The 72,089-nt window shown below is 44.3% G+C and overlaps 1 protein-coding gene across 1 annotated transcript; it reads left to right on the top strand.

Annotated features, from left to right (window-relative positions):
• The first annotated feature begins 32,676 nt into the window (after positions 1-32,676).
• On the top strand, positions 32,677-37,364 carry HSBP1 (heat shock factor binding protein 1). Its single transcript, XM_048816749.2, has 4 exons — positions 32,677-32,834; positions 34,085-34,151; positions 34,336-34,454; positions 35,854-37,364. The coding sequence occupies exons 1-3, from the start codon at positions 32,790-32,792 to the stop codon at positions 34,452-34,454; spliced, it is 231 nt and encodes a 76-aa protein (XP_048672706.1). The 5' UTR covers positions 32,677-32,789; the 3' UTR covers positions 35,854-37,364.
• The last annotated feature ends 34,725 nt before the right edge of the window (positions 37,365-72,089 follow it).

Below are 72,089 nucleotides of genomic sequence, written 5' to 3'. Positions count from 1 at the left end.
CATTTTTCCTTATTCTTTTTAAATTTAATTGTTGATTAAGTAACTTACATTTGCTTTAACTTATATGTAATGATCAGTGGGTCAGAGAAGTGCCCAGTGCAGAGAGAGTACCCTGGAGTAGGGACACCCTAGCCCCTGTCCTAGGTGACCACAGCAGGGTTGGGGGTCGAGCCCCCCAGGAATCCTGGGCCCAGCCTTGTTGGGGTTACAAGGACTCTTCCAGACAGGAGAGTGGAAGGGGAGTCCTCAAGGGCAGGGAGGCCACTGGGTAAAGGAAGTGGGAGCGAGGACTCGATCCTTTCACTAGCCCACTTCACCGGGGTAGTGCAGAAGCCAGGAAAGTTTCCCACAAGAGCGGGACTATTCCCCCGCTATACATAGGCAGCTGAGCGTAGGTTAGAGCATCCCTTAGTGTAAGTGTGACGGGTTGGATCACAGAAACCTCCTGGGGGTTGCCAACTGATGTGCCAAGACTACTTCTGCTCCTGCTTTCCTGCCCTTAGGACTTCAGTGCCCTGCCTGGTTTGAGCCAGACCCGCTAGCCTGCTGCAGACCCAGACCCAGGTCTGAACCACATCCCCTAACAGCTGTAGGCTTAACTGAAAGCAGCTCACAGAAGTGTTTCTGTCCTTGACACTCAGATGCCCAACTCCCTATGGGGTCCAAACCCTAAATAAATCCATTTTACCCTGTATAAAGCTTATAGAGGGTAAACTCATAAATTGTTCGCCCTCTATAACACTGATAGAGAGATATGCACAGCTGTTTGCCTCCCCCCCCAAATTTAACACATACTCTGGGTTAATTAATAAGTAAAATGTGATTTTATTAAATACAGAAAGTAGGATTTAAGTGGTTTCAAGTAGTAACAGACAGAACAAAATGAATTACCAAGCAAAATAAAATAAAACACGCAAGTCTAAGTCTAGTACAGTAATAAAAATTGAATGCAGATAAAATCTCACCCTAAGCCCTGGTCTACACTAGGACTTTAGGTCGAATTTAGCAGCGTTAAATCGATTTAAACCTGCACCCGTCCACACAATGAAGCCCTTTATTTCGACTTAAAGGGCTCTTAAAATCGATTTCCTTACTCCACCCCTGACAAGTGGATTAGCGCTTAAATCGACGTTGCCGGCTCGAATTTGGGGTACTGTGGACACAATTCGATGGTATTGGCCTCCGGGAGCTATCCCAGAGTGCTCCATTATGACCGCTCTGGACAGCACTCTCAACTCAGATGCACTGGCCAGGTAGACAGGAAAAGAACTGCGAACTTTTGAATCTCATTTCCTGTTTGGCCAGCGTGGCAAGCTGCAGGTGACCATGCAGAGCTCATCAGCACAGGTGACCATGATGGAGTCCCAGAATCGCAAAAGAGCTCCAGCATGGACCGAACGGGAGGTACGGGATCTGATCGCTGTTTGGGGAGAGGAATCCGTGCTATCAGAACTCCGTTCCAGTTTTCGAAATGCCAAAACCTTTGTCAAAATCTCCCAGGGCATGAAGGACAGAGGCCATAACAGGGACCCGAAGCAGTGCCGCGTGAAACTGAAGGAGCTGAGGCAAGCCTACCAGAAAACCAGAGAGGCGAACAGCCGCTCTGGGTCAGAGCCCCAAACATGCCGCTTCTATGATGAGCTGCATGCCATTTTAGGGGGTTCAGCCACCACTACCCCAGCCGTGTTGTTTGACTCCTTCAATGGAGATGGAGGCAATACGGAAGCAGGTTTTGGGGACGAAGAAGATGATGATGAGGAGGAGGAGGTTGTAGATAGCTCACAGCAAGCAAGCGGAGAAACCGGTTTTCCCGACAGCCAGGAACTGTTTCTCACCCTAGACCTGGAGCCAGTACCCCCCGAACCCACCCAAGGCTGCCTCCTGGACCCAGCAGGTGGAGAAGGGACCTCTGGTGAGTGTACCTTTTAAAATACTATACATGGTTTAAAAGCAAGCATGTGAAAGGATTACTTTGCCCTGGCATTTGCGGTTCTCCTAGATGTAGTCCTAAAGCCTTTGCAAAAGGTTTCTGGGGAGGGCAGCCTTATTGCGTCCTTCATGGTAGGACACTTTACCACTCCAGGCCAGTAACACGTACTCGGGAATCATTGTAGAACAAAGCATTGCAGTGTATGTTTGCTGGCATTCAAACAACATCCGTTCTTTATCTCTCTGTGTTATCCTCAGGAGAGTGAGATATAATTCATGGTCACCTGGTTGAAATAGAGTGGTTTTCTTCAGGGGACACTCAGAGGAGCCCATTCCTGCTGGGCTGTTTGCCTGTGGCTAAACAGAAATGTTCCCCGCTGTTAGCCACAGGGAGGGGGGAAGGTTGAGGGGGTAGTCACGCGGTGGGAGGAGGCAAAATGCGACCTTATAACGAAAGCACATGTGCTATGTATGTAATGTTAACAGCAAGGTTTACCCTGAAAGAGTGTAGCCACTGTTTTATAAAATGTGTCTTTTTAAATACCGCTGTCCCCTTTTTTTTTTCTCCACCAGCTGCATGTGTTTCAATGATCACAGGATCTTCTCCTTCCCAGAGGCTAGTGAAGCTTAGAAAGAAAAAAAAACGCACTCGCGATGAAATGTTCTCCGAGCTCATGCTGTCCTCCCACACTGACAGAGCACAGACGAATGCGTGGAGGCAAATAATGTCAGAGTGCAGGAAAGCACAAAATGACCGGGAGGAGAGGTGGCGGGCTGAAGAGAGTAAGTGGCGGGCTGAAGACAGGGCTGAAGCTCAAAGGTGGCGGCAGCGTGATGAGAGGAGGCAGGATTCAATGCTGAGGCTGCTGCAGGACCAAACCAGTATGCTCCAGTGTATGGTTGAGCTACAGCAAAGGCAGCTGGAGCACAGACTGCCACTACTGCCCCTCTGTAACCAACCGCCCTCCTCCCCAAGTTCCATAGCCTCCACACCCAGACGCCCAAGAACGCGGTGGGGGGGCCTCCAGCCAACCAGCCACTCCACCACAGAGGATTGCCCCAAAAAAAGAAGGCTGTCATTCAGTAAATTTTAAAGTTGTAAACTTTTAAAGTGCTGTGCTTAAAGTGCTGTGTGGCATTTTCCTTCCCTCCTCCACCAACCCTCCTGGGCTACCTCGGTAGTCATCCCCCTATTTGTGTGATGAATGAATAAAGAATGCATGAATGTGAAGCAACAATGACTTTATTGCCTCTGCAAGCGGTGATTGAAGGGAGGAGGGGCGGGTGGTTAGCTTACAGGGAAGTAGAGTGAACCAAGGGGTGGGGGGTTTCATCAAGGAGAAACAAACAGAACTTTCACACCGTAGCCTGGCCAGTCATGAAACTGGTTTTCAAAGCTTCTCTGATGCGTACCGCGCCCTCCTGTGCTCTTCTAACTGCCCTGGTGTCTGGCTGCGCGTAACCAGCAGCCAGGCGATTTGCCTCAACCTCCCACCCCGCCATAAACGTCTCCCCTTTACTCTCACAGATATTGTGGAGCACACAGCAAGCAGTAATAACAGTGGGAATATTGGTTTCGCTGAGGTCTAAGCGAGTCAGTAAACTGCGCCAGCGTGCCTTTAAACGTCCAAATGCACATTCTTCCACCATTCTGCACTTGCTCAGCCTGTAGTTGAACAGCTCCTGACTACTGTCCAGGCTGCCTGTGTACGGCTTCATGAGCCATGGCATTAAGGGGTAGGCTGGGTCCCCAAGGATACATATAGGCATTTCAACATCCCCAACAGTTATTTTCTGGTCTGGGAATAAAGTCCCTTCCTGCAGCTTTTGAAACAGACCAGAGTTCCTGAAGATGCGAGCATCATGCACCTTTCCCGGCCATCCCACGTTGATGTTGGTGAAATGTCCCTTGTGATCCACCAGAGCTTGCAGCACTATCGAAAAGTACCCCTTGCGGTTTATGTACTCGGCGGCTTGGTGCTCCGGTGCCAAGATAGGGATATGGGTTCCGTCTATAGCCCCACCACAGTTAGGGAATCCCATTGCAGCAAAGCCATCCACTATGACCTGCACATTTCCCAGGGTCACTACCCTTGATATCAGCAGATCTTTGATTGCGTGGGCTACTTGCATCACAGCAGCCCCCACAGTAGATTTGCCCACTCCAAATTGATTCCCAACTGACCGGTAGCTGTCTGGCGTTGCAAGCTTCCACAGGGCTATCGCCACTCGCTTCTCAACTGTGAGGGCTGCTCTCATCTTGGTATTCATGCGCCTCAGGGCAGGGGAAAGCAAGTCACAAAGTTCCATGAAAGTGCCCTTACGCATGCGAAAGTTTCGCAGCCACTGGGAATCGTCCCAGACCTGCAACACTTTGCGGTCCCACCAGTCTGTGCTTGTTTCCCGAGCCCAGAATTGGCATTCCACAGCATGAACCTGCCCCATTAGCACCATGATGCATGCATTGTCAGGGCCCATGCTTTCAGAGAAATCTGTGTCCATGTCCTGATCACTCACGGGACCGCGCTGACGTCGCCTCCTCGCCCGGTATCGCTTTGCCAGGTTCTGGTGCTGCATATACTGCTGGATAATGCGTGTGGTGTTTAATGTGCTCCTAATTGCCAAGGTGAGCTGAGCGGCCTCCATGCTTGCCATGCTGGTATGGCGTCCGCACAGAAAAAAGGCGCGGAATGATTGTCTGCCGTTGCTCTGACGGAGGGAGGGGCGACTGACGACACGGCTTACAGGGTTGGCTTCAGGGAGCTAAAATCAACAAAGGGGGTGCCTGTACATCAAGGAGTATTTCAGGCAGGACTTCATGGAGGGTTCCAATAAGAAATGGTGCACCTAAGTTATCGTTCTTATTGGAACAAGGAGGTTAGCCTGGCCTCTGATTGATACATGGCTAGATTTACCTCGCTGCACCTTCTCTGTGAGTGACTGCAGTGTGACCTAGAGGAATGAGTCCCCTAGACAGGGGAGGAGGCAAATGAGTACAAAACAAATCTGGTCTATTTCTTGTTTTGACCCACTCCATCTATCTTTTACATCTTTGGCTGGCAGTAGACAGTGCAGAAGGACTGCATGCCATCCACATCTCATGGCTGCTCGGCAGAAGATGGTACAGTACGACTGCTAGCCATCCTCATCTCTTGCCTGCCTGGCAGAAGATGGTACAATACGACTGCTAGCAATCCTCATCTCTTGCCTGCCTGGCAGAAGATGGTACAGTACGACTGCTAGCAGTCCGTATCGCCTGCCCGCTCACCATAAGACGGTTCAATAGGACTGACTGCAGGACTAAAGAGAATGACCTGGTCAAGTCACTCCAAATTTAGTCCCTGCGCCCATGTCTGCCCAGGCGCTCCCAGCCGACGTGGCCAGGAGCACCTCGGACACGACGAGGACGACTACCAGTCATATTACACCGTCTGCTGCCAGAAGGCAATGGGTTGCTGCTACTGTGCAGCAAAGCTGTACCGTGTCTGCCAGCACCCAGGAGACATAGGGTGACGGTTACCTGAGCGGGCTCCATGCTTGCCGTGGTATGGTGTCTGCACAGGTAACTCAGGAAAAAAGGCGCGAAATAATTGTCTGCCCTTGCTTTCACGGAGGGAGGGAGGGAACGGGGGCCTGACGATACGTACCCAGAACCACCCGCAACAATGTTTGAGCCCCATCAGAGTGCTCCATTGTGGCTGCTCTGGACAGCACTCTCAGATGCCCGATTGTTTGCTGTTGCTCTGACGCCGGGAGGGGCGACTGAGGACACGGCTTACAGGGTTGGCTTCAGGGAGCTAAAATCAACAAAGGGGGTGGCTTTACATCAAGGAGTATTTCAGGCAGGACTTCACGGAGGGTTCCAATAAGAAATGGTGCACCTAAGTTATTGTCCTTATTGGAACAAGAAGGTTAGCCTGGCCTCTGATTGATACATGGCTAGATTTACCTCGCTGCACCTTCTCTGTGAGTGACTGCAGTGTGATCTAGAAGAATGAGTCCCCTAGACAGGGGAGGGGGGGAAGCAAATGAGTACAAAACAAATCTGGTCTATTTCTTGTTTTGATCCACTCCATCTATCTTTTACATCTTTGGCTGGCAGCAGACGGTGCAGAAGGACTGCATGCCATCCACATCTCATGGCTGCTCGGCAGAAGATGGTACAGTACGACTGCTAGCAGTCCGTATCGCCTGCCCGCTCACCATAAGATGGTTCAATAGGACTGACTGCAGGACTAAAGAGAATGACCTGGTCAAGTCACTCCAAATTTAGTCCCTGCGCCCATGTCTGCCCAGGCGCTCCCAGCCGACGTGGCCAGGAGCACCTCGGACATGACGATGACGGCTACCAGTCGTACTGTACCGTCTGCTGCCACAAGGCAAGGGGTTGCTGCTACTGTGTAGCAATGCTGTACCACGTCTGCCAGCACCCAGGAGACATAGGGTGACGGTTACCTGAGCAGGCTCCATGCTTGCAGTGGTATGGCGTCTGCACAGGTAACTCAGGAAAAAAGGCGCGAAATGATTGTCTGCCCTTGCTTTCACGGAGGGAGGGAGGGAACGGGGGCCTGACGATATGTACCCAGAACCACCCGCGACAATGTTTTAGCCCCATCAGGCATTGGGATCTCAACCCAGAATTCCAATGGGCAGCGGAGACTGCGGGAACTGTGGGATAGCTACCCACAGTGCAACGCTCCGGAAGTCGACTCTAGCCTCGGTACTGTGGAAGCGCTCCGCCGAGTTAATGCACTTAATGCACTTAGAGCATTTTCTGTGGGGACACACACACTCGAATATATAAAACCGATTTCTAAAAAAACGACTTCTATAAATTCGACCTTATTCCGTAGTGTAGACATACCCTTAGAGATGTTTCAGTAAGTTTCTTTCTAAGACCAAACACCTTTCTAGCACAGGAAGGCCTGCCTGCAAACAGAGCCATCCACAGTCAATTGTCCTGTTTGATGGGAGCCATCAAGATTCCAAACCACCATTAATGGCCCACACTTTGCATAATTACAATAGGCCCTCAGAGTTATATTTCATATTTATAGTTTCAGATACAAGAGTGATACATTTGTACAACTAGGATGACCACACTCAGTAGATTATAAGCTTAATAATGATACCCTACAAGAGACCTTTTGTATGAAACATATTGCAGTTACATTATATTCACACTCATTAGCATATTATTATAAAATCATATAGAATGCATCACAGTAAGGAAGCATGAAAGTGACAAAGTCATCTTAGTTCCCACCTATCCAGTTTTTCACTCAGTGGAGCCTGGGCATAACTGACAATCAGGCCCCCAGGTGGTAAAATAGCTTGTACCATGAAGGCTTCCGTTCACTTTTACTTATCTGAAGAAAATAGTAATTGAATTTCAAACGCTTGGTGATATCTGCTTATTCCTATTTTTCTGAATTCACACCCACGGCTGTCACATGAGCAGTCTCTATCAGCCATGCAAGTTAAAGCCGGGCAAATTTAGAATAAATATAGTAAAATCAAGATAGATAAAATAAGAACCCAATTTTTCTGCCCACAATTTGAACAGGATCTTTAAAGGAATGATCTTACTATGGATGGTACTCCAGAGGGGCCTAAACCCTGCTTCCCTCAAACGTGTAGAGAGTAATGTAAAGTTACTATCCCATATAGCCCCTGGAAAGCAGAGAATAGCACAGTGCATTTCAGCCATGTCTGCCTCATCCTCTCCTTCCCAGGGGTGAAGAGAGAGAGAGAGCTATATTAATGTTATGAAATGTGTGTGTGTGTGTGTGTACTTGGTTGTTACTGTGTGGCTGGCTCTGTGGAGTCCTAAGTGTTAATTCCAGCTGGAGCTCTCACCAGGCATCCAGGAACTCAACACTGACTCATTCAATTGCCCAGTGCTCCAATGGACAATACAAGGAATCCAGTGCTATCACTCTGCCCCTGACCCACCTGGAGAAATGCAGAAACCAGTCTAGCTAGGTTCAGGAGCCATGCTCAAAATCTTGTGGTGTCTTTGGGTGGGAGCTCTTGAACAAAGGAATTGGATAAATAAGAGACTCACATGAGGGGGACGCACTGACTGGGGATCAGACTACCAGAAAGGCTGAAGGTGCAGGATGAAACCTTGTCTCAACGCATCCCCCAAAACTGAGGGATGCCTGGGTCAAGTGGGACCTACTAAAACTGGCAAGGAGAGGCTAAGTCTAGGTAAGACAATATGTGTTTAGGGTCTTATTATTTTAACCCTTCTCTCTCTGATGGTGATGTTTTCTGATGGACATGCAAATTATACCTGTTTTGAAGAAGGTGTCTTGAGTCACTGTAATTTCATACTGGCCACAAGATCCCAAAGAAAAGTCTGTAGCTGTAGAAAACTCAGGTGGCCGCACTGAGGTGGTATAATAGGTACACCATGGAGGTCTGCCCCTTTAAGAGCCAGGAGCACTGGAGGGCAGCCAGCCTCTGCTGGAGAAGAATCAAGCGCGCAGATGTTGGGAATCATCCGATATAGCTGGGTGGCACCAAGTGAATGGGTCTGACAGTTCCCCGTTGGGGAATAAAAATGAGGGCTCAGCTCTAAAAGAGGAACTAGGGGACCAGTAGAGGGTGGAATGTACATGTTACTGGGACAGCAGGGCAAGCAGGCCCTGTGGATTGCGTGACCCTTAGCCTGACGAAGGTCCTGACCATTAAGATGCTGAAAGCCAGAAGACCCACAACCTGGGTTGGGAATAGGTTTATGTTATTGTTCTGTGTTTCTTTGTTTTGTGTGCTGGAGAATTAAAAAGGGGCCTGCAATAAGGGCTGCAGCCTGAACTGGGCAACGCCGATTGCTTTCCCAGGCTGACGATGGAGTCCACCAACCTACAGTAGGTAAGTAGGGAGTGCTTAGCCTGGGGATTCAGTTGAAAAGTGAGATGGGATTTCACTCTGAGGAAATTGCAGGCTTAATCCTGTCACCTGGAAAGGGTGTCATGGAGAAAATGAAAGCAAGGGCAAAGGTACAGCTTAGTCTTAACCCTAATACTGCTCCCGACATTCCCAGGGCATCATGGTCCTTACAGCAATTCTATGCTGATCAAAGACACCCCCTGTTCCTTCCCATTTAAGGCTCCTTTACTTTGCCAGAGAGGCAGAACTCTAGCACAGCTGCGGACTGGGCCCTAGCTATTTCACACAAGTAGCTCAGTGTCATCTCTGAAAAATTAAAATGTTCTTATGGCAAATCTGGTTCCCCGCAGATCAAGCAACTGCCAGACCAGAGAGATTTGGAAAAGTTCAGACAACATCCACACATACAAATGCTACTTATCTGAACCCAAGAACAAAAGCTTTGGAGATTCACCCCAAACTATTCCTGATTCACTCCCAGACACCCCACATAGCTGCAGCCCCACGAGCCCACTTTTCTATCTCTTCATTCAAATAAATGCACTGGAGTTTTGAGCAGAGATTGTCTTTCTAGAGAGGCTGGGCCTGATTCAGTAGCCCTGACAGATAAATACTTTAACCACTTGAATTATTGCACGTTCATTCAGCTGGAACAGGACTCTGCTTGGCAGTAATCATGGTCTGGACCCACAGCAGCACTTAATGTCACTAGCCATCTAAGTTTACTATAATAAATGGAATGTTTCAATGGATTCCTAATGATTTCTATTATTAGAGTGTAAAAGGCAGAGACCTGAAAAACCTAAATTGCACATCTTATCCCCATTTAGATGAAAATAGCTCTGCTGCCTGTTCTCCTGGCAAGGCAGGGTGAGTCTTTCTGAGTGGAACATGGCAAACCCCATCTGTATTCCTTCTGCTTAACCTATTTAAATCAAGGCAGACTTACTCAGGGAGACACTCATTTTGCAGCTGGTACTTTAGCACAAACCACTGTATAACAAGGAGCCCAAAGCTCGATGTATCTGAAGCAGAGCTGGGCAGGAAATTGTTTCCCCTTCCCACGCAAATTTAAGATGTCAAAAGGTTTTACCATTCCACAGCAGGATGAAACCTAAACCTATTGAAATGGTTTGTGAATGGAACGAGAGACCAACCCCACCCACAGAGTAGCCAATAGCTCACTGGTGAGTATGCTCACTTGGGATGTAAAAGGCCCAGGTTCGAGTCCTTGCTCTGCTGGATTCACAGGGACTGAGGCCCGGTCTACACTACACAATTAGATTGACGTAAGATGTCTTGCATTGAGCTAGCTATGAAAGTGTCTTCACTTAATTTTGGCTCCTGCCGACGTTAGGTGCCTCTCTACATCGGTTTAGTAACACCACCTCCCTGAGTGGCGGAGTCATGGTCGATGTAATTAGGTCACTGTACACTCTGCGTTGCTTGCAACAACTGTTACTGACTTTCAGGAGCCATCCCACAATGCCCCACACTGACAGTACAATTGAAACAAGCGCTTCTGGTGAGGATGTGCCCCGCTGACACAAGGGGCCAAACGTGCACACACACAAGTGATTCAATGACTGCGGTAGCTGTATGCCGATGTAAGGTAGGTCAATATAATTTTGTAGTGTAGTCATGTCCTTACTGGCTATCCCAAGGGTACGTCTCTCTCTCTCCAACGGCTGCATTTGGCTCAATCAATTCAGTCCAAACAACCTAGGCTGTCCGCACAATTTAAGACTCCCACCCTTACCCTTCTTCATAGGTACTCAGGTCGTAATGGACCCAACCTTATCTCTCCATGAGCTCAGGGCTCTAGCCCTCTGTGGGCTCAGCGCACATGCCCTAAGTCCACTGGGAATGGGTTTTACGGGTTTGCAGGACCTTTTCCCAGTGAAAGAGCCTTCACACAGTGAATATCTTTAAACATGTATGTATCAACAAATCAACAGAATACACACACCAAGCATCTAATGCTCACCACTCCCAATAAAACAGATGTATTCCTCCCAATGACCAGTCAGAGTCATGTGGTCTGGGGCTCTGGCTTCTACAGTCTGGTTGTGCAGGGGTTAAAAATCCTACCAGAGTTGGTCTTTAGCTGGATCCCAGAGTTAAGTCCACAGAGCCCGTCTCCAAATTTCCACTTACCAGGAACAGTGGCTCTGCCCCAACTTTTATAGGGCCTGTCTCTCTTCTCTTTCTCCCCCCCTTTAGCTCTTGCCTTTCTTAAAAATCTTAACTGGGAAGACGATGGCTTTAAACAAGATTGCTTCAGGCAGAGCCACAGATCCTTATGGCCATGAAATAAACAGCAATGGGCATGATCCTTCTTTTGTTAATTTACTGCTTTCCTCAAAACTGCTTCCAAGCAAAATCAGTAGCAACATTCCTTATTGCTTGGCAACCAAACCATATCTTCAAGGACAGTAAAATACTTTTAGCTGTGACATTAACCCTTAACTTGGCAAAACAAAAACACACCACAGAAGAAAAATGAGAGAGACAGGTCGGGGCGGGGGGGAGGAGGAAGGGAAAACAGAAGGAGGGGGAAGATGGGTGTGTGTGTGAAAAATGACTTAGGAAGAAAGGATACCCTAAGCCAAGAAAAGTACAGAGAGCAACAACAAATCTAGAAGTGGGGCTCCGTGGGCCACAGCATCTGGGAACTCGTACCCCTAACACCTATCCTGACTCCAAAGGTGAGTGGGAGTTGCCACCACATCCACCAGAATGAGAATGAGGGTGTCAGTTATCCTTGCCAGCCATCCCAAGGCTGTGCTCTGTTTTAACGGGCCAACCAATTTCCCTCTGGCTCTTTCCTCTACCCATTCTTCCCCTCCTTGGCAGTGGTTGAACATACAAAACGGCTGACTGCAGTCCTGTCAAGTTCTGGGGTATACGCAGGAATGTCAAATTCCAGGGCAACAAGATAATATTTAGAGACTGCAGAAATGGCCCATATTCTAACTAATAGAACTCCCATGACAAATCTCCTGAGATGTCTTATTTTACACGCTTTGCTACTAAATGCTTCCTTCCTGAAAGTTGATAAATATCATCATGATTAGAATTTAGCAAATAATTCACAGCAAATTTGGGAAAATCAGCCTCCTTTTCACCTTGGAATATTATCAACTTTAGGAATTTAGCAGATGATTTTTCTCCCAGCTTTATTCACTCTACAGATTGCTACTGATCCATACACTGCATTTGAAATCCAAATAGTATTTCCGAGCTGTGATTGGACAGGTAAGTCACATGGATCTGTTTTATATCCCCTAGCTGAATTAGTATACAACCATTTTGATTCTTCTAAGCAAGTGGTGGCCAAATCTCTACATTCCCTCTACAGCTGGAGACAGTGCACATTGTTCATTATAGATATCCAGGAAAAATAATGGTAGCCCTAATGTGTTTAGCTCCTCAGTTTCAAATTTAGGTGATGATCTAAAGATACTTGGGTTTGGACAGAGTTTTAAGATCAAGTAACCTCATTTGCCTATGTGATAAAGAAATGAAAGACAAAGGAACCTAACTAGATAGAAATGCCAGAAGATAAAAGTTGACTAGAAGAGAGAGGATTTCAGCAAAAAATCTGGCATCATATTAAAAAGCTAGTGAAACTGTCCAAGATAGAATGAAAGCCCACCACCATGCAATGTAATGTTGTGCAAAAGCCACTGTCAATTCAATGAGCTCATGCATGATCAAGGTAGGGATTTAAATAATATTATTTTGACTTAGATTATTTTAAAGCACATCATTGGGGTGTGTCTATTGAATGTACACATTATGTGCATAATTAACTACATACTTTTTCTGAAACTGTAGTGCTTGCTCTAAGAGACCAACCTGAAAATTCAAGGGCATGACCTAATAGGCCTCTTCCATAACTTATTTATACCGCACAATCTATGATTATTCTTACAAGTTTTCTGACTTTTTTTTAAAAAGGATACATATAAGGTACATTTCTCTAGGTCAGAAATGTGCTACTATAAGGCTACGATTAAGCAGATCATTTAAGCACATGTTTAGCTCTAAGCATGTGAGTAGTCCCATTGACTTTAATAGGACAACTCATGTGATTGCTGAATTGAGGTCTAAATCGGGAATCATGGTGGGAAACTCCTAGAGGACTAGAGCCTTGATCTTCAAATATGGGCACAAAGTCCATGACACCACTCAGGAAGGGTGAGGTTAAAATTGCCTTGGTGCTTTCTGGTCCTTTTTCTTCCTGCCTGTTGGTATGTTAATTAACAAATGTTAATTGCCCCATGCTAGCCTCTTAGCTTGGTCACCATCACTTCTATTGAAGCTTGCATCTCACTTACATCTGTCAATATCTGCACCCAGCACTAATGAAACATCTTCCTTTTCAGCTACATACACAAGCTACTGTAGCATGCAGCATTGATCATTCCATTATCACTGTGTTACACTTAACTTCCTCTTTATCTTCCTAGTCAAACTCTGTTACACTACATCAATACTGGTGGCAACACACGGATGGATCATCTTCCCCTCCCCCTGTACGTATGTTGTAACATTGTTCATGTGCTACCCCAACAATTTCAGACTTTCTTAACCTGCTTCAAGAATGAAATGAATTGCACTGTGATCTTTAGCCCTCCGATATGCATCCTCAGTGCTGACCCTGTTCCTTATCTGCAATATTCCTGTGCTGCATGTATAAGCAATAAAAGAGGTGGAGGTAACTAACTAATAGACTAACTTCCTACCCACTTTTTCTGCCAGGCTCAATATAGTAATTTGCAACAGAAATTGCATATGTTCTATACCTATCACCATTTGTGCTCCTTACATATTAATAGCACAGATCTGAACAGTGGTGATAACTAAAACAATCAGTTTGCATCAATAAGCCTGAGGAGGTTTAACTCCTACAGTATTTGATGCAAAGGAGTGCAGGCAGCAGTGTCAAATAATCTTTCCTTTTAGATGGAGTCTATACGATGGCTCGTCAAATAATGGGAACCCAGTATTTATGAATAATGTATTCAACAGTTGACTGAAAAATACTTGTTAAATATATTATTCACAAATAATATTTTATAAGCTCTAGTTTATTTTAAAATGAAAAACAAAACAAAAAATCCACAAGATGACAATGGAGAATTAATTTTGCCAAAGTTATGCGCTCAAAACTCAGGAAATCAGAAAGTTAAATTACATAACCTTAAGTCTGCCCCTTGCACTTATCAATTACAATTATGCATATAAATATATTTTTTCAATACAATTTATTTTACAGTCTTAAACTGTGGAAAAGTGTATCTAAGATAACATGCCTTTTATTGTAAGAGTTGTATTGCATTGCTAGGGGGTATAGTTAAAGCTACATATTAAGCCTTCATTTTTGTAGATCACCTTAACTTTGCATTAATGTAGGGTTGTTTGTCCAGTTTTCTTTTTTCTTTTTCTTTTTTAAAGGGGTATGAGAGATGTGGCAGGGCAGGATAACATATGGGAAAAGCTTTCATCTTGAAGGCTTCCAGATTTAGGCCCCAGTTCAGCAAAGCATTAAAGCACATGTTTAAATCCTATTGACTTCAGTGCTTAAGTATTTTGCTGAATCAGGACTGTACTGACAGTGTAAGACCAGTTGCACCTACCCTCCGAGAGCCAGAAGGGAAAAAAGGGAAGAATTGTGACTTAAAGGTATGTCTAAAGCACAGGGCTATTCCTGAGATGGTGCACTTTATGTATCATCCCCCTGTTTGGGCTGTACTTAAAATCACAAGGTGAAGTCCTAATCAATGGTAAAACTCCAGTTGATTTCAATGAGGTCAGGATTTCACCCACTGGATGTGATTTTCCAAAATGCCTATCTGAACTAAGAGTATAAATCCCATTGGCTTTCAATGGGATTTGTGCTCCTATTTCACTTAGGAGCTTTTGAAAATCCCAGCTACAATCTAGCCCTAAATTATTAGACTGGACTAATAAACTCTCTTGTTCAGCACTGGGTGCATTGGAGGTGTCTAGGTAACGAATTATAATAGCATTGCATATACTTGTTCTTTTTATATATTGCATGTTATTATATTTTGTTATTTACCTGTACAGAAAACTCATGTTTGAACGTCATGCATTCATTGGTCTAAAATTAAGCTTGTATTTTAGAATTGCTACATTAAAACATTGAAAATTATGCATCATCAACTCTATCTAAAAATAGGCAATTACTTCTCAGCTGCCATTTCCCCAACACATTTAATATGATAGAGATGGAAAAGAGACACCTTTTTAGATTGCTGAACTTTAAAGACAGTGTAGACTGGCCAACAGATAGATCAGCACTGAAGAACAGAGAGGAGACTTTCACTGCCTATTTACAGTATAGAGACCACCCAATAATTAAATGCAGTGGGAAGAAAAGCAACTGTGTGCCACAATTCAAAGTGAAGAAGTAGGCAGCATGAGTATTTACCCTCTTTGACCTGAATACTGGGGTTAGAAAAGCCATGCAACCTTATCATGACTGCAAATCAACATATGATGTGTTCATTTAACCTCAAATCACTATATAGCTGAGAAGAAATGGGAGTTTAACAATGGACTTTATTAGGAGCAGTGTTAAGCCAATGGTGAGCCCTTATGCAAAAACTGATACAGTACTATAGTTCCATATTTCTACAAAGCGATTGTAATATATCCATTATTCATATAATTCACAGACACCACAAAATCTACCCATTACCAGTCTGCCTTCTCCTGCCAGGTTCCACAGTTCAGGGGTGCTGGAACAATTTTTATAGTGGGGGTGCTGAGAGCCATTGAACCAAACTGTAAACCCTGTACATAATGGAAGCCACTTCAAGCCAGAGGGTGCTGCAACATCTATGCCACAGTTGTCTGTTTGTTTTCTGGCTCCCACCCCTGTCCATCTGCAAATAATGCCTCTTTCACAGCTTTAAAGAAGACACAGTTCAATGGGAAAGGGTTTTGGTGGTCTTTAGTCTTGGCCTGGGGTAGGTACATAGTTGTAACTCCCAGTTCCCAATTTAATTGCAAAGTTCTTTCAATGTAATAGCAAAGAAAAACGAATCCTGGCAGAGCAGACTCTGAGAACAATTATCTATTCTCCTCCACACACACAGCAAGTATTTCTTATAATTAAATATATCCAGCTTTGTCTGTTAAGAGCAATCAAAATCCCAATGAATCCTCTAAGAGATTTCTTCAAGGAGTATTCCTTCTACTCCAGTGAATTTAAACTAGTAGGGTGATTCATTTATATATATATTTAACCCCTAACATCAGTTTAAATATTCAGCACAAGTTCATATGATATGTGCATCCCAGAAGCGAATGAGCCAGAAATATTTCTTTCACATTACTGGAAGTGTTTATGTGAAAGACAAGGTATTTCAGCTCATATGACCTTGACATTTTTATATTCTCCAATGCCAGGGCTGACCAACAGCTTAAAAAGAAATACCAGAAATATTTGGTCAAGACAAGAGCAGTACAACTTTCAGCAACAATTTATATCTCCATAGGGGATTAGTGGAGGTAATATTGAGAATGGCAAAACATATGATAATAATGAGCTATGTCAAAAGTATTTCAAATTAAGCAGTACTGTAGTGTCTCAGTGCGGGGAATTTCCTGGGGATTAATGATTAGTTGAGAGGAATTGACAGCCCAACGTAATGCCCATAAGGGAATCTGGAGACTCAATAACAAAGCATTTTTTATGGAGAACTTAGTACTTCACGTCAGCATCTCTTGAAAAATGTGTGTATTTTTTTCAATTTCATTTCTTGAAAAAGTGTCCAGGTTGGGCTCGTTTATCTCCTTTCAGCTATTTCTGAGGATATTGTTAACCTTGAAAAGCCAGAGCACATCTAACCTTAGCCACCCAGTCAGAAGAAGCAGATATACAAGCCATGGGGAAATGACTTTGAACATCAGCCAGACAAATTACAACTAGTAAATAACTTATTAAAATACTATGATCTTGGTGGACAGAAATAGGAACTTCAAGAAATTGTTCAGTGAGATAGATTTAAGAGCCAGCATTACCTCATCCAACCAAACCTACAAAATCATTATGGTATAGCACTGCCTACTGAATACTAAAAGCCCTTGTAAATAACGTAACAGGCAAGGCATCAAATGAAATAGGTAGGAATACTTTGGGCCAGTTCTTAGCTGACGTAAATAGCATAACTCCACTGAAGTCAATGGATCAACACCATTTTACACCAGCTAAGGAACTGGCCCTTTGAATGGAGGCTGGAGTGGAACAACTTCAACACCTTAAGTGTAGGCATCACACACATGTACAGCCTACATCAGGGGTGGGCAAACTTTCTGGCCAAGGGCTACATCGAGGTTGCAAAACTGAATGGAGGGCCAGATAGAGAAGGCTATGCTACCCGAACCAGCCTGTCCCCTGCCCCCTATCCTCCCTCTCCCACTTCCTGCCCCCTGACTCCCCCCCTCAGAACCCCCAACCCATCCAACCCCTGCCTGCTCCTTGTCCCCTGACTGCCCCCCACCCCGGGACCCTACCCCCTATCCAACCCTCTCTGCTCCCTGTCCCCTTACTGCCCCAACCCGTATCTACTCCCCTGCCCCCCAACAGGCCCCCCCGGGACTCTCACACCTATCCAACCCCCCCAATTCCCTGTCCCCTGACCGCCCCCCCAGAACCCCCGACCATCCAACCCCCCCTGCTCCTTGTCCCCTGACTGCCCCCTCCCAGGACCCCCCCAACCCTAACCGCCCCCCAGGACCCCATCCCCTATCCAACACCCCCTGCTCCCTGTCCCCTGACTGCCCCGACCCCTATCCATACCCCCACCCCCTGACAGGCCCTTCGCGACTCCCACGCCTATCCAATCACCCCCCACTCCCCGCCCCCTTACCATGCTGCTCAGAGCAGCAGGAGCTCGCAGCCACACCCCCGGCTGGAGCCAGCCACACCCAGAACCCCAAAACATATAGGGCTCAATTCTGCAATCGAGCAATTCCTGGAGCTGCGGAATACCCAAAATTCCCAGTGAAAGTTGAGGGTCCTCAGCATCTTGCAGGATCAAACTTTTAATTTACATTCTCTTAGGCTGAGAAGAAGGTAGAGTTAATTAATGAGACATAGGATTATTGGTTTACATGTTAAACCACCAAATAACTTCATTGTATTATCTCTGTGAGATATTCCAGTGACTCCCTGGCTCAACTGATTAGGTTCAAAATGCAAAGACTGCATTAAGAGTAGAAAATAACTTAATTCATTATTATAATTTCAATTAAAAACCTCAAGTAAACCACACCCAACAACTATCCTGGTTCCTGATGCATATACTCCAACAAATACTTCTACATACCTAAATATGTGTTATCACACTTAATTGTCTAATTTGGAAATGCAAACAGTAATACTATAGACTTGGGGTAATATTTTAAAAAGTGCCTAAGTCCCATTTTCAAAGGCACTAAGAGACAGATTTTCATAGTTATTTAGGCACCTAAAGATGCAGGAAAGAGCGTACTGGGATTTTCAAAAGTACCTAGGCACCTAGCTCCCATTGAAATCAATGATGTTTGAAAAACACTAGTTGGCACATATCTGCATCTTTAGGCACGTACATCCTTTTAAAAATCTGACCCTAAATTACTTATGAAAATGGGATTTAGATTCCTCATTCGCTTAGGTGCTTTTCAAAATATTACCCTCAGTTCCTAGACTCATTAAATGCCATTCCACTGAAATTTACTGAAAGCTTTTTGTGAGTCTAAGATTTCTGGAGTGAAATGAAAGAGTCAGAATTGCTGTAAAGGTCAAGTATTGCTCTTTCAATTCTTGGGTTCATAACTGTGCTTCCTGTATGTTATGGAGAAATCATCATCCACTCAAAAGTTATTACTGTACTGGCTTGGCCACCAACAGGAACATATCCTAGTTTGCGGTTAAAGCAGAAGCTTGTGACTAAAGCACTGAATGGGATTTTGAAAAACTGATCCAGTTTTGCCACCTCCACCAGCAACAGTAACTGGGTCTTTTGTGAATAAAAACCAGCCATCTGTTCACTCTCAGGCCAATCTTTGAAAGTTTTTGTTAATTTTCTCCAGTGAAAATGTGTTATAACTGGGAAATGTTGCCACCATTGCAGCAACAAGTTCTCTTCTGCTAAAGGACCAAATCCTGAGCTCTTGCAGGGCATCTTGTCACTCACATCAAAGGCAATGAGACCTGAGGGTGCTCAGCACCTCTGAAAAGCAAGCCATCAATGATTTAGGACCATCCTGTTGGTTAACGTGTTCTGTTTAGTCAGATCTAGCAATCCATGTGAGAGAGGAAGAGGATTATTCATCATACAGGGTCCGATCCTGTTACTGACCTGCATAAAGAGCCAGTGCCTATGATGTTCCACCGGCTGCAGAATCTCTCACTGATGTCACGCCGGGTGCAGAATCTCCGCTAAGAACTTCTCCTTTCTCACCCTTTTAAAACTGTCTTTGCTACGGAAACTTTCAGCCAAAGTTCTCACTAATTACTCAAGTCGAAATCCAATCAACTACATTTAATTACCATTACAAAATTACTACTTGTGACTGCTGCTCCTAGGAACTTTAATGAGACACCCTCTGGAATGGATATAAATTATGGAGAAGAGGGAATTAGAGTTTTAAAAGGTAGGTCCCCAAGTATTTCAGTCAATAAAATGTCAAATGCATCTGAAATCCATAGAGAGAAAAAATGTTTAGATCTGAGGTACAGTTCATGGTGCAAACAGCCAAGAACAAAGCTACAACCAACAAAGTTTTTATCTTTACCCTGGATGGTGATCTGTGCCCACAATTCCCACAGACTTCAACTGGGGCAATATTTTGTTGAGTTCCATCGGGCACTTGCAAAGCATTCTTTCTCCTAGTGCTGGCCACCCTAACTCCCTGCTGAAGTCAAATGAGTGCAATCAGCATCTTGCAGTCATTGGGCTAGATTCTCCACAGCAGTTGAGGTCTGCTTAGTGCAGAGAAGTGATGTTGAGAGTGTTAGGCAGCCAGATAATCCCAGTGCTCAGAGAAGCCTTGGGGCTGCTAGACTTTACACCAATGGAAAATTAGAGTGGCAGAGTGGAACTCCTCTGCCAGGTTTCTTAAACTGCCATGGGGGTGAAGCAGGAGCTGGCTCAGCTAGCTTTATGCCAGGAGCCAGAATCCACCCCCTTTGTGCCACCTGAGCAGCAAAAGGGACAAAGCACAAGCCAGAGTCTGGGCCAGTATCTTGACTATTAGGTCCCTATGGAAGTCCTAGATATTAACCCCTGTGGACCTGATCCTGCCTCTGCACTGAGTGTCATTGAAGTCAGTGGGACTCCATGCAGACACAGGGGTCTAAACACACAGTTCCCAGTGCCCAATCAGAACCTAAGATTGTAACTATCTTTTCAATATAAGCCAGATGTCGATTCCCACTCCTACTGCCTTAGAAAAACTGCTTTTAATACCATAATTTCTCATGTATGTTTTCTTAGACAGAGAGAATAATTATTTTATCTTTCTTTTCTTTGCAGTCTTTCCCCCCATGTGATATAGGACTGACCATTGTAAAATATATACATTTAAGATTGCTTCATAAAGTTACTATTTAAACTTTCCACCTTTTGATAATTATGCCTTTCTCGTCATGAAACTTTGAGAAGTAATTATCGCATTTAATAGATCTCCATCAAATCAGTTTTTATGCCTGCCCGACCCGTCAGTATTTGATCAATACCTCCAAACATTAAGCGTAACAGAGGACAGATGATAGCTTAAAGCAGCCTGTGGGTTGAATAATGAATAAGGAGAATAAAATAGCATTTAATCTACAGATTATTTCCTTTAAGTCAAGGTGAGCAGCAGCACATGGACAACAGCGTGAGATATTCCATATTATTTCTATTGAAATTGTATTTACATTATAGTATTGCATAGAAGTGAGCTTCTATCACTCTGTAAACTTACTTTAGCCAGTTATTAAAGTGCACATTTGAAGAACAGTTTAAATAATGTGAATTTCTTCTAAGCATTTCAAAAAGACTCCAGAACGTAACTGCAGGTTAAAGATGCACTCTAAACTCTTCAAGGAAGAAGAAATCTATGGATACAATCCCATGAAGTGCTAAGCGCCCTGAAGCCCATTAAAATCAAAAGTGCCTACGTGCACTCACAAACCCCAGTGTGACATGCATGTTGTGGGTTCCATCCACCCTGTAGGTTTGGCTCTCTAGGGGCCCTAAGTGTACTTGCGTCACTGCTTCAATAAATCAGGTGATTAGAAACCTGGTATTATTTGTTTAACTATACAATTTACAGGGCTGTACCATTTCCAAAACTGGCTATCAATATAATCAATGCTGGTAAAACAAAGCCGCATGCATGTCCATAAAGCCTATGAACTTTCTAAGCCATCCATTCCAAACCGCAAGCTACAGAACTGATGCTGCACATATTCCAGAGCTTTGGCCAAACAGTAAAGAATTATGGTAATGTGGGATCATTTTGCAGATCTTTAGGGAGTCTCTGGATTCCTTTTTACTAGAGATGGTCAGATTCAGTAGTGGCCCATCAACAGCAGAACTTCCTTTCCACCAGAAAGCAGGGAAACTATGGATTCTAAAATGCAAGATCCATCTCTTTGCAAAAGCCTTTCACACCTCAATAACAAGCATGGCCTAGAATCACTGCCATGGAGCTAGCATTCAGAAACTCCCAAGTGCTTTAATCAAGTGTCAGTGAGGGGACATAGGAAGAAGCAACCAATTGGCAGAGAGTAAGAATAATCTAGAGTGAAGCAGAATGTGCTCACATCATTGGCCTCACCCTACCCCAGGGGTGGGCAAACTTTTTGGTCTGAGGGCTACATCTGGGTATGGAAACTGTGTGGCGGGCCATGAATGCTCATGAAATTGGGGGCTGGGGTGTGGGAGAGCGGAAGGGCTCCGTCTGGGGGTGCGGGCTCTGGGGTGGGGCTGGGGATGAGGGGTTGGGGGTGCAGGAGGGTACTCCGGGCTGGGATCGAGAGGTTCAGAGGGTGGGTGGGAGATCAGGGGTAGGGGGTTGGGGTGCCGGAGGGGGGCAGGGGCAGGCTCCAGGTGGTGCTTAACTCAAGCAGCTCCCAGAAACAGCGGCATGTCCCCCCTCTGGCTCCTATGTGGAGGTGCGGCCAGGCAGCTCTGTGCACTGCCCTGTCCGCAGGTGCCGGCCCTGCAGCTCCCATTGGCTGCAGTTCCAGAGCGGGGACATGCCGCTGCTTCCGGGAGCCATGCGGAGTCGGGCAAGACCCTGACCCTGGTCCCCGGCCGGAGCTCAAGGGCCAAATTAAAACATCTGGAGGGCTGGATGTGGGGCCATTGTTTGCCCACCCTTACCCTACCCCATTGCTGCTCCCACTTTTGAACCCAGCTCCTGCTATGGGGTGGGAGAGAAGTCCCTCTGTTCTCAGGAGTTTCTGCTCTGCTTCCCCCAGCCCCTGTGACTTGAGGGGAGTGGGGGTATTTGGGGCCTTGTGCCACAGGGTCTCCCCAACAAAGATTCAGATTGGACTCTAAGTGCAGTAGTCTACCCCAGTTCTGGGTCTTGTAATTTTACTGATGTCAGTGTACGATTGGCAAGTCTCCCCAACCTGGATCAGTTCGGATGATAACAGCACATGGTTCTATCACTGCACATACAACATGGTAAAAACCAGTAAGGGGGAAAGCTGCAACAAGTATGATTTTACTGTCCATTGGACAGTAACATCACATTTGATGCACACCCACACAAAAATCTAGTTAGCGTTAGTTTCTGAAAACGTGGTCTGAAAAAAACACCATGAATTGCTCCTGTTCTGCCACAAATTACTTTCCAATTTATTCTAGTCTTAATGTTGCTTTTCCCCATAATTATTTAATACAGTTTCAGTTAAACATAATTCACATGATGTATGAAACCAAAAGTTAGAACTGTTATCTTTCCCTTGCTAGATGTTTTACAGTCCTTTGCTTAATATATCCCAACCTCATGTATATTTGAAAACTGCCAAGGAATATTTCTTTTCTCAAAATTACGGATGAGTTCTGTTTGTTATATTTTGGGAAAATATTAATCATTTCAGCCTTCATCTACCCAAGTAGTAATTGACTTATTAAAATTTCAATAACTTGAATACTTTGAATACCTGGGTTCAATAACTTGTATACTTTGAATTCACAGGCTTAAGTAGCAAGAGAACACAAAAAGGCATATGTGATTTTAAAGGCCTAGAAGGTACCTTAAACTCTATAAGTTGTGCACAATAAAATGATGGCAGTGGGCAATGCTGATGGCACAGTTCGTATGCACAATCAATATACACATGCTGGTATGTTCAGAATCACTGCAATTATTCAATGTTGCCTCATGGCATTCAGATAAGATCTCATAGTGAAGGTTTCAGATAACTGAGGAAATATTCCATGTAATTAGTAAACATTAGGGGACATGATCTGATTTCAGGTAAAAAGATATTTCAGATCATAGAGAACTTAACCAAAGTTGTCAAGTCCAGTACAGGTTTCAGAGAAGCAGCCGTGTTAGTCTGTATCTGCAAAAAGAAAAGGAGGCCTTGTGGCACCTTAGAGACTTACAAATTTATCACATCAGCCACCCTATCAGAGGCTCGTTCACCTGCACATCTACCAATGTGATATAATGCCATCATATGCCAGCAATGCCCCTCTGCCATGTACATTGGCCAAACTGGACAGTCTCTACGTAAAAGAATAAATGGACACAAATCAGATGTCAAGAATTAGAACATTCATAAACCAGTCGGAGAACACTTCAATCTCTCTGGTCACTCGATTACAGACCTAAAAGTGGCAATTCTTCAACAAAAAAACGTCAAAAACAGACTCCAACGAATTGACTGCTGAATTGGAATTAATTTGCAAACTGGATACAATTAACTTAGGCTTGAATAAAGACTGGGAGTGGATGGGTCATTACACAAAGTAAAACTATTTCCCCATGTTTATTCCCCCCCCCCCCCCCCCCCGCACCCGCTGTTCCTCAGACATTCTTGTCAACTGCTGGAAATGGCCCACCTTGATTATCACTACAAAAGGTTCCCCCACCCTCCCCCCGCTTCTCTCCTGCTGGTAATAGCTCACCTTACCTGATCACTCTCGTTACACTGTGTATGGTAACACCCATTGTTTCATGTTCTCTGTGTATATAAATCTCCCCACTGTATTTTCCACTAAATGCATCTGATGAAGTGAGCTGTAGCTCATGAAAGCTTAGGCTCAAATAAATTTGTTAGTCTCTAAGGTGCCACAATTTCAGTACAGGCTCAATCCTGCACCCCTTACTCACATATAAATAGTTCCATGGACTCTCCCACTGGCGTTTCTCCTGCTAACACCAGGTCTGAATTTGGCCTACTGGGCAAAATTCATCCCTTGTACAACTCCAGTGTCTTAATCAGATTTCAAGTCAGAAAATTTAGTGGATTAGATCCTAAACTGATGGAAATTGGCATAGGTTTACTAAAGGCAACAGGGCTATACTGATTTACACCATCTTAGAATCTGCCCCAGTATATGAAATGATGTTTCATGTTGTCAAAATAAATCTTATTAAATACTAGGGTTCCTTTTTAGGAAAAAATTGCATCAGCCTACCAAGAAATATTTCCAAAGTGAAATGCTCTGATTAGCTCTTCTTGTGAATGATGCTTTAAAAAAACAAGGGAAAGAGACCTCAGGACTCCAGTGTTACTGCATTTGTCTTCAGTTCACTAACAAAACCCGCTGTTGTATATCTTCCTTCTAACCTCCCAACAGCACCACTATATCTCAATAGAAAACAGCTTTGCTACGAACAGTCCTTGTTTTAGGACAAGCTGCAAAGCAATAAAACTGATTTCAGAGTCACAAAAAGATTATAAATACTGTGCTTATATCCTAGATACATGCAGGAGAGTTTTACTTAGTAAATATCACTTAACTACACAGTCCTTACATTTCCCCACACTATGGCAACTGCACTTAATAGGTCTAGATAGATAGATAGATTGATTAGATAAGTCCCAAGCAGACTGCCAAGAGCAATAAAAGGATGTCACAAAACTGGGTGACTGGGCAACAAAATAGCAGATGAAATTCAACTTTGATAAATGCAAAGTAATGCACATTAGAAAAAATAATGCCAACTATACATATGAAATGATGAGGTCTAAATTAGCTGTTACCATTCAAGAAAGAGATCTTGGATCATTGTGGTTAGTTCTCTGAAAACATCCACTCAATGTGCAGCAGCAGCCAAAAAAGCAAACAGAATGTTGGGAATCATTCAGAAAGGGATAGATAATAAGATAGAAAATATGATATTTTCTCTATATAAATCTATTGGTATGCCCACACCTTGAATACTGCGTGCAGATGTGGTCGCCCCATCTCAAAAACGATATACTGGAATTGGAAAAGGTTCAGAAAAGGCAACAAAAATGATTACAGGTATGCAACAGCCTCCATATGGGGAGAGATTAATAAGACTGGGACTTTTCAGCTTGGAAAAGAGACGACTAAAGGGGGGATATAGAGAGGTTTATAAAATCATGATTGGTGTGGAGAAAGTAAATAAGGAAGCGTTATTTACTCCATCTCATAACACAAGAACTAAGGGTCACCAAATGAAATTAATAGGCAGCAGGTTTAAAACAAACAAAAGGAAGTATTTTTTCACAGAATGCACAGTCAATCTGTGGAACTCCTTGCCAGAAGATGTTGTGAAGGCCAAGACTATAACAGGTTCAAAAAAGAACTAGATAACTTCATGGAGGATAGGTCCATCAATGGCTATTAGCCAGGATGGGCAGGGATGATGTCCCTAGCCTCTGGAGAAGCTGGGAATGGGTGACAGGGGATGTATCACTTGATGATTACCTGTTCTGTTCATTCCCTCTGAGGCACCTGGCATTGGCCACTGTCAGAAGACAGGATACTGGGCTAGATGGACCTTTGGTCTGATCCAGTATGGCCGTCTTATGTTCTTATGTCTAAAATAATTAGTATATCGGGGCTGCTTACCCGATTTACAGAATACATAACATAATATAATCTTTTTTTCTGAGTTGTTACTGTTGTGCAAATGGTCCAGTATTGCACCAAGGATGTGAGGCTGCTGGATGGGCTGTAGTTTACATGAGATGTTATGCTAAGATCATGACTACTTGTTTTTCAATAGTAACAGCATGAACCCAGGTATCCTGACAAAACTCCCCTTTGGGTAATTGCATTCTGCTTCCCAAATACTCCCTTTAGTTTAACTGGATGCTTCTTTATTTTGTGTCTTAATTCTTTACATATTGTAGATACGTGAAAGGAGCTGAATAACAAAGACAAAATTAGTTCTCAGCTGTCCTATGTTTGACTCATTGTTCTGTAGGCTCATAGTGCCAACTCCTTCTGCATTGGAATTAATTAAACTGTATTTTAAGGTCCCTTGATTTTAAGGAACCTCACAGCTCCTTTATCAATTCTAAAGTTCTTCTTGTCTGTTCATTCTAAATTAAGACTTCACCCTTAAAAATCTGGTTAAAGAACAGCCCAGCTTACTGCTGTTCTGTTCATTTTGGTTATCTCTGAACATTACCGTGAAGGGATCATTAATCCACACTCTCCTCCCTTGCTTCGCATTTTGCCTCAGTCCAGTCTTGAAAAAAGAAGTGAAAGAAAATACATTATTTTCAAAAATTAGCCTTTGTTTAAATACACCACATGAGTAAGTGAATGATAAGAAGAAGAAAAAAAACCCCTCACTTCAAAACCCACATCCTCAGAATACAAATCTTAAACTTCATGAGAATCAGAGAGAGGTTGCAAGACACTTTCATAGATCTAAGAACCATTATGATGATCTAGTCTGACTTGCATAACAAAGGCCAAAGAATTTCACCCAGCAGACAGGACTAACATCACCATTTTACAGAAGGGCACAGGAGGCCAAAGAAAAACTAAATCTCAAAAATTTAGGGCACGGACACTGATTGTGGGTAGGGTTTGCAAATTAACTCAGCCAGGGCCTAACTCTGCTCCCGTTGAAGTCAATGGAAGTAACACTGCGCTGATACAGCAAGCGTACCAGTGATCCAGTGAACAGATAGGCCAATGATGAGTGCTTTTGAAACTCTCATTCTGTATGACTTTGTTTCTTTGTCCAGATGCTACTTAAAGACCGCCACTCGATTGGTAGATTTGGTTATAAAATAGAGGAGGACTGATTTTCCAGATGTGATCATTGAGTTTGTCAATACTCTTTCACTGACCTCTTAAACAAAACGAGATGCTTGCATATTTATTGTTTGTTTGGAGGGGGCATTAAATGGGTGCTGGGCTTTTTTTCTCATTTTGCTCCCAGAGTGTTTTGGGCATCCAAGCCTGGCAAACTCCCATGTGTCCATTCTAGGAGAGCTGGGGTTATGGAGCTGAATGAGGGAAGTTACTGAATTGATAAAGAGGCAAGATGTACCAAATCACGGCAGCCTAGGCTAACTACAGAGGGGCATAGTGCACTACTAAAAGTGGTATTTAATCTAAACCACCCATATGATATCTGTAACACTTCTTGAGGGTACCCAAGGTTGTGAGGCACCTTGCTACCATCTGCTCTTCGTGCAAGGAAGTCTTGTCTGTACCTGCTAGGGATCAGCTCCCTAACTCCCCCAGCAACACAAGCTCTCCCCACTCACCCCAGGTAAGCAATAGGAGCACTCCAACTCCTGACCACACTGAGCGTCCCCTTGAAGTGTCTAGCCCCTGTTCCACTGGGCACTCATAGATCGGTTACTCTCAAAGGAATAGTACACACCAGCTAACCAGTTACACCTTATACCACAGCTCCACTTAACACACAGCACTTAGATTTGTGTACAATGAAAACATGTAAAAGATTATTTAACAAAGAACAGAGATTCTAGAAGAAGCTAGAAGAGATTTCCACACCCTGCATGTAATCATAGAATCATAGAATATCAGGGTTGGAAGGGACCTCAGGAGGTCATCTAGTCCAACCCCCTGCTCAAAGCAGGACCAATCCCCAACTAAATCATCCCAGCCAGGGCTTTGTCAAGACTGACCTTAAAAACTTCTAAGGAAGGAGATTCCACCACCTCCCGAGGTAACGCATTCCAGTGTTTCACCACCCTCCTATTGAAAAAGTTTTTCCTAATATCCAACCTAAACCTCCCCCATTGCAACTTGAGACCATTACTCCTCATTCTGTCATCTGCTACCACGGAGAACAGTCTAGATCCATCCTCTTTGGAACCCCCTTTGAGGTAGTTGACAGCAGCTATCAAATCCCCCCTCATTCTTCTCTTCCGCAGACTAAACAATCCCAGTTCCCTCAGCCTCTCCTCATAAGTCATGTGTTCCAGTCCCCTAAACATTTTTGTTGCCCTCCACTGGACGTTTTCCAATTTTTCCACATCTTTCTTGTAGTGTGGGGCCCAAAACTGGACACAGTACTCCAGATGAGGCCTCACCAATGTCGAATAGAGGGGAACGATCACATCTCTCGATCTGCTGGCAATGCCCCTACTTATACAGCCCAAAACGCCATTGGCCTTCTTGGCAACAAGGGCACATTGTTGACTCATATCCAGCTTCTCGTCCACTGTCACCCCTAGGTCCTTTTCTGCAGAACTGCTGCAGAGCCATTCGGTCCCTAGTCTGTAGCAGTGCATGGGATTCTTCTGTCCTAAGTGCAGGACTCTGCCCTTGTCCTTGTTGAACCTCATCAGATTTCTTTTGGCCCAATCCTCTAATTTGTCTAGGGCCCTCTGTATCCTATCCCTACCCTCCAGCATATCTACCACTCCTCCCAGTTTAGTGTCATCTGCAAACTTGCTGAGGGTGCAATCCACGCCATCCTCCAGATCATTAATGAAGATATTGAACAAAACCGGCCCCAGGACCGACCCTTGGGGCACTCCACTTGATACCAGCTGCCAACTAGACATGGAGCCATTGATCACTACCATTGAGCCCAAAAATCTAGCCAGCTTTCTATCCACCTTCTAGTCCATTCATCCAGCCCATACTTCTTTAACTTGATGGCAAGAATACTGTGGGAGACTGTGTCAAAAGCTTTGTTAAAGTCAAGGAACAACACATCCACTGCTTTCCCCTCATCCACAGAACCAGTTATCTCATCATAGAAGGTAATTAGATTAGTCAGGTATGACTTGCCCTTGGTGAATCCATGCTGACTGTTCCTGATCACTTTTCTCTCCTCTAAGTGCTTCAGAATTGATTCCTTGAGGACCTGCTCCATGATTTTTCCAGTGACTGCAGCGCATCCGGCCCCATGGACTTGTGCTCATCCAGCTTTTCTAAATAATCCTGAACCACTTCTTTCTTCACAGAGGGCTGGTCACCTCCTCCCCATGCTGTGCTGCCCAGTGCAGCAGTCTGGGAGCTGACCTTGTTCGTGAAGATAGAGGCAAAAAAAGCATTGAGTACATTAGCTTTTTCCACATCCTCTGTCACTAGGCTGCCTCCCTCATTCAGTAAGGGGCCCACACTTTCCTTGACTTTCTTCTTGTTGCTAACATACCTGAAGAAACCCTTCTTGTTACTCTTAACATCTCTGCTAGCTGCAACTCCAAGTGTGATTTCACCTTCCTGATTTCACTCCTGCATGCCCGAGCAATATTTTTATACTCTTCCCTGGTCATTTGTCCAATCTTCCACTTCTTAAACTCAAAAAAGAAGTTTACAAGATCAGCAAGGATTTCACTGTTAAGCCAAGCTGGTAGCCTGCCATATTTACTATTCTTTCTACACATCAGGATGGTTGTCCCTGTAACCGCAATAAGGATTCTTCAAAATACAGCCAGCTCTCCTGGACTCCTTTCCCCCTCATGTTACTCTCCCAGGGGATCCTGCCCATCAGTTCCCTGAGGTTGTCAAAGTCTGCTTTTCGGAAGTCCAGGGTCCGTATTCTACTTCTCTCCTTTCTTCCCTGTGTCAGGATCCTGAACTCGTCCATCTCATGGTCACTGCCTCCCAGCTTCCCATCCACCTTTGCTTCCCCTACTAATAGGGGAATATCCTATTCCTACTAATTTCTACTAATAGTAGGAATCTCCACACCAACTCAAAATAGGTTGACAGTGAGGGGCAGACTTGGGAAGTAATTATGAGAACCATGCTTATGTAACCCACACACCTTCTGGGTGTGGTGTTCTGTTTCATCTAGTGGCACCAAGACCACTTAAAGAGAGAGATAAAATGAGTCTGCTCTACAGGCTTAGCTAACAGCTAGTTGGCTTTTAGCTCATGCTGTGAAGGCTCATGCACTAAGCTCCAGAGGTCCCAGGTTTGATAACATCCACCGATGACCAGGGTCTGTCGGCATTTCACTTACACAGATCGAGTGAACCACTCATATGAGGTGAGGGTCTAGCCTAGAGGCTAGAATAGCAGCCAGGACAATGGCACAATAGTTGAGGGTGCGAATCCCATTCCCCAACCCACTCACCCCTGTATTCTTTGGACAGAGCCAAGTGAATCAGTTACTCTGGATTCACTGGTGCAACTGAATGAAAAAATTGACCAATCATTTCTCTAACCTGCCATTGCTTGGGGCACAGGCAGATGGAAATAGTACACAGTAGGTTAAGTGATGATCAGAATCAAGGGATAAAACAACTTCCCCTAAAACAGCAAAGAGTATTAAGGAGATTGATTGGAAACTAATGGCAATTAAGTTTTACCAGAAGGACATGTATAAGAATAAAAATCACATCAGCATATAAAAGAGGCAGAAAAAGAAAAATTAGTAATGTGCAGCACATATACACAGGTGCTTAGCAACCAAAAGATAGGTCAAATTTAAAGGCCTTCAAGAAGCAATGTGCCATACAATCCAAAGATAATTGTAACAACTCCCTTCAAGTAAATGAAAGTTAATTTCTTTTACATTTCTCAGAACTAGAACTGGTCTTCAATTTAAAAGATAGCTAAGGACATTTTTACACATAATGCTTGTGATATTTTATCAACATACTCATCGGAATAGTATTAATGTAAATCTCTGCATACTAGCTATAGGACAAGTCAGAGATATGTCATGAATGCAGCACTCCAGCTTGTGGATGAAATGGAAGGTTCCAGCTGAAGATCATTTGTGGATAATGAGACATGTTCTGTACTTGAAGGCTCATAATCAGCACATTTGTTTTCCACAGTTCAGCCTAAATATCAGTGCACAGTCAGCTATATACTATCTCATAGTCTAGAATTGGACTTGACAAAAGAAAACCACAAATGAGTGACAGGGAGTTATGCCTGCATCCAGCTGGCTATACCTAGTAAATGCTTCATTTGTATCTCTCCCCATTGTGAAATCTTATTCTAGGCAGTTTTGTAACACATATCCTTGTCCCATACACCAAAGACTATTATAATTAAGAAGTGGTTGGCATGAATTGTGTGTGATCTATGTGCTCACAATCACAACATTTTGCTTATAGTTTCTTTCCTATAGACAACATGCCACAAATCCCTAAATATATTTCTTTTAATCATCTAATCATCAGTCCATTTATGTAACATTTCTGACTTTTATTGCAAAAACATAATGATACTGTTCCTACAGATATCCCCCTTCTGAATCCAGATTACCTGTAAATGCTTACAAATCAGGCTTAACCGCTCATTTAGTTCTCCTCCAAAATTAAATGACAAAAGAGGATGGAGGATTACTTCAGATAAAATCATTCTGAGCCTAGAAATATTTTTACTCTCTCCAATTTGTGAAGTTATTTTGTAAGTGCACAAACAAAACTATTAAATCTCAGTATGAACAAAGCTTTTGTTCTAAACACAAGAACAAACAGCCAAATTCGGTTCAAAGCTGAACCCTCTGCAAAAAAGGGCTGAAAGGGTAAACCTTCACTTCCTATGAGGGTTTTTTAAGTGCTCTTTACACTAATCAATTTCAATGCCTGATAATTATACAGTCCACCTCCAACACACCAAAACACAACCCCTATTGTACAAGATAAAGACCCATTGATACCTTACATTTCTTATCATGCCTCTAGCTGGGGCCAACATCTGATTCTTAAGAAGTAGGTGCAAACCCCCATATTGTACATAGTCAATTGTATAATGCTTCTGGAGGTGAAGCTCCTTCCTAACTGCTTCAGGCAACAAGTTTAAGCCCTGAAGCCTGAAGCTCAGTTGCTCTTAGCACACTTTACATAACGGCAAGCGTTATCAATGGTCTGAAGACTAAAGCTGCATGCATTTGGGGTGTTATGTTTTGTGCGTCAGGGAAGCAGGCGTGGTGAGAAGAGAAGGGAGTGGGCTCCGAGCGGCAGGCCCTGTGGCTGGGAAATGAATAGAGCAGCCAAGCTGAGCAACTAGAACAGGGCGACCAGGCGCCTTCTGGCCACGGGCAGGGTATTAAAAGATGCTCAAGAACACAACCAACTAAAAAAGCACCTGAGCGTGGAACGGGATTCAGGGCCTCCCTCCTCCCAACTGCTCCATCCCCTTTTTCTCTTTCCCACTCCCCGCCCCAAGGCTGAGGAGAAGGGGAGCGGGAAGGGCCTGAGCCCAGAGTGGCGGGAATGCCTGTAAAGCCAGTGTTTCTAAAGTGAATGGGAGTGATCCTACATGAGGTACCAGGACCCCATGTTTCTTTCCCCAGGCCTGGTCCTCCCTCCTTACTAATATCCTGCTTCCCCTCCCCCCACCCCCTCTGGGCAACTTCTCTCCCCGCCCCTCCCCCCTTAGCTCTGGCGAGGCCTCACCCAGGCTGAACTACATTCCCCACCATGCTCCCTGTCCTCGCGAGAGCTGGCGCAAATCTCGGTGCGAGGCGCGGAAGTTCCCGTAGCTTGGAGACGGTCCCCGGGCCTACCCGTGACTGACTGGACGGAGCCGCCGCCCGCTACCATGGCCGAGACTGACCCCAAGACCGTGCAGGATCTCACCGCCGTGGTGAGGGGCCCGGGCCGGGGGTCGGCCTGAGGAGGCGGCGCAGCGGGCGGCTCCGGGCTCAGCCTTCACCCCGAGTGGGGCGGTGCCGGGAGTCCTCCTAGCTGGGGCCGGGGCTGTTCCCTGCGCGAGCCGGGGGCACCGAGCGCGGCCCAAGGAGGGCCCGGGGCGGTGGACAGGGGGCGGGGAGCAGTGACTGAGACCAGGGGGCTAGGCAATGCCGGGGGGGGGGCGGTTACCCAGGCGGTGCTTCAAATCTCAGGGGCATTCAGGGAAGAGCCATTTCTAAGGCACCCGTTGTCCCCCAGCCTACTTGAGGTCTCGTCACAGCATTACAAAAAGCACCCGATGGAGAGAAAAGGGGTAAAACCCGATTCTTCCCTGGGCAGTGTGGATTTGGTACCGTTCATTTGCACCAGCCATTAGCAGCACTAATCCTCAGGCCTGCCCAGCTGCGGGAGCCATGGCAGAGAGGTCAAAGTTACCCAAACGCACACAGGGGCTTGGTGTCAAATCCAGGATTACAACATAGGTGTTCCCAAACCATTCCCGTCTGGCTCCTGTAACTTTTTTGGGGGGGCAGGGATGCTGGGTTAAACATTGGTTTGTGCCAGCATTGTCCTTGGTCTTCTTTTGGGGACATTTCAGTGTGATGGTTTCCAAAACCCAGGTATTTGGCTGCTATCCCCGTTCCCCCCTCAGTTTAATTGGGGTCATAAGGCTCTTGGTAGGTGTCTACCTGCAAGAGTAGTTCAGAGCTAGTCACGGAATTTTAGAACTTTTGTGTGTGTAAGAGCGAGTTGTATTTTGAAAATACTAAGCACAAACAAGTGTGTTTGCCTCAAAGTCTTCCATGGCTGAGATGCACAATGATTGTGTGGCTAAAGCACAACAGTTCCGTTTTTCACACTGACTCAGTTTGTAGACCTCAGAGAAATTACTCAGCCTAGCTTTCTTAATTTGTATAATGGGGGGTGTTACTTACCATAGTTACATGTAGAGGGCTGCTTTAAGGTTTTGTGAGTGGTGGTGGAGTGCTTTGTTATTTTGTAAAGAAAGGTGCTGCATAAGTGCTGTATTAGTTTTGGCATGAAGTTTCTAGAGTAGTTTGTGTTACTTTTAACATTCGATCAATGCTGTCCAAACATATGATTTTGTATGAAACAAGTTGAGCTCAACAGTGACTGCATTATGCTAAAGTATTGTAAAAAGGAATATTTTGATTAAGTACTTAATTTTTTTTGCCCTGTTAGGTACAGACACTGCTTCAACAGATGCAAGACAAATTTCAGACCATGTCTGACCAGATTATTGGAAGAAATATCCTTTCTTCTTGTAAAATGCCTCTGATGGAGGAAAGTGTACAAATATTTATGTATATTAAATTCTAAACTTGCAAGTGAGATTTCTAAAGCCATTGTAACAATGTGTGAAGCTATGGTCAAATGATACACTTTAGTAGCAGTTTAAACATTACAGTTCATTTTCTTTAACTCAAACGAACTTGATGACATGAGTTGTCGCATTGATGACCTGGAGAAAAACATTGCAGACCTCATGACACAAGCAGGAGTGGAAGAACTGGAAGGAGAGAACAAGATGCCTGCTACTCACAAGAGTTAAGTGAGTGAATTGCTTATTAGCTTTCTGAGTGAAATCCTGGCTTGAAATGGTAAAAATCCCATGTACTTTAAAGGGGCCAGGATTTTACCCTCTGATTTGTGGGTCAGAAATCCCCGTAGAATAATTCTGAAAGTGCTGTAATGAAAAAATGTATTTTGTCATGCAGTGAGCTCTAGGGCATTGGTTTGCTCTCTTTAGCAAAGGATACAGAAAAACTGGAAGCTCCCACCAACCTCTTCAGACAGGCTGTTTTTTTTAAGTGAAAAGTGATACAGAATATTAGAAGTAAAAATAAAAAAATACAACGTATTAAGGGAGAAAAGTGGTGAAACTGCTTCACATGGCCTCTACTGTTGATTCAGCTTGACACCGTACAATTAACGTTTGAACAAACTACAATATTAAATGCTCCCTTCACCATCTAATTTCATTGCTTGAAACCTGTCTGCCTCCCTGGCAGTACGACCAGTATGTGTTACACAGTTGAAACAGTGGATACTTAAACTGCTTTTCAAGGAACAGCTAAGTAAGGTATGGCTTCTGGCGCAGCAGATAAATAAATTTAAAGAATGACAAAGTCCCCACTAAGAAAATCTCATGACTAATTAAGTGTGTTGCAGATCATGGACTGTTTGAAGCTACTATGACAATGCTCACCCTGTGCATGGGCTTTAATTAGTGGGATAAGTTTCATGGGCACTGAGATTTCACTGAGTTAGGCCCAAAAAGTCCATTTTTGTAATTATAGGAGGGCAATTGATTGAACATAGTAAAGCACTAATCATACCAATGCAAGATTGTAAATTAGCAGTGGTTTTATGGTGACTAGTGAAATGCTTTTGGAATAGTTTCATAACTTCAGGTATAGATCAAGATAACTTCTCTCTAATGCTGTTGTGGGCACTACCTGATTTAAGTGGTTGTTAGTCTCTGCAGAGGAGACAGAGTTTAGGCTATGCTTTCATCTTGAATACCAGATGAAATTTATTTTCTCAAGATGTTAAGTTAAGAAAGTGAAGTGAATATAAGTCTTGATCTGGCAAACTCTTACCCCAGTTTTACTCATAAGTATTTCTGTTGAATTATATTAGATTATTCATGTGAGTAAAATTAAGCATTTTAAGTAAATAGTTACATGATTTATACTTTAGTTGCCCCAGAGTTTAGCTTTTACTCTGAAATCTGATAAGTGGAATTTTACATTTCTAGGTCATAGGATTAGGATATGGAATCCCATAAATGGGGAAGTCTCTCACTATTTCCAGTCTATTTAAAATTTATTTTTTTAGAAAGCTTGGATGGAGCTTTACTTTTTGAATCCCACAATTACTGTATATCTGCTGAGCATACTTATCTAATGAAATTCCTATCAATAGTAATATTCTGTCTTCCCCAACAGGTTGCCAGTAATTTAAAATGAATGCTGGAATCCACTTTTTTACAAGTCCACAGGATTACAGAACAGTTTTTTGCAACTGGTGTATGTAAAAGCATTTTATATGGTTATAGAGCTTGCATTCCTAATGTATATTGTATAGCTAGATTTAGGTTAGTATATTTTGATTTGTGTAGTGTAGTTTCACACTTTTTGAATTGTTATAAGGATCAATTGTATTAAACACATTTGATGGATCTTAACTAAAACTACTGAATTTGAGTGGATTTTTTGTGAAGACATTTATTTTTGTTTACTATACTTTTCTAATAATTTCATTTTGATGGCTGAAAAAAATCTAGTGATTTCTGTCAAATTGAAAAACTACTTGTCATATGGTAACTTAACACTTTTCAGGAGTGAATCACAAGATTGAAATTGAGTTATAGTTCTATTGAGATAGCATCAGTCATTGTACCAGTACAAAATGATATATTAGTAATGTTTTTAATACACCCAGTAAGATGCTCTTGGATACTTAAGATGTCAAGCATAAAGAATCAGTTTTTTACTTACACTCCTAGCATTACTTTACCTACTGTATGTTGCCATGACTAAGAATTGAAATATGATAGAAACATCCCTCCAAAGGTAAGCAACCACTGTAGCTCAAATAGATTATTCGTTTAGAAAGCTGAGGTGCTATTAATAAATCCCATAATGAAGGGTTTGTAATAATAGCTAAATCTTGTAATAATATTGCAAGACACTACAATGAAACCCTGCTAGTGTACGTCCACCAAACAGTATCATAGTTGAAAAATATGCATCGAAGTAATGGTCTGTTACAATTAAGGCACTGTCTAGGAAATGCTAGGTATCTGGTCTTTGAACATAAGTCGTTGGCTCTCTGTATGAAACTAAGTTGCTAAAATGAGAAGCGGAGTATTCAGGAATCCTGGGAAAGGAAGGGATCCAGTTATCAGGGATATAAAATCCTGCTACTATGTGAGCAACAAATAGCTGGGAGTTTTCATAATACCTTGTTTTAGAAAGTGTTTGGTTACTTCTCTTAATCATACTTTTCTCCAGTTTTTACCTGGTCCTTAAATTCCATAGTCAGAGCATTTGGAAGTCACAAATGTTTGTCTAAAGAACCTTTCCATACGATTTCACTTCACCATTATGAAGAAAAATGACTCTGATCAATGCAAGGATACTATAGGACTGCTACAATACCTCAACAACTTGTTTAAGAGATTAATCTAAGCAGCCACTAACAGCATAAAGCAGATATCATGCTAGCTGTTTATACCACACTAAATGCTGGTATGAGTGCCTCTAAGTTAACTTCACTGGAATTATGAAGGCATTATGTAGGTGTATGTCATTTCTTAAGACAGGGAAAATTGTACTGAGTTCATAGTAATGTTAGGAGAAATTTTATGATTGTAGGAAATGTATATTGTACCACCAGCCTTACATTTGTTGTACTGTCATTAAAATATCGAATAAAACTTAAATGTAACTTACAATAGTCAGATCATATGTAATGTAAAATACTGTATGCGCCTGCACAAGAGCTTTTAACTTGGACATTGTACAAATCTCTAAAAGGCCTTGGCAGGGATATTTCAGCTACGTTAAGTGTAATGAATAATTTATCTGATGTACATTTATTAATCTAGATTTAACATATCATAACATTCAATATTATGGAAATTATATCTCTGTGTGCTTCCAATACTATGGTAAAAGGTCAAGTTAAAATTCAGTGTCATTTTAATTCTCAGATGCTGGTATTTTTGTATGAAGACATTAGCAATAACCTTTTATAGAAAAAGAATCAGATTTGAATTTCTGTGCAAAAGTTGGTCAGAGAACTGGTATTAGAATTTTTCCTTGAAGTGTAAGTAAATTTCCTCATCAAAACATATTTTAGTGGAATATTTCAGCTTAATGGAAAAGTTGATAAAAAGATTAAAGTTAGAAATGCTACCTGACCAGTGTCAATAGATAAATATTAATCTGGAAAACAGTAATTTTAATTTTATGCAGAGGAATGCCTTTCACTCAGTTACATATCATTTTAAGATCTGCATAGACTGTTCATACTAACTGACTTACAATAAAGTTGTTCAAGATATAAATCTTAACAGTGAATCTAACCAAGTAAGGTTCCTTTTGTCAAATATAGATAAATATACATTCAAACTGTAATAATTAATGTACAATAGAACATTTTTAATATGCAGTCTGCTTATCGATTAAAAGTTGCAATTTCCCCACTTCCAACTTTCCTCCAATTAGAATTCTGTAGTTAGGTTTTCTTAAATGTGGAATCCATATAAAGTAAAAATACAGGACAGGCCTTTTATTATGAAGTATAATTAAAACCGATCCATTATTCTTACTTTTTCTAATTGTGGTGTGTGGACCTGCTGGTTGGCAGAAGTCTTTCAGCTATAAGTATAAATTATTAAGGTTCTATTCTGCTTTGATGGGAGAAGAATCAATTTAGCATTCAGTTTGAGCATAATCCGTCAACTTGAACAGGCACCACTGCTCATTGAAGAAAAGGCTGGACAGTTCCTCATTTATCTTTTTTGAAACATTTACCCTGAAGTACAATAAATAAGCTCAAACCAAATTATCAAAGATGCTCCATTAAGCCCTGGGGCTGCCATTTGATATTTCAGCCTGTTAACTTTATAGTAGGAAACAAAAAGTCAGATGGCAAAAAGTCCTGTCACTAAAATCTGATTTATCACTTATTTTATGAAAAGCAAAAGAGTTTTATTTTTACGCTTATTACATTGGCATCCTGTGCTGTGTATTTTTGCACTCTTATTCACAAGTTAATTGAGTTACAAATGAAAGTATGTCTCACCCCACACCTTGTCAGGTTTAGTCTATGCCCATACAGCAGGTGTGTTGAACAGTGTGCTTTCTAATCCGTAGTTGCTAAGGCTAGTGCAGCTCTTTGTTCAGGATGTAGACTGTGCTGTGCTTATCCTTGTCTCTGATACCTCAATATTAGACTACTGAAGTGTGCTGTTGTTGACTCCTTGAGACTATTTGGAAGCTGCAGCTAAGTCTAGAATGTTGCAGCTGCTTATTAAATGGAGCTTGATGTTGGAGGCAGATAACACTGGCACTTTGAACTGGACAAGTTGCCTTTGGGGCTCCCCAGTGAAATTGAAAGTATTTATAGTGACATTTAATCCTTAATTAGTTTGAGTCTGGGTCATCTAGGAGGTTTGCCTTAAACCTGCTAGATGGGAGGGGAAGAGGGAAGTCTGTGTAGATTGTATACTCTTCGGGGTAAGGACTGTCTCTCAATACCATAATTCAAGTTGCAGTGGGGGAGGTTTAGATTGGATATTAGGAAAAACTTTTTCACTAAGAGGGTGGTGAAACACTGGAATGCGTTACCTAGGGAGGTGGTAGAATCTCCTTCCTTAGAGGTTTTTAAGGTCAGGCTTGACAAAGCCCTGGCTGGGATGATTTAACTGGGAATTGGTCCTGCTTCGAGCAGGGGGTTGGACTAGATGACCTTCTGGGGTCCCTTCCAACCCTGATATTCTATGATTCTATATAAAAACTAACTAATTCAATCGGGAGGTCTAGTAACTCACTATTGATGTAGCTGAGAAATAAGTAGCTACTATGCAGTTATCAATATCTGAATAAATTAAGGTTTCTATTTGATAACTAATTAGAAAAATCATTTAGTGTACATCTTGAGATGAAATATTTTTAAAGATATGAATGATTTAGGCAGAGATTAGCATTTAAAGACAGCTTAATCATCTCTAATATAGGACTGAAGTATTCTGCATATTTTAATATGAAACACCTGCACATATATTCTTGCTAATGACTACTTTTATCACATCACGAAATGCATACCTGTAATTTTTGGTTTGATTTCTCTTTTACAATTAATCAATTAAAGGCAAGTGACTGTATACAGTCAGTCTTACCTGCAAACTCAAAAACAGCTTAACTTGCATCTAATACACATCCAGACAGCATTAAATAAGAATTTGACAAGAAAATTGCCATAGGCAAACAAAAATTCTGAAAGCAAACTTCATTACTGGGTTTGGGTCCAAGTTCACAGCTCCACTATATCTCCTTAGCATATTAAAATATTGAACATCCTTATCTTAAATCCCGAGTTCAGATTTAGGTTTTGTTTCCTTTCTCTAAACATTAAGGATTACATGAATACAGAGCAATATTAGTTTTATTGATTCAGGTTTATTAGAATATCCAAAAAGTCTATATTGATGTAATGATTTGGTTTAGTTTTGTTCCAGCTCTCCATGCCTTGTAATGTGGTGGCTTCTGCATGCCACAGGATTGATTTCAAATCTGCTTCAGTGTTTCTCATCCTAGCAGCTAGCCTGAAAAATAGTAATGAAGCCCTACTTTTAATAATTAGCCTTTAACTCAAGAATAGGATGGGCCTCTCTTGAAATCAGAAGGTTGAGAATTCCAGTTGGGACGCCATGTTTATAGGATTAGCTGGTTCCCATCCTAACCATGGCTATGGATTGTAAGGTAAGAAGCTGTAACGTGGGGGCTGGTTCCAGTATAGCTGACTTTGTCCTTCACCCCATCACTGATGGGTTAAACAGCCATTTGACTGGTGAGTACTGTACATAGCTTTTATGAATCTCCTTCAAACACATATGTTGCTTAAAAATCAGCAAGAGAGGTAGACTGAATTATTTTGATCCACATTTACCATAAAGTCAGTGAGTTAAGATCTTATTTTACAAAAAGTCATGTGAGCTAGAAAAACGTGAAGTTGGCAGTCAGATACTGATGTTATGGATCCTAGAGCTATACATATATATATATATATGTTCTCATCTCACAGCCATATTAAACAGCTCAGGAATCTAGTGTTTGTGTTCTTGTGGACCCAAGAAGGATAGGTTACACAAGATATCATTTCCATTTGGCAAAGTCTCTGGAAATAAAGAAATTATGGTTTGACATTATTTTGCTTTCCACTGCTTGTACACTTTTGCCATGGCAGAGCTATTGTCAGACCTGTGAATTCTGGTGTGGCATTCAATAAGGATTATGTGTATGAGAAAAAAAAATCTAGAGAGATTATTGACCTTGGAAAGAAGGTAAATAAGAGGGGGCACGATAAAAGTATATAAAATCATGAATAGTCTAGACATTGTCCATTGGAAGCATTTGTTCTTCCTGTCTCTCAACAAGGGGAAGAAAAAGCGGAGTCGGGGAGGGAACATTCAGTTAAATTCCAATTTGGCAATTTCAAAACTGATCAAAAGAAATTTTCACACAATGTAAAATTACACTGTGGATGCTGCCAAGGTGAAGAATTTAACAAGAATCAGAGCGCATGGACATTTATATGGGTAACAAGAACATCCAGAGTTGTAGTTAATGCTAATAATTCTGAAAGGGATATAACCTCATGCTTCAGGGCTTAACTATACTCTGTTAGGATGAAACCTTTATGGAAGGTAGACTATCCCTGCTCTGTCTACTGTACAGTTTCTTGCACTTTCTTCTACAGCATCTGGTGCTGGCTGTGGTCAGAGACGAGATATTGGACTATATAAAGTCCAGGTCTGGTCCAGTATGGCAATTTGTAGATTCCTATATTCTCAAGGGACAGAGAAACTGAGTACACACAATAGAAATTTTTAGGAAACTGACTATTGTCACCAACCATTTTCAACTTGTGCCAATGTTGTTCTTTGGACCATTTCCTTTCTCAGCAACTCCCAGCATTTGTGTCTAGTGTAGAAAGCTCTACTGGAAGAGGACTGTAATCCCAGCAGCAGAACAGTGTCTGCACACTGCTGCCATGGATATTAAACTTCACGCATACAGTTAGGAAAGTGCCAAAATCCAATTTAATGTATTACATGACAAGTTCAAGTACCACTCAGCTTTGAGTTCTGTGGGAACCAGGGCACAGTACCCAGCCTGTCTAACTCACAAAAGACCTTCCACCCCCCAAGCCTCTGTTTGAACCAAAACCGATCGGAAGAAAGCCTTACAAAAAGCAATGAAAAGTTGGTGGAAGACACACCTAAACCCCTGGGACAAGGGTGACAGGATGAGGGATGCTCCCCTAGCCTGATTTGCATTGAATATGGGACAGGGAGGCATCCCCCTTAGCATACAGAATGGAGAACAGAGATTCCAAGGCAAGAACTACACTCAAATCTGGGACCAGGAAAGCACTGCATGATGGGGAAATCTCTGCTCCAGATGTTAATGAACCCACACCTGCACAGACCCAGCTCAGTAGTTATCAGACCAATTCTAGTAATAATCCTTTATTGGTATCAAAAATACTGAAGCTGCCTAATTGCATTGTGCACCCCCTCAAAGGGGCACGTCCCATAGCCAGGAATGATCAGATCCTGTTGTCTAGCCTGAACAAAACAACTTTGGTATCCTCCCTTGAGCCATCAGTTTATCCATAAACAAATCTAGTGTTCTCCCTTGAAGCACTGTTCTTTCCCTACAAAAACCCATACCCCTGCTCAAGTAAGTGCTTTGATGCCTGGATCCAAAATCTGCATCAGTTCCAATGAGGCTTGATCTCCTCCTGACTGATCATGCTGTTTGGATCTCAGATTCCACCTCCTGATGGACTTTTCATATCCAGCCTATGCTTATTTAGCTTCTACTCTTTGTTCATGAGTCATGTTCTCTGTTTGTGTTTTTCAGTACAACACTGTAAATTCTAATCTAGAAAATTTGACAAATAAAAACAAAATCACATTTAACTGAGGGGACCGGGGAGACCAAAACAAAAAACAGCAAACATATTGCCTGAGTTAAACAGAAACAACATATTTGCAGTCACCCTCTTTATTTCTTGGGTAGCTAGCAAAATGGAGATGGTCTGAACCCAATAGTGGTTTGTATTAGATCTACTGTAGATTTTACCTCCATTTCTTTTCCTGTATAGTAGCTTAATTAGAAAAAAAAAAGTGTTGAACTGACCTCATGCATGTCACATCCTCCTAGAGAGAGGCTGGGCAAGTATGAAGTACTTGGCTATGGATGGTATATCAGGGCAAGCAATGGACAGAAGATATGTTATATACCAAGAAGCATGTTTTTTTTAAAAAGAATAGCAACTGTCCCAAGTTTAATAATAAAGAGATTAAAGAATAACTTTGCCATTGTTCGGATACAACACAGTCTTACAGTAAGTTTACTACAGCCATTTTTAATAATTCCCCCCCACATCCACCTATCGTCCTTATATAACCTACTTACCCTAGCATCTGAGCACCTTACCAGGGCCACACAGAGGTTTTTGGGGGTGTCAGGGCAAAATCTGAAACCAAACAGTAAGGGTGTAAAAGCATGGAGGGGAGACCCCAGGGGTTGAACAGTGAGCCTGTCCCACACTCAGTCCATAATGGTGTCTCCTGTCCCATGGGGCTGGGCCCAGCACCCCATTTCCTGCTCTGGGTGTTACGACCTGGCACGCAGGCTTGCAGCACATCTCGGATTTGGCATGGTGACCAGTGCACCAGATCACAATGCCACTTGCTTTGGGGGGGGCCTTTCAAATGGGCAGCCTGGGGCCAACTGCCCTCTTTTCCCCTCTCCTCTGGGCCACCCTGCGCCTTACCATCTTTATGGATTTATCCTCACAACTTCCCTGTGAGGTAAGGAAGTGCTGCTGTTCTCATTTTACATAAGAGGAACTGAAGCGTAGAGAAACTGAGCGACTTGCCCATCATTGCACAGGAAATCTTTGGAAGAGCAGGGAATTGGACCCGAGTCTCCCAAGTCTGAGGCTAGTGACCCCACTGGGCCATCCTTCCTCTCAGACTGTCATTTGTTTTGTTATTTTCAGTTTAGGGATATAAATTATCTAGCCCCTAAGAAAATAGGTTTTAAATTAGCATCTTAATGTCTCTGATGTGAAATATTTGGGATCAAGGCTAAATACACTGTCTATCCTCTCCCTAAAACAATACTAAACTGCATCACAAGTGCTCATACCACTGTTGGGATGGAATTACTTAGGCCTGGTCTACCCTATGGGTATGTCTACACTACGGAATAAGGTCGAATTTATAGAAGTCGGTTTTTTAGAAATCGGTTTTATAAATTCGAGTGTGTGTGTCCCCACAGTAAATGCTCTAAGTGCATTAAGTGCATTAACTCGGCGGAGCGCTTCCACAGTACCGAGGCAAGCGTCGACTTCCGGAGCGTTGCACTGTGGGTAGCTATCCCACAGTTCCCGCAGTCTCCGCTGCCCATTGGAATTCTGGGTTGAGATCCCAATGCCTGATGGGGCTAAAACATTGTCGCGGGTGGTTCTGGGTACATATCGTCAGCCTCCCGTTCCCTCCCTCCCCCCGTGAAAGCAAGGGCAGACAATCATTTCGCGCCTTTTTTCCTGAGTTACCTGTGCAGACGCCATACCATGGCAAGCATGGAGCCCGCTCAGGTAACCGTCACCCTATGTCTCCTGGGTGCTGGCAGACGCGGTACGGCATTGCTACACAGTAGCAGCAACCCCTTGCCTTGTGGCAGCAGACGGTACAGTACGACTGGTAGCCGTCATCGTCATGTCTGAGGTGCTCCTGGTCGCCTCTGTGAGGTCGATCAGGAGCGCCTGGGCAGACATGGGCACAGGGACTAAATTTGGAGTGACTTGACCAGGTCATTCTCTTTAGTCCTGCAGTCAGTCCTATTGAACCGTCTTATGGTGAGCGGGCAGGCGATACGGACTGCTAGCAGTCGTGCTGTACCATCTTCTGCCGAGCAGTCATGAGATGTGGATGGCATGCAGTCCGTCTGCTGCCAGCCAAAGATGTAAAAGATAGATGGAGTGGGTCAAAACAAGAAATAGACCAGATTTGTTTTGTACTCATTTGCTTCCCCCCCCTCCCCTGTCTAGGGGACTCATTCTTCTAGATCACACTGCAGTCAAGATGCAGCGAGGTAAATCTAGCCATGTATCAATCAGAGGCCAGGCTAACCTTCTTGCTCCAATAAGGACAATAACTTAGGTGCACCATTTCTTATTGGAACCCTCTGTGAAGTCCTGCCTGAAATACTCCTTGATGTAAAGCCACCCCCTTTGTTGATTTTAGCTCCCTGAAGCCAACCCTGTAAGCGCCCCTCCCAGCGTCAGAGCAATGGCAAACAATCGGGCATCTGAGAGTGCTGTCCAGAGCAGTCACAATGGAGCGCTCTGATGGGGCTAAAACATTGTCGCGGGTGGTTCTGGGTACGTGTCGTCAGGCCCCCGTTCCCTCCCTCCCTCCGTGAAAGCAAGGGCAGACAATCATTTCGCGCCTTTTTTCCTGAGTTACCTGTGCAGACGCCATACCACAGCAAGCATGGAGCCCGCTCAGGTAACCGTCACCCTATGTCTCCTGGGTGCTGGCAGACGCGGTACGGCTTTGCTGCACAGTAGCAGCAACCCCTTGCCTTCTGGCAGCAGACGGTGCAATACGATTGGTAGTCGTCCTCATCGTGTCCGAGGTGCTCCTGGCCGCGTCGGCTGGGAGCGCCTGGGCAGACATGGGCGCAGGGACTAAATTTGGAGTGACTTGACCAGGTCATTCTCTTTAGTCCTGCAGTCAGTCCTATTGAACCGTCTTATGGTGAGCAGGCAGGCGATACGGACTGCTAGCAGTCGTACTGTACCATCTTCTGCCAGGCAGGCAAGAGATGAGGATTGCTAGCAGTCGTATTGCACCATCTTCTGCCAGGCAGGCAAGAGATGGGGATGGCTAGCAGGCGTACTGTACCATCTTCTGCCAAGCAGCCATGAGATGTGGATGGCATGCAGTCCTTCTGCACCGTCTGCTGCCAGCCAAAGATGTAAAAGATAGATGGAGTGGGTCAAAACAAGAAATAGACCAGATTTGTTTTGTACTCATTTGCCTCCTCCCCTGTCTAGGGGACTCATTCCTCTAGGTCACACTGCAGTCACTCACAGAGAAGGTGCAGCGAGGTAAATCTAGCCATGTATCAATCAGAGGCCAGGCTAACCTCCTTGTTCCAATAACAACGATAACTTAGGTGCACCATTTCTTATTGGAACCCTCCGTGCAGTCCTGCCTGAAATACTCCTTGATGTACAGGCACCCCCTTTGTTGATTTTAGCTCCCTGAAGCCAACCCTGTAAGCCGTGTCGTCAGTCGCCCCTCCCTCCGTCAGAGCAACGGCAGACAATCGTTCCGCGCCTTTTTTCTGTGCGGACGCCATACCACGGCAAGCATGGAGGCCGCTCAGCTCACTTTGGCAATTAGGAGCACATTAACCACCACACGCATTATTCAGCAGTATATGCAGCACCAGAACATGGCAACGCGATACCGGGCGAGGAGGCGACGTCAGCGCGGTCCCGTGAGTGATCAGGACATGGACACAGATTTCTCTGAAAGCATGGGCCCTGACAATGCATGCATCATGGTGCTAATGGGGCAGGTTCATGCTGTGGAACGCCGATTCTGGGCTCGGGAAACAAGCACAGACTGGTGGGACCGCATAGTGTTGCAGGTCTGGGACGATTCCCAGTGGCTACGAAACTTTCGCATGCGTAAGGGCACTTTCATGGAACTTTGTGACTTGCTTTCCCCTGTCCTGAAGCGCATGAATACCAAGATGAGAGCAGCCCTCACAGTTGAGAAGCGAGTGGCGATAGCCCTGTGGAAGCTTGCAACGCCAGACAGCTACCGGTCAGTTGGGAATCAATTTGGAGTGGGCAAATCTACTGTGGGGGCTGCTGTGATGCAAGTAGCCCACGCAATCAAAGATCTGCTGATATCAAGGGTAGTGACCCTGGGAAATGTGCAGGTCATAGTGGATGGCTTTGCTGCAATGGGATTCCCTAACTGTGGTGGGGCTATAGACGGAACCCATATCCCTATCTTGGCACCGGAGCACCAAGCCGCCGAGTACATAAACCGCAAGGGGTACTTTTCAATAGTGCTGCAAGCTCTGGTGGATCACAAGGGACGTTTCACCAACATCAACGTGGGATGGCCGGGAAAGGTGCATGATGCTCGCATCTTCAGGAACTCTGGTCTGTTTCAAAAGCTGCAGGAAGGGACTTTATTCCCAGACCAGAAAATAACTGTTGGGGATGTTGAAATGCCTATATGTATCCTTGGGGACCCAGCCTACCCCTTAATGCCATGGCTCATGAAGCCGTACACAGGCAGCCTGGACAGTGGTCAGGAGCTGTTCAACTACAGGCTGAGCAAGTGCAGAATGGTGGTAGAATGTGCATTTGGACGTTTAAAGGCGCGCTGGCGCAGTTTATTGACTCGCTTAGACCTCAGCGAAACCAATATTCCCACTGTTATTACTGCTTGCTGTGTGCTCCACAATATCTGTGAGAGTAAGGGGGAGACGTTTATGGCGGGGTGGGAGGTTGAGGCAAATCGCCTGGCTGCTGGTTACGCGCAGCCAGACACCAGGGCGGTTAGAAGAGCACAGGAGGGCGCGGTACGCATCAGAGAAGCTTTGAAAAACAGTTTCATGACTGGCCAGGCTACGGTGTAAAAGTTCTGTTTGTTTCTCCTTGATGAACCCCCCCGCCCCTTGGTTCACTCTACTTCCCTGTAAGCTAACCACCCTCCCCTCCTCCCTTTAATCATTGCTTGCAGAGCCAATAAAGTCATTGCTGCTTCACAGTCATGCATTCGTTATTCATTCATCACACAAATAGGGGGATGACTACCAAGGTATCCCAGGAGGGGTGGTGGAGGAGGGAAGGAAAATGCCACACAGCACTTTAAGCACAGCACTTTAAAAGTTTACAACTTTAAAATTTATTGAATGACAGCCTTCTTTTTTTTGGGCAATCCTCTGTGGGGGAGTGGCTGGTTGGCCGGAGGCCTACCCACCGTGTTCTTGGGCGTCTGGGTGTGGAGGCTATGGAACTTGGGGAGGAGGGCGGTTGGTTACAGAGGGGCTGCAGTGGCAGTCTGTGCTCCAGCTGCCTTTGCTGCAGCTCAACCATACACTGGAGCATACTGGTTTGGTCCTGCAGCAGCCTCAGCATTGAATCCTGCCTCCTCTCATCACGCTGCCGCCACCTTTGAGCTTCAGCCCTGTCTTCAGCCCGCCACTTACTCTCTTCAGCCCTCCACCTCTCCTCCCGGTCATTTTGTGCTTTCCTGCACTCTGACATTATTTGCCTCCACGCATTCGTCTGTGCTCTGTCAGTGTGGGAGGACAGCATGAGCTCGGAGAACATTTCATCGCGAGTGCGTTTTTTTTTCTTTCTAAGCTTCACTAGCCTCTGGGAAGGAGAAGATCCTGTGATCATTGAAACACATGCAGCTGGTGGAGAAAAAAAAAGGGACAGCGGTATTTAAAAAGACACATTTTATAAAACAGTGGCTACACTCTTTCAGGGTAAACCTTGAAAGTTAACATTACATACATAGCACATGTGCTTTCGTTACAAGGTCGCATTTTGCCTCCTCCCACCGCGTGAACGGATTTTGGTTGAATGCCAGCAAACATACACTGCAATGCTTTGTTCTACAGTGATTCCCCAGTACGTGTTGCTGGCCTGGAGTGGTAAAGTGTCCTACCATGAAGGACGAAATAAGGCTGCCCTCCCCAGAAACCTTTTGCAAAGGCAGAACCGCAAATGCCAGGGCAAAGTAATCCTTTCACATGCTTGCTTTTAAACCATGTATAGCATTTTAAAAGGTACACTCACCAGAGGTCCCTTCTCCGCCTGCTGAGTCCAGGAGGCAGCCTTGGGTGGGTTCGGGGGGTACTGGCTCCAGGTCTAGGGTGAGAAACAGTTCCTGGCTGTCGGGAAAACCGGTTTCTCCGCTTGCTTGCTGTGAGCTATCTACAACCTCCTCCTCATCATCTTCTTCGTCCCCAAAACCTACTTCTGTATTGCCTCCATCTCCATTGAAGGAGTCAAACAACACGGCTGGGGTAGTGGTGGCTGAACCCCCTAAAATGGCATGCAGCTCATCATAGAAGCGGCATGTTTGGGGCTCTGACCCAGAGCGGCCGTTCGCCTCTCTGGTTTTCTGGTAGGCTTGCCTCAGCTCCTTCAGTTTCACGCGGCACTGCTTCGGGTCCCTGTTATGGCCTCTGTCCTTCATGCCCTGGGAGATTTTCAGAAAGGTTTTGGCATTTCGAAAACTGGAACGGAGTTCTGATAGCACGGATTCCTCTCCCCAAACAGCGATCAGATCCCGTACCTCCCGTTCAGTCCATGCTGGAGCTCTTTTGCGATTCTGGGACTCCATCATGGTCACCTGTGCTGATGAGCTCTGCATGGTCACCTGCAGCTTGCCACGCTGGCCAAACAGGAAATGAGATTCAAAAGTTCGCGGTTCTTTTCCTGTCTACCTGGCCAGTGCATCTGAGTTGAGAGCGCTGTCCAGAGCGGTCAGAATGGAGCACTCTGGGATAGCTCCCGGAGGCCAATACCATCGAATTGTGTCCACAGTACCCCAAATTCGAGCCGGCAACGTCGATTTAAGCGCTAATCCACTTGTCAGGGGTGGAGTAAGGAAATCGATTTTAAGAGCCCTTTAAGTCGAAATAAAGGGCTTCATTGTGTGGACGGGTGCAGGTTTAAATCGATTTAACGCTGCTAAATTCGATCTAAAGTCCTAGTGTAGACCAGGGCCAGGGCTATGAGTTTATGTCAGATTTAGCAGCATTAAATCGAATTAACCCTGCACCTGTCCACACAACAAAGCCATTTTTTTGACATAAAGGGCTCTTAAAACTGATTTCTGTACTCCTCCCCAATGAGGGGATTAGCGCTGAAATCAACATCACTGTTTCAAATGAGGGTTAGTGTGGATGCAATTCAAAGGTATTGACCTTCGGGAGCTGTCCCACAGTGCAACATTGTGACCGCTCTGGACAGCACTCTGAACTCGGATGCACTGGCCAGGTGTACAGGAAAAACGCCGGGAACTTTTGAATCTCATTTACTGTTTGGCCAGGCAATCTCATCAGCAGAGGCGACCGTGCCGTCCCAGAATCAAACAAGAGCTCCAGCATGGACCGAATGGGTACTGGATCCGATTGCTGTATGCGGAGAGGAATCTGTGCTATCAGAACTACGTTCCAAAAAAAAATCTCCGAGGCCATGAGGGACAGAGGCTACGGCAGGGACGCAGCACAGTGCCATGTGAAACTTAAGGAGCTCAGACAAGCGTGCCAAAAAAACCCAAAGAATCAAACTGACGCTCCGGGACAGAGCCCCAGACATGCCGCGTCTATGCTGAGCTGCATGCAATTCTAGGGGGGGCCGCCACCACTACCCCACCCCTGTCTGTGGACTCCGATGATGGGGTACTCTCTGCCATGCCCGAGGATTTTGTGGATGGGGAAGATGAGGACGAGCTTGAGGAGAGCACACAGCACACTGTTCTCCCCAACAACCAGGATCTTTTTATCACCCTGACTGAAATACCCTCCCAACCCAACGAAGCCAGAGAAGGGACCTCTCGTGAGTGTACCTTTTAAAATAATACATATTATAAAAGCAAGCGTTTAATGATTAAGTAGCCCTGAGGACTTGGGATGCATTCGTGACCAGTACAGCTACTGGAAAAGTCTGTTAACGTGTCTGGGGATGGAGCGGAAGTCCTCCAGGGACATCTCCCTGAAGCTCTCCTGAAGGTACTCTAAAAGCCTTTGCAGAAGGTTTCTGGGGAAAGCAGCCTTATTCCATCCTCCATGGTAGGACACTTTACCACACTATGCTAGTAGCAAGTAATCTGGTATCATTGCATGACAAAGCCTGGCAGCGTATGGTCCCGGTGTTTGCTGGCTTTCAAGCAACATCCATTCTTTATCTCTGTGTTATCCTCAAGAGAGCGATATCATTCATAGTAACCTGGTTGAAATAGGGGAATTTAATTAAATGGACATTCAGGGATGGCCATTCCTACTGGACTGTTTGCCTGTGGCTGAAAATAAGTCCTCCCCGCAGTTAGCCACAGGGTGGTGGGGGGAGGGGCATTGGTACTGAGCTGTTTGCGTTTGGCTAGCAGGGATCTGCCCTGATACCAGCCACGTGGTGGGGGGAGGGGTAAAGTGATCATCCCAGAGAATTGGATGTGGGGAGGGTGGTTAGTTTGGTTTCTTCTGCTGCTGCACGTTAGCAGGAAAACCGCAGCACTAACTGGCCAACTCAACGAGCTTTGCTTGGTATGGGAGAGGAGGGCGCTGCTGTTATGAAGGTTGCAGAAGCCAAAAGACTATGGCTTACTATGGCCACCTGCAAACCAAATTCTCAGATAAGATGGCGAAAAAAAAAAACCACCTCACGCACAATGAAATGTTCTCTGAGCTCATGCAGTCGTCCGGCACTGACAGAGCTCAGGAGAACGTGTGGAGGGACACAATAGCAGAGTACAGGAAAGTGGCTGATGAACGTGAGGAGAGGTGGCGGCAAGAAGATCAGAGGAGGCATGAGGCAACGCTAGGGCTACTGTGGGATCAAATGGACATGCTCCGGCATCTGGTGGAGGTTCATGAATGGCAGCAGGATCACAGACTACTGCTGCAGCCCCTGTTTAACCCCCTCCTCCCCCACAAGTTCCATAGCCTCCTCACCCGGACACCCAAGAACATGGGGGGGGAGGCTCCAGGCACCCAACCACTCCACCTCTGTGGACAGTCCAAGCAACAGAGGGCTGGCATTCAAGAAGTTTTAAAGTGGCCTTTTCCTTCCCTCTTAACTCACAAGGTAGCCTAGGTGGGGTGTGGTATCTCCCTGTTTTTATAATCAATTAATAAAGAATACATGTTTTTTTAAACGATAGTGACTTTATTTCCTTTGCAAGCAAGCTGTGATCGAAGAGGGAAGGACAGGTGGCTTACAGGAAATTTAGAGGCAACCAAGGGGACGGGTTTTCATCAAGGAGAAACAGAAGTTTCACACAGTACCCTGTCCAGTCATGAACCTGGTTTTCAAAGCTTCTCTGATGTGCAGCACTTCCTGCTGTGGTCTTCTAACCACCCTGGTGTCTGGCTGTGCGATTTGCCTCAACCTCCCACCCCGCCATAAACGTCTCCCCCTTACTCTCATAGAGATTGTGGAGCACACAGCAAGCTGCAATAACGATGGGAATATTGGTTTCACTGAGTTCTGAGCAAGTCAATAAACTGTGCCAGCAACCCTTTAAACGTCCAAATGCACATTCTACTATCATTCTGCACTTGCTCAGCCTATAGTTGAGCAGCTCCTTAACACTGTCCAGGGTACCCGTGTATGGCTTCATGAACCAGGGTATTAAGGGGTAGGCTGGGTCCCCAAGGATAACTATAGGCATTTCAACATCCCCAATAGTTATTTTCTGGTCTGAGAAGTAAATCCCTTCCTGCAGCCGTTTAAACAGACCAGAGTTCATGACGCTCACGTCTTCAGGAACCTTTCCCGGCCATCCCATGTTGATGTTGGTGAAACATCCCTTGTGATCCACCAGTGCTTGCAGCACCATTGAAAAGTACCCCTTGTGGTTTATGTACTGGCTGCCCTGGTCCCAAAATAGGGGTATGCATTCGATCTATAGCCCCACCACAGTTAGGGAATCCCATTGCAGCCAAGCCATCTAGTGTGACCTGCACATTTCCCAGAGTTACTACCTTTGATAGCAGCAGCTCAATGATTGAGTTGGCTACTTGCATCACAGCAACCCCCACAGTAGATTTGCTCACTCCAAATTGATTACCGACTGACCAGTAGCTGTCTGCCGTTGCATGCTTCCACAGGGCTATTGCCACTCGTTTGTGAATTGTGAGGGCTGCTCTCATCTTGGTATTCTTGCACTTCAGGGCAAGGGAAAGCAAGTCAAAGTTTCATGAAAGTGCTCTTATGCATGCGAAAGTTTCAAAGCCACTGGGAATTATCCCAAACCTGCAACACTATGCGGTCCCACCAGTCTGTGGGTGTTTCCTGTGCCCAGAATTGGCATTCCATGGCATTCCTGCCCCAGTAACACCATGATCTCCAAATTGCTGGAGACAGCAGTTTTAGAGAAATCTGTGTTCATGTCCTCATCACCATGCTTCCGTTGCCTCCTCGCCTGGTTTTTCAGGTGCTGGTTCTGCATAAACTGCATGATAATGCGTGAGGTGTTTATAATGGCTATAACTGCTGCGGTGAGCTGAAGGGGCTCCATGCTTGCCATGCTATGGCGTCTGCTTGTGCAATCCAGGGAAAGGGTGCAAAATGATTGCTGTTGCTTTCACGGAGGAAGGGAGGGTTGATTGATGACATTTACCCATAACTACCTGTGACAAATTTTTGGCCCCATGAGGCATTGGGAGCTCAGCCCAGAATTCCAATGGGCAGCGGGGACTGTGGGATAGCTACCCACAGTGCACCGCTTGGAATGTCAATGCTTGCCACGGTACTGTGGACGCACACCCCTGAATTAATGTGCTTAGTGTGGACACATGCACTTGACTTTACACAATCTGTTCCCAAAAATTGAATTCTGTAAAATCGGAGTACTTTTGTAGTGTAGACATGACCTTACATTATTCCATCAGGTATTTTCAGATTATAATTCTCTAGCACACAGTGCCTTCTAGTGGACACTGCATTAAAACTCTACTCAGATTAATTATTTGGTTACCTTTATAACAGTTCAGATGTTAGGGCTTTAATGGGCCACATGCTGCTTTGAAATGTGGTGATTATACAAGGCACTCTGGCTCTGTGTTTACAATTAAGGAAATTAATGAGATAAACAAATCCTTTTCTAAGCTTCTTTTAAACCCTGCTGTAGTCAGATGGGACTGGATGCTTGCGGTGATTTTTTTTCCTGACTAACGTAGCGTTAATGAAATTAGATCAGTAGGAAAATAAAGCATGGAAACAGAAAAACTGAGGAATAATCATGCAGGAGTCCTAACTGAGTCTTAAAAAAAATGATTTAAAGGGTATTTTCTCCCCTGAACATACATACACATAGCAGTTTAGATAAGATCATTAAGACATTTTGCTAGATTGCTGAAACACTATGTATAAAGTGCCAACTTCTTATTGTTTAGCATAAAGTAGAAAGACAAGAGGCCTGCCCCAAGTAGCTTACAATCTAAAACAATCTGACCATGAATGTAGAAAGTGAACTGAAGTAAAGGATGTAAAAGTGTTCCCAAGAACACAGATTTTATATTGCAGTAGTTGCTAGAAGCCCTGAATGAGATCAGAGACCCATTGTGCTAGATGCTGTACAAATGCAAAGTAAGAAACAGTCTAAATAGAGAAGACAAAGAGCAAGAGGGGAAACAGAGGCAGAGAGATGAAATGTCTCAATCAAGGTCAGAGAGCAGTTAAGTGACAGGAACATAATCCAGGTCTCAGTTCAATGACTTATCAACAGACTCCACTACATTTCAGACACAGTATGCAATTAAATACCCTTCTATCTGTCACATCAGGCAGCACTCGTACCTGGAAAATATTGATCAGAGACCAACCCATTCATTTCATGACTCCTACACTGGAGTGTGTTTTGCTGTTTTTTAAAGGATCAAATGAGATTACCCAGATGCTATATAGTCTTCAAAGCACTTCTGCAACATGCATCTCATATTTTGAGAGAGTATGCTAATGTATTGTATACAAGTATTAGAGCTTGTTGGAAAACTTCTGACAACATTTTTCCATTGAAAAATGCTGATTCTTCAAAAAGTTCCACAGGAATGTATAAGTTTCAAGAAAACTATGGACAAAAGTCAGGCAAGTTTCTAATGAAAGCTTGCCTGGTTTCCTGCCAGCTCAGCTGCCTGGCTCCCCGGTAGCCTGCCTGGCGGTTGCTGGGACACCCAAGACTCTGTGGGTGGTTAGCTTCCTGGACTGCCTAACTTCTCAGGTGGCCAACTACCCACCTCCCTGGGCTACCAATGCAGCTGCCTACCTGGCTGCCTGGTCTGCCCATCTGGTGTATAAAGTGCCAACTTCTTATTGTTTAGCATAAAGTAGAAAGACAAGAGGCCTGCCCCAAGTAGCTTACAATCTAAAACAATCTGACCATGAATGTAGAAAGTGAACTGAAGTAAAGGATGTAAAAGTGTTCCCAAGAACACAGATTTTTTTCAGCTCCCCAGCTGAAAATGCTAGAAAAATTCACTTCTGGGTCTTCTGAAATGGAGTTCTTCCTATGGAAAATGTCACATTTCTGACTTTGTTCTTTCCCAAACAAAATTTTGTTTTGGAACTGCAAAATTTCCCATAGGATGGAAATTCTGGTTCCTGTTATTTTATGTTATAAGCATGCATCAGTTATTTTTATTCTGCATATCACTCTATCTAGGTGCCAGATACACCACCTTAAGAGTTGGCCATGATTGAAGGTTTTACTGCCACCAAAAGTTGGCAAGCCTGATCATACACAAGAACCAAACTGGAAGCCTTAACTACACTGCCGATAAAATAGTATCTAAGACTGTTGTGAACACTGTTGCCAGATTGAGAAAGGGAAGCTGCATCAGAGAAGTCCAGACAACTGAAAGGCAGGATTCGATTCTTAATCTCTACATATGCCAGGAAACACAAAAATTAAACTTGTGCACTTTTTACAAATCCCTGCTGCTTTAAGCACATTAGGGCAGTCTTTTCACATCTTAATCAGCATGATGTTGGAGACCACAGAATTAAGCCACCGACATAGCCAGATTCTTAAGCATAGGAAGACAGACAGTCTTCCAGGGAGTTTTACAACACCTACTCCTAACACTGTTTTATTTATTCTCTGGCAGAGGAAGGATTTTGTGTAGCTTGAAGAGAAGAAACATAACACAGAACAATCTTGACAGAGGCCATCCTGCCAGGCATAAGGATTTTTGTTAGTCTCTATAGGGTGACCAGATAGTAAGTGTTAAAAATCAGGGAGGGCAGGGAGAAGGGGGACTAACAGGTGCCTATATAAGACAAATCCCCAAATATTGGGACTGTCCCTATAAAAATCAGGGCATCTGGTCACCCTAAGTGTCTAACCATTAATATTGCACCTGAGAATACCATAGCCTCACTTTTATGACATACTGTGTATTCAAAACAGGGCACTCAAAAGAGACACTGCCCTAAGCAGCTCGAAGAGACTGTTGGACTGTTTATCAATGTGTTAATTGCAAAGTAATGCACACTGGGACACATAATCCCAACTATAAATACAAAATGATATGGTCTAAATTAGCTGTTACCACTCAAAAGATCTTGAAGTTATTGCGGATATAGTTCTCTGAAAACATCTGCTCTGTTTACACTGCAGTCAAAAAAGCTAACAATGTTAGGAACCAGTAGGACAGGGATAGATAATAAGACAGTAAATATCATAATGCCGCTATATAAATCCATGGTATTACACCTTGAATACTGCATGCAGTTCTGGTCACCTTATCTCAAAAAAAGATATATATTAGAATTGGAAAAATTACAGAGAAGGGCAATAAAAATGATTAGGGATAGGAAACAGCTTCCATCTGAGGAGAGATTGAAAAGACTTGGTCTGGAAAAGAGATGATTAAGGGGAGATATGATAGAGGTCTATAAAATCATGAAAGGTGAGGAGAAAAAAATAAGGAAGTGTTATTTACCTCTTCACATAAACACAAGAACCAGGGGTCACCTAATGAAATTAATAGGCGGCACCTTTAAAAACATACATAAGGAAGTACTTCTTCACACAAAGCACAGTCAGCCTTTGGGATGTTGGGAAGGCCAAAAGTATAAGTGGGTTCATAAAAGAATTAGGTAAGTTCATGGAGGATAACGTCTATCAATGGCTATGAGCCAGGAAGGTCAGGGATGCAACCCCATCCTCTGGGAGTCCCTAAACTTCTGACTGCCAGAAGCTGGGATTGGATGACAAGGGGATGGATCACTTGATCAATTGCCCTGTTCTGTTCACTCCCTCTGAAGCATCTGGCCCTAGCCACTGTTGGAAGACAAGATATTTTAGGCTAAATGGACCACTGGTCTAACCCAGTATGGCCATTCTTATGTTAGACTGGCTTATATTGGCAGAACTGCTTTTCGTGGAGTTAGTTGACAGCTACAGACAGAAGCACTTTTGCATTGTGCAGCATGTTGGCATATGCACAATTCAGTTTGAGCACAGAGAAAACCTGGTTGAAATTCAGTCTCTCCCCCAAGCACTTTTCAAAGAAACAGGGCGCAGAGTTAGACTGGGAATCGGGGGGGGTGGACCAAAGGATACAGAGAGCTAAATGAAGATAGGAAGAACAAAAAGAGTCCACCTCAGATTGATCCTTCAGGGTATGCTCACTTGTTCTTAGTAACAGTCTGCAGCTAGAGTCGCAGAAGGCGGCAAACAAATATCCAAGGTTCATTACCAGCATACTTTGGAAGGAAAGGGCTATGTGTACACATTGAATTCCTTCTTGCACCTACTGAGATGCTTTCCCACTGTCACTCCTTCATAACAATAACTGACTACCCAGAGTTAGGAAACGGGACTATTCACGTGCTTAAAGTTAAGTACGTGCACAAGTGTTTGCACAATCAGTGCCTCAATCATGCTATGCTATACTTAAAAAAAAACACTCTAAAACAGATATAGTACCAGATAAAGCATGTGATATACTGAGGGAGAAACAGAACAAAACACCTTATCTTTCTCCTGAGCAATGCCAAAGCTCCTGCTACATGACAGGCCAAACCCGTTAGCAGTCAGGCCCGGGCTGTATAAAAAAAACAAAAACAAAACCTCTACATTATTAATGGCACTTCAAATGTGAATACTGATGACAAATAAAGCTGACCTTTACTAGAAGGGACAACACTGGGATCTCCAACAAGTCAGGCAAAAAATTAATCATCTTCTTATCAGAGGGTTACAAATAAATGTGTCATTTTAGTAAGTTTGGTGTCCATACTACACAAGTGGCCACTGGTGCATCTTAAGAGACAATTAACCATTGAGTAGGCTTTTTACCAGGTCCAGATTCACTGCAAGTGTCTTTTCTCTGCCAACTTGATAGTTTTATTCCTACAGGGGAGGGCTGAAGAGCCTTGCTCTTGCCTTAATGAGGAGCCTAAATCCTCCCACATTTAACATGTCATTTTAATAAAAAAATAAATTCAGAACCAGAACCAGATCTGTAGGCAAGTGCTCTTCAAGTCTTTGAGCTCAGCAGGGATGGTAGCAAGCAAGATAATCAGAGTGCCTTTGATAATCTCATTTTAAGTGCTTTAATTTTATTGTATGTACAAGGTCTTCATATTGACTGTGTATGCCTGCTTAAAGTCATTTGCCAGAATCATTTCTGAATTAAAAATTGAGTATAATTTAAAATTTAATCCATTATACACAGAGTTTTGGTAGTGGGAGACCTTGAGTTTTCATATATAGACATATGGAGCTCCAAACAAGTTACTTAACCATCATTACCTTATTATTAATATTATTGTTGTTGGTAGTATTAAAGCAGTGGCTGGAAGCCTCAGTCAGGATACCTTCATTTCACACTAGAGCTGAGCGCATAATTGATTTCCAAACTAGAAAATCCAAAAAACAATTCAGTTAGTTACAAACTGAAACTGACCTTTTGTTTTTTTCTCATTAAAAAAAGTCATCCAGCTCAAAAGGTGTTTGTTTAGAAGATGCTGCTTTGAAACATTTCAATTTTTGCAAAACAAATCATTTCAACATTTCATAAATTTGTATGTTCAAGATTTTCTTGGCCTAAGCTACTTGCCGAATTCTCCTCGGATAGCTTGGTGCCCCCCCTCCCCAAAATGCATGTTTGGCAAATTTACTATTTGCTTAAAACATGTTGCCCAGCTCTGTTCTCTACACTGTACAAACACATGGTGAGAGACAGTTCCTGCCATGAACAGCTCATTCTCACAGAGCAGTGGGTCTGGAAGGGACCTTGAGAGAGAGTCCAGCACCCTATACTGCAGGGAAGTCAAAACCTTTCACAGGTTTTTATTCATTGTTCCCATTTAATGCCTCCTCCTAATTCTCTCTCACCTGGGTTTTTCCACTAAGGGCATAGGCAAGACTTGAGGCAAATGACTAAGCTCAGATCTGTGCAACAAAGTTTTGTCTGCCTAGCTCTGTTGGTTAGGGGTGCAAAAACACTACACCCTGTAGTGACCTAGCTATGTGACAACTCCGAGTGTAAACACAGCTATGCCAACAGAAGAATGTAGACAACACCTAGTTCTGAGATTGTTATACTCCCCTTGGTGGCATGGCCTCTCTCTCTTGGGCTCAGGTCCTTAATTAGTCACATAGTCTTCAAATGGTCTCCACCTTGGCATTGAGTTGTACTCTAGGACACCCTCCTTGGAAGCAATGTCCTTGCCCTCTCTAGGCCTTTCTGGCCCCAGTGCTCCTGTTGGGCCACTAACAGAGTTCAGCTCCCCTTCTGAGGTAAATCAAAGCCCCAGTCACTTCCCCAGTGATCAGTTGAGGGGACCCAGGCCCACCCACTACTCCAGGCCCCATCCCAGGAACCCTATAGATAGCTGCCATCCACCATGTCTCTTATCTATGCTGCATCAGTGCTATGATTGCCTGGGCCACTTCCCCACAGCCCCAGCATATTCTTCACCCTTACCTCAGGGCCTTGTCCTGGTTGAGTCCCAGCAGCCAGCCAAGAGCGCCTTCATGCTCCCCTCTGGTCCCTCACTCACTCACCTCCAGCAAGGAACTGACCTCATCTGGCCCCGCTGCTCTTCTTATACTAGCCTGCTGGGCCCTGATTGGCTGCCTGCCCGGCAGCCTCTCTAGGCTGCTTGGAGGACCCTACTCTACTACCTTTTTCTGGAGTAGGATGTGGTCAGACTGCAGGATCCTCCAGAGGGTCTCAAAGGGCCTGGTACACCCTGTCACACCACTAATTAAAGTTGCCTGAAATTTAGAACTCTTTGGGGCAGGGGCAGTCTCTTAGAACAGGTCTACACTAGAGAATTAGATTGACCCAGTTATGTCACTTAAGGGTGTTAAAAATCCATACCCCTGAGTGATGTAGTAAGACAACCCAAATCCCCATGTAGACATTAATAGGTCAATGGAAGAATTCTTCCATTGACCTAGCTATTGCCTCTCAGGGAGGAGGATTTACCACAGAGGCAGGAGAACCCCATCCGTCTCTACAGCAAGTATCTGCACTGAAGCAATTACAGTGGTGCTGCTGTTGCTTTTTGGCCCTATCCAATTTCAATTACAGCCTCTGAATGCTTCCAAAATAATAGGAAATGTATAGTTTGACAAATTTAGCCTCCTCCATCTCGGGGAATACCTGGAACCAGATAGCAGTTTTCTTAACATTTTTTTTATCATTATTTTGCTTTCAAATGCTTTAATTGACGGGTTGGTTACAAATACTCAGAATTAGAGCTGTGATTAGTTGTGACTGGTTGGCTAAGTTCCAGGACCGTGTTTCTGCTCCTTGATTAGATGACAGCACAAGCGATTCTGATGGAAGTTTAAGATTCAGTTTCCACAAATTATTGCACTTTGCTACTGTAGTTCAATTACTCAAACGTTCCTGGAAAGAAAACATAAAAGGGGCATGAGCATGGATGCAGCAAATTCCTTTCAATGTGCAACTGGTTCTGCAATAGCCAGAGCCTTCTGGAGCAGGTTTCATGCCTCGGTGATGGATGTGAAAAGAATGGCGGAGGAGGAATAAAGGCAGCCAAGCTACCTTTGTGTCCCCCTTCATTCTGGGTCCAGCTCCTGGTCTAAGTAAGAGCAGCCACATGAGGATGGTTCAACTTAGACTTGACTGCGTCTAGCCTCAAGGATCTGTTCCAGAACAATAATGAGAATACAGCAATGCCCCTGATCGCACCCTTTAGGCCAGAACTTCTGCAGGCTTTATGGGGGTGCTGTCAGGTACTGTAAAGAGGCTGGAACAATGCAAATTCCCACACACTGTCTCTACACATATATTTACTGCCTATTCCAGTCCTATTTTAGCAAACACTGTTTTTCCTCCCGCTCCACCAAGCGCTGAACAATTTGTTGCTTCCCGCAGCACATAAAATTAAAAACAAAGGTTTATTGAAATTGAGGAATATTTAAAAACAGGTTGGCATTTCATTCCATAGTTTATCTTAAAAACTATGAAATTGCTCCACTGATGGCAGCTAACCAGTTAAAACGTGCAAGGTTACATTAACAAAGCAGCACAGCTTAGTTTAAAGTTCGGTTGTCAAACCAATTTATACGCTATCCCCTGGACCACTGTTTCAAATGCCAAATGCTAACACACCGTACCAACACTACATTAGCCGGTAGGACCAAGAAATACTCCAGGAAAGGTAAAGATTAGAATTCAAAGTCCACTTCTGCCATGTTTGGTGCCCAAGTAACTTTATCTCGATGGGTCTTGCTGTAAATTTTCTCCAATGGAACACCCCAAATTACACACCTGGAAAGAATTATTACTTAACATTAGCATGTTCACATAGGTATGCATGGAGCGTTGCAGAAAAATTAAAGACACTGTCTCTACTACCCTGGAGATAGTTGTAGGAGGGAGTTGTACCAAAGCTCTTTGAAATCTGTGGGGGTTTTTCAAATGGGACTTAGGCCCTGATTCAGAAAATCCCTTGAACATGTGCTTAAGGGACCTTTGAAGCTAAGGAAGGACTCCGATTGACTTTGATGGGCTTTGGATAGGATCCTAAGGGATGAACAGCCTCTTATGATTAAACTTGTCCCTTAATGAAGAAGTCTGCATGTAAACACATCAAATGGCCAATTAGACATGTAATGTGCCCGTTGCTCAGATAAACACTTTAAAACTGCATGCACAAATGAAAGACCTGCTCCCGCAAATGCTTATTCATAAAAGTAGTCTATAGACATAGGTAACTCATTCAAGCTAATGCTATTGAAATAAGTTGGCCTGCTCGCAGCTGTATAGTCCCATGGAAATAAAAGGGGCTACTCATCTGAGGATTTGCAATACCAAGACCTATGAGCACAATTGTGTGCATGTTTTTGTTCACAGAGTTCTGGAAAATCCAGGCAAGAAAGTTTAAGTGATTCACCAATGTTGCACAGCAAATCAACTGCAAAGCCAGGTATAGAATTTAGGATGCGGCCATCCTGTAATAACAGGGGGGCGATTTGCAGCTTGAGCTGACATAACTGCCCTAGCTTTAAACTAGCTAGTTTGGGTCCCAGAATAGCGAAGCTGCTGCAGCACAAACTTCAGCACAGGCTGCTCAGAATCATGGGTAATTACACCCAGGACTAGCCCATGTTGAAACATGCCTGGGACTTCACTACTCTGGGAGCCTAGCTAGACATACCCTTATACATTTCTGTTGTATAGTCCCAAGGTCAGTCCACTAGACAGGTCACCTTCAACATTTCCATTTTAACATACCAACTCTGCAGAGTTGTCACCAAATCATTCAGGTGGCTCTTATATGTTCTGCACAGGTAATCATAGAAGATTAGGGCTGGAAGAGACCTCAGGAGGTCATCTAGTCCAAGCCCCTGCTCAAAGCAGGACCACCCCCAACTAAGTCATGACTCATTCACCATTCTCCACTTCTGTTAGAGGAAGCAGAAGATTGAAACCACACCACCACCATGTTAGTCAAAACTTCTGCAGTCACCAGTAATTTACACTGCTAAAAGAGTGCTTGTTTGGCCAGATCTACACACAAATTTTGTACCAGTGTAACTGTCAGCTAGGGATGTGATTTTTCACTGCTACTTACACCAGTACAACCCTTTAGTGGGGATGCAGTTACGCTGGTATAGTCATGCCTGTTCAAAGGTCTTCAGTGGTGTGCTGGTGGTTACGTAATACTGCAACCGCCCTGTTCATTCTATCCTAAGACAGGCTTTTGGCTGGGATGCTGTCTTTTGCTAGGAAGATCAAAACACCCCAGATCCATTTAGCCAAGTAGTCTTGTTGAAGAACTAGGAACAGCCATTTCCAGCCTGGCTTCCGCTACAAAAATTGATTCAAGCAGAATATTCCAAACAACATTCAAAAGTGAAAGTCCAATGCATGACTGTCTCACTACACAGTATAGGCCATATTCCCATCTCACTTACACCAGTGCAAAAAAAGGAGCAACATATCAGTGGAAATCCAGAGTAGACTGGAGGAGAATCAGGCCCTAAATAGGTAGATATACTCCTCTATTAAATACATTGACATGAATAGCCTGATCCTGTCATTTTCAGTTCCTTTCTATCATTCTAGCTGCCCACCACTTGGCCTGGCTAGATCCTGACTGAGGAGCCAGAACTCGGACTCAAAAGCAGGACGATAGAATCAGGCCCTTAACATATGGGCTGTGTTTATCTTTAAATAATTGGATAACATCTGATATTCTGTTTCTTAGTTCATCTTGGAACAGCACTGGAGGCAAAGTGGTGAGCCATGGTCACCTCACCAGACACACTGACGGGAACACATACCCCTTTCTGAATTTACAACCCAAGAGCACCTTCAGCTACCATTGCAGGGTAATCAAGGCATTGTATGATCGAAAAACCTGGGCTGTCAAACCCTTCCATCAGAGCCTGAAAGTACTTATGAAGCATTGGGGTCTGCAATCAAAATACCATAAATTAGCTTTCAAGATCCACCTCCTCTACTTAGTCAAGTGGGTTCCCCAAATCTTCAGTTAGCAGAAATGCACAAGAGGGTAAGCTGGCAGGAGCCTTCCCCTATATTTTTCCGGAATGACCCTAATACCATAACATTTTTCATCCTCTACTACGTAAATCAGCAGAGCACAAACTCTTCTGAGAGCCACACTGGCAACTCTCCAGGAGCCTGCGAGCTACACCACGACTGCCCAGACCACTGCAGTTGCTCTCATTGTAGGTGTGGCGGTCTCTCCCCATGACAGATACAGGTCCTGGAATGCAATGATTCATCTGGAACCTTGAATGCTGGGCTGCTCTATTCATTATCACTTATATTACAGCAGTAGCCAAAGCATCCATTGTGCTAGGCACTGTACAGACGTGTAAGAATAATACACCCCATCCCAAAGAGCTTACTGTCTAGAAGACGCCAGCTAGACAGAGAGGGAGGGAAAGGCTATCAGAGACAAATGTCTGGATGGTGGATTGGCACACAGTGCCAATGACATGCTTTGTTCTTATTATGGGGCTGAGGCAAGGAGGGAAAGCTGAGGATAGCAGCAAAGGGACCAACCATCAGTCAGCAGGCAGAAAATAAGTGTCCAGAGTCCCACTGGTAAAATACAGTTGGCTGAAATTACTGGTATCTAGGGGCTGTGATGGCTCATGGGGCAGGACCTTCCTCACTCCGCTGTTTCATTGCATCTGTCAGTGGTGAGCAGGTTCTTTGCCTCCATCCCAGCTTTCCCACCCATAGTTCAGGTGGCAGGCTTGCTGGGTGCTTGGTGCTCAGAGGAGAGGTGAAGGAGGGAGACTGAAGATGGGGCAACCATGGACTGCACTTTGCCTTGTTCTGCTCTGAGGAAAGGAGAATGAACCTCTCTTTTTGTTTGACCTGCTCCCCTCAATTTGAGAAGTACAGAACAGCCATGACTCCCCCCTGACTGCTGACTCACTGAGCTGCTGCTGTATGCCAAGGGGGTTGCTTCTGTTTTCCCTGTAGTTGAATGGAGATTCTTGGGATAGGGAGGACAAAGAAAGTTGGCCCAAGGGATTGTGGGATACAATTGGCAGACTCCCAGAATTCGAGTCAGGGGGCTACATCTACCCTGCAAAGCAATAGGGCTTGAAACCTGGGTCAGAGCTTGATTTGGGCTTGGACCCTCCAGCCCGGCAGGGTCCTAGGAATCAAGGTCCAAGCCCTAGTCTGATATATTTGTGTGTAGATGGAAGGGGGTGGGAGTCTGGGCCCAAGTCTGTGTCTAGGCCTAGCAGTGAAGACATAACCTTAATGCCACTCACCAGGAAATTCATAGTGGGTTTGAGAGAGAAGATACTTCACACTTCCCTGCAATCCCACTTACCCCAAGTGAAGTGGGGAAGTTTGGCAGTTTTAGCACTTTTCTGTGGAGCTTTATCTATCTATCAGTGTCCTCGTGTCTGGGGGTTTTAGTCTTTAAGAATCCAAACCTCTCCTTAGGTTTTGAAGTGTTTTGAAATGAACTCCTTCAGCCACGAACCTCCCACTGACACTTTGCATGCTTTTTCCACACCAGTGGGTTTCTAATAGCAGGAGAGAGGAAAGAAGTGCTCCATAAAATAGCATTAAACAAGGAGGCTCAGTGATAATTAAAGTGGGACCAGAGACGAGGAAACATTGGGTAAAACCTGCTGGAACATCTCTTTGGGATATTTCAAACAGCTTTCTGAAATAACATTTCTGTCTCTTTCTGGAGCTTATTATACATTTGCTGCACATTAAGCAAAGGCTAAATTAATTGGAAGAACAACGGTAATTTGTTGAGGGTTAGAATGAGGCCACTGATGCTCATTTCCCTCATTGGAGAAAAACATTTTTCTTCAACTGATCTTTCCTGAAGACCTATCCTGAATTTGGCATCAACAGGGAAAGGGACTAGAACCTGCCTCTCTCTGACCCCACAAAATCATGCATGGATGTTACTCTCCCCACTCCTCCTGTTCTCTCATTGTACCATCTATCAAGCCCGGTGACAAGATAAAAGCAGCAATTGAAGAGTCTCTTTCCTGCCTCCCTGCGTTCTCTCACCATCTGGCAGGAGACTGCTTGGATAAGCACTGCCAAATTCACTATGTGAGCATTAATCATCATCCCCACGATGGGTCTGCGTGAGACCCATACCCACGTTCAGCCTGTCATATAGATCATTTCCCTCTTGCTTATTCTCCATAAGTGGCTGGAGATTTGTAAACACCTTACAAAACAGAGCAGAATATCATCCGTCAGCACATCCTGAAGATAGACTTCAAGTCCGGAGGGTTTGCATTAGTAAATACGGCACTTGTCAGCAATGGGCAGGAAACTGCATTGATCATGTCTGAGAGAATCTACGGCACTAAACTACTATATTTCTGAGTCTGCACCTTTTCACACAATGTGTATCGGGCGATTAGGTTGAGTCAGACTACTCCATGTGAGGCAGGTAACAGATTCCTAGCTCCCTCATCCCAACTCAAGTTGTGCAAAGTCCTCGATCTAAAACAGGGGTGGGCAAACTTTTTGGCCTGAGGGCCACATCTGGGTATGGAAATTGTATGGCAGGCCATGTAAGCTCATGAAATTGGGGGTTGGGATGCAGGACGGTGTGAGGGCTCTGGCTAGGGGTGCGAGCTCTGGGGTGGGCCTAGGGATGAGGAGTTGGGGGCGCAGGAGGGTGGTCCATGCTGGGAACGAGGGGTTCAGAGGGCAGGAGGGGGGATCGCGGCTGGGGTAGGGGCACAGGAGGGGGTCAGGGGCTCAGGCTCCGGGTGGCGCTTAACTCAAGCAGCTCCCAGAAACAGTGGCATGTCCCCCCCATCCAGCTCCTATGTGGAGGCATGGCCAGGCGGCCCTGCACACTGCCCTGTGCACAGGCACCGCCCCTGCAGCTCCCAATGGCTGCGGTTCCCAGCCAACGGGAGCTGTGGGGGCAGCACTTGGGGTGGGGGCAGTGTGTGGAGTCCCCTGACTACCCCTACACGTAGGAGTTCAAGTGGGGACGTGCCTCTGCTTCCGGGAGATGTGCAGAGTGGGGTAAGACCCCGACTTCACTCCCCAGCTGGAGCCCTGAAGCAGGGCAAGCCCCAGACAGCGGGAGCTCGAGGGCCGGCTTAAAACATCTGGAGGGTGGATGTGGCCCCCGGGGCCGTAGTTTTCCCACTTCTGATCTAAAAGGTGAAATGCCAGATTTCCAGATGCATGTGCAAATGAATGGCCATTCGTAAACTTCCATTTCGATGAAAAGCATGTGGTCAAAAAAAATAAAAATAAAATCTGCCGAATGCTAGTATAATATTTGATATTTCCCTCGGGACAGGAGAGCTTGTTTTGCCAAATTTAGAAGTCGCTCAGAAAATCCCAGGCTCTAGTCTGAGGTTCAACTACTGTTCAGCAAACTGCAATGGCTTTTTCAAACGGAATGTAAGGAGGCCTGGAATGCCTTTCAAACAGGAAACCATTGTTTGTATCATACAGATTTCTGGTTAAGACATAAAAATACATGTTGCGTGTGTAGTTAACATTTCTCTTGCAATTAAAGGAGGTAATGTTTGGCAAAACATCAATGAGAAGTTTGAATTTAGACTCCCTTCCTTTAAACGGAACCTGTGCTTCTAGCGAGATAGGCAGGCTTTTGGAACACACGCATAGTGGGTGGGAGAAGCCAAGTCTATAAACCTGAGACTCATAGATTCTAATCCCAACTTTTCCTCCAACTCATTATTTGACTTCACGCAAGACACTTAACCTCTCTGTGCCTCAGTTCGCCCATCTGTACAATAGTAGATAATAGTCACCCCATTCTCAGGGATGTTATGGACATTAATTAACTAACTACTGGAAAATGCCTTGAGATTCTTCTGTGGGAGATATTCTAAAGGCAGTACAGTATTATAACCATATGCTGAAGGTTTATTGCTCAGCACAAAATAGCCAAGCTTTATCCTCTTACCCTTTGCAAAATCACTGAGGGTTTTTTATTAGGTTGTTGACAAATGGCAGAGTCAAATAGCTCTGCATAGCCCCAGCATCCCCCAGGCAAAAGAGGTGCCTGTTGAACTGTTTCCCCTTCTGGGCAAATTATTATTTAGTATATTACCATGTCTCCAGCTGAGATCAGGGCCCCAGAGTGCAAGGTGCTGTACACACACACAGAGTGAGGCAGGCCCAGCCTGCACAGGACTGTTGCACCAGTTTACCTTAAGGTGTGACTCCAAACCAATTTAGTCAAACTAAAGAAAGTGCAATATAGACTGATGTCTCTTTAATAGTGGCATATTCTGATGTCACTTAAACCGATTCCTAATCTACTCAAACCAAGTGCAAGTCAGTTGTTTTTAAACCAAAATAAGCATGCCTGTACCTTCGTCACAGGTTGGACTAAGTCAGTTTAAAATACCACTTTAAACAGATTCAGTTTTCTAGCGCAGATGAGTCCACAGACCCTGCCTCCAAAAGCTTACAATATAAATAGACAAGCCAGATGAAAGAGGGAGAAATCAGAGGCCCACAAACAACTGGCCCAGGATCACATAGCACACCAGTGGCAGAGCCAGGAACCCAGATGTCCTGACTCCCAGTCCAGTGCCCTTTCCCCCAGACCAAGCTGCCTCCTCAATACTTATGGCTCACTTACCTTTGGTTTTACCTTCTTTTCCACAGACACTGCTGTAGTATCAGATGGAGTCTTTACCCAGGAAATCAAATTCAATCACACGTTTTTCTCCATGGAGCTCCAGATGCAATTTAACATACTCTACTCTCAGCAAACAGCATCTCTCATCTCCCCTTCTTTTTCATTACCTGCTCTCAGAGCCGCCTTACAAACAGGACAGCATTCCTGTTGCCTTTAGCCCCAATACATCATGCTACAGTGACATTACAGCCTTCTGTACTAGAAAGGGGATAGGCAGACTTTGCTTAAAAGTAGCTGCGTCTCTTTCTGGGTCTTTCTCCTTTACAAACACCTCTCCAAATGCAGAATGAAAATTTAAAAAGAAAGCTTGGCCACAATTCAGGGTCATTTTGCTTGTGCCAGTGTTTATCTTCGCTAAAACTCAAATCTGGGAGACCTTCACTGATGAGATAGCATCATTCAGCTTTCCCAGGGAAGACTTTCTGGCTCAGGGACATTGTTAATGGAATGTAGAAGAGGTCACTTTTAATTTGCCACTTAATATCCAACCTAGCAAGCTAAGGCTGGCCCTGTCTAAAGCTGTTCAGTTGTCTGTGTGAAATGAACCTAGTGGCATCCACCGGATTAACCCACCACTACTTTGCTTCCTTACTGGAATCTCAGCAGGGAAGCTGAAGTCACACACAGCCAGGAATTCTGTCTGCCAGTCCAGCTAAAGGGGTGTGAAGAATGAACACGCCAGGACAGATTAACTCTTCTAAAAAGATTTTAATTTTTAGTCAGTATGAGCTAGAGTTAATGTCAAGAGTCATATACACTCTTTATCTTTAAAATCAGACTGAGTTTGCTTCAGGCTAATGTCTCTAGTCAGCTCAGTTAATATTCAAAGGCATGATGCTAAGGACAACCAAAGGGCTGACTGCTCTTAGAATGGGGGCAGGAAAATCTGAGGTAGTAAAGGTGAGAAGATGGATAGAGGAACAAATAGAGCACGATCCGCTTCATGGGAGTTGTCAGAAGAGAACAGGATGGAAATTATTTATCCAAAGCCCTGAATGGATGGATTTGGGATAGAGACAATAGAAAAGGCAGGAGGGCCACCACATTGTTGAGGAGCATTTGATATGATAAAAATCCAGGCACATCAAATAAAGCAGGCAAAGTACAACAGGTCTCTGAGTGACGAAGAGGAAAGTTAGGAGAGAACACAAGATATTTGAAAGGAAGACTGCAGCTCTGATGTACTCTCTGCTAAAGTGGGCAAGGAAGAACAGCACAAGCTGGGACAGGGCATCCAACTCTAGAAACAGAAGAGCTAGATTTATTATGTAGAGTGTTTCTTTTGTTCTAATCTGATCTCTGTCTTTCCTAAACAAATCTTGTTTCTAATTTAGATCACTGAATTTCAGGTCATTAGGGAATGTCTCACAGGCTATCCTGGATAGCTAGGCAGAGATTTTCAAAGTTACTTAATTAATGGGAACAGGGCACCCAGATCCCCAGATTGCTTTTGGAGTCTCAGCCTGAAGCTCTAAGAAAATACATTAACAAGAGGTATAGAGGGAAGAGAGATGGGAGCATCTCAAGATTCTCAGTTGAAAGGGCATGGACTAAGGACTCCTCTCTTGAAGCTGTGCTCTTGCAGGCTGTGGACTGATGGGTATACAAAAATTGTCTACTGACCACAGACAAGCCCTGAGTTCTAGGTGGCAATCCCTGGAGTTGACAAATTGACAGACAGGGTAAGGAATCTTCCACTGCCATTGACAATGCTCTAACAGCTCTGTGGATAAATACAGGACTTTCTCTTCCAAGTTTGTCAATCTAGGACCTTCCACCAACACTGTGTTTTGTTTCCCCACCTCCTTGCCTTTTTAAATTTGACAACACAACTCCAGGGGTATGTTATGTTCACAGAAAACACACAGAGAAGATAGATTAAAAACATACAACACTCTTTCTGGAAGGTTGCAGTGTAATGCTTCTTTATTTCTTAAAATCCAGAACCTTAACATGCAAGAACCAAAACCAGAGAGAGACAAAGCAGGCTGCTCCCTAAAGTAGAGAAGTACAGCTCAACCCATCTTGCTGTAGGCTGGCTTTTTGCAGACTGACTGCTGAAAGACCTAGATTTCATGCTTCTCTACAGAGCCCTGTAGCGTGCAAGCGGGACCAGGAAAATGCCTGAGAAATTAAAGTGATACAGTAGTTCATAATTTTAGCACCATTTTTAGTACACCACAGTGTACAGAATCAGTCCCAGAAAAGCACTGTGAGGAAGGACAAGGGGAAGCAGAGGCCTGGGAGTTGAGAAATCTGGATTCTACACCCTGATTCTGGTGAAAACTTACTCTGTAACTTGCCCATCACTCAGCCTCCTTGGGCCTCGTGTCCCCCCTGGCTGGGAAATTCCTCATAGGCATGATTTAAGGATGAAGTCCTTATTTCCTTAGGCTTGAAGGCACTACAGAGCCACAAAATATTATTATTTCAGATCAGTGCGCAAGAGAAGATGAAGTAGGAGAGTAGGCGTCAGCCATTGCCAGAGACACCTTCCTGTCACCCCAGGATGGTGAGTTTACCTGCCAGTCTGCTCAGGAGGTACCCAGGGAGTCACATCTATAACACATGAAATGTGCTATGTCCCCCTATAACAGCTGGGGGGCGGGGAAGGGAGCGGGTGGCAATAGAAGCCTACTACTGCTACCAGCTAACTTATTCCTTTAGTTCAGGTGAGAGACGCTTGTGCTTTTGGTGCTGAAGGTCCCAGAGTTGGTCTCCACCAACCTGGCATGGCGGTTTGTACAATCAAGAGGCCTGAACAACACTGATAGGAAATCCCCATTGTGCGTCTGAACTTTGGAATTATAAGAGGGGTCCTGAGGGGTCAAGCTGGAAAAGAATTTGGCACAGTCAGGCAATGTCTCTGTAAAACCGGTGCCCATTTAAAAAGGGAGGGGGGTGGAGGTGAAGGTGAAGGGAGGTGGCTGGGGACAAGTTCAACTGAACAAGGATGGAAAGAGTAATCTTCAGTGAGTGACAACTGAGGTGATGTGGATCCATGCTAATGAAGGGGCCTGAATTATTCATGGGCAATTCAGTGCAAAGAGGGTGAGCCTAATAACCTTTCACAGTATCTCCCTGGGGCAAGAAGTCTCTCTCAAAGCAAGATTTGAGAGAGAGACTTCGATTTGAAAGGAAAACAAAAGAATTTGGATCTTCCCATTGCCTCCCTCCAATGCCCGCTTGGTGGTTAAAGACAGGGCTGGAAGCCTGACATCTTTCTCCAGCACTAAATTCATTTTGGTGGGGAAAGAACAAAAGGGCTGACCTTACCTGCCAAGAACTTCACATGTCCAGTTGTGTCCGCAGCTATTGCAAGTCATATAAGACAATACATAAAGTGGCCACTGACCAGATGTCTGCCTCCAACCTGGCACAGGGGAATGAATTATAGACACAGCCTTGACTTTTAAAAGGATGACAAAATGCCCAGGATTGTCATATTTTGCGGATGGATGGAACGATCCCCAATATTCAGCTGCCATCCATTGCTGTCAAAGGGCAGCAGGAAATGCAGACACATGCAGGCAATTCAGAGGCATCATTTTCCCCAAAGGGCAAGCGCACACTAAGTGAGGAGATCACTGCAGCGGGATTGGCCGCACAAAACGTTGGCTGTCTCATTTGTCCTCGGTCGTTTAGAAATCCAGAGGACAGCACTATTTATAATTGAACCAGTGTGGCCCGTCCACATATGGTACCCATCACATGCAAACCGGGGCTCCTGAAATGCCCATCCCATAGCACCCAGCACTATGGTAGGGAGCCAAAGATTTGAAATAATGTGTATGTGGGGTGACGATTACATTTATTTATCAAAAGCAACCTCCTCCTTAGCCTCTAGTTCTCCATTCAGAAGTTCTGAGGTCAGTTTATAATTGCATATGCATCCGACAAAATGGGTATTCACCCATGACAGCTTATGGTCCAATACGTC

This window comes from Caretta caretta, chromosome 12 (genome assembly GCF_965140235.1).
Source record: "Caretta caretta isolate rCarCar2 chromosome 12, rCarCar1.hap1, whole genome shotgun sequence".
Lineage (NCBI taxonomy): Eukaryota > Metazoa > Chordata > Testudines > Cheloniidae > Caretta > Caretta caretta.
The sequence above is the reverse complement of the archived record's forward strand: the minus strand, read 5'-3'. Positions and strand labels throughout refer to the sequence as shown.

Bases quoted from the DNA above. Each gene is read 5' to 3' on its own strand.
- HSBP1 (XM_048816749.2), top strand. From the start codon at position 32,790: ATGGCCGAGACTGACCCCAAGACCGTGCAGGATCTCACCGCCGTG. The intron at 32,835-34,084 runs GTGAGGGGCCCG...TTGCCCTGTTAG, and splicing joins TGCAGGATCTCACCGCCGTG to GTACAGACACTGCTTCAACA. The intron at 34,152-34,335 runs ATATCCTTTCTT...ACTCAAACGAAC, and splicing joins TGACCAGATTATTGGAAGAA to TTGATGACATGAGTTGTCGC.